At 45.3% G+C, this 50,961-nt stretch overlaps 1 protein-coding gene across 1 annotated transcript; it reads left to right on the plus strand.

Moving 5' to 3' along the window:
* Positions 1–2,809: 2,809 nt before the first annotated feature.
* Positions 2,810–36,985, plus strand: LOC129331988 (cytochrome P450 2J2-like). Its single transcript, XM_054982717.1, has 9 exons — positions 2,810–2,977; positions 14,275–14,437; positions 15,425–15,574; positions 21,610–21,770; positions 22,858–23,034; positions 26,703–26,844; positions 32,180–32,367; positions 35,363–35,504; positions 36,795–36,985. Exons 1-9 carry the CDS (start codon positions 2,810–2,812, stop codon positions 36,983–36,985), a joined length of 1,482 nt encoding a protein of 493 aa, XP_054838692.1.
* Positions 36,986–50,961: the final 13,976 nt, after the last annotated feature.

Raw genomic sequence — 50,961 nt, forward strand, 5'->3', positions numbered from 1 at the left:
TACGGAATGTTTGTTCAATAGGAGTGCAACCCCAGCTACAATGTGTGACACCTTAAATCCTGGTTCAGACTGTCTGCTCATCAGTAGCACTTCTGTCTTGTAGGGATTATACTTCATTTTATTAGGCCGCATGCACTCCTACACTGCCTCTGAAGCCTTACCAGCATGGCTTTTTTCTGGGAAAAGAGGTGGTGAAACTCAGTGGTGAAGCGTGGTTTGCCTGCACCCGTGGCAACTCCTGGCAGGAGGTGGTGCCCCTAGCACCCTACATGCATGCACGTGCTCCCAGGACCGTGCAATGACATCACTTCCAGGAAGTAACATCATCGTGCAGGGCGTGGCTGCCCCCAGGAATGCTCCTGTGCGCAAGGAGGAAACAGGATGAGGGGGTGGGGCCACTAGACATGTGATTACTTTCAAGAGGTGTCAGACCTGCATTCCACCACGTTCCAGCTGAAAAAAAGCCCTGCTTATCAGATAGACTCCAGCATGGGAGCCCCCCAAGATGACCGCATATTTGTTTCTTCCTTCTATTTCTGCTGGGGTTTAGAATAAGTGTGTAGTAGATTAAAGCCGGGGATCCTATAAAATTCCAGCAATGTTAGGCACTCCCCACATAACAGAAAGGAAGCATCCCATTGTAGGGGAAAGGGGTCACTTAGAGACAATCATATCAACTTCCTGCCCACTTAAAATTCCAGTGATGTTTCATTGATTAGGCTTAATAATAGCTCCAATGAACAAAGAGATACATTAGGCAATCACTCTTATTGTAAGGCCATCAGCAACCCCAGACACTTCTCTAAAGTTTCTGCTTTTCTGAAAAGTTTCTCTTTTTCACCTTTTTGCCTTCGTTCACCAAAACCCTTTCCAACTTTGTTTTTCTTTCTGGTGGTTGATAAGCTGGGTACATTCATGGCATATATTTTGCCTCATAACTTTCTAAACTTCTGTTTCCAAAAATCTCTGGGCATATCAGTTTGTTCAGCTAACCTTCTGAGAGGTTCTAGGTTGGGGGTCAGAGTTTAACTCCTGCAGGAATTCAGCCCTGTTTCTACTTTCTCCCTCTGTTGAATCTTCCAGTGGGGTGGTAGCTGCTGCGTTTCCTACTTCAGGCATTTTACCACACCCCATCTTCTCCTCAGAACCCTCACATGTATCCATTTTGACAGAAGTCTCCCTACATAAAATTTGTTTGAGAAGCTTCAATTCTTTTCTTTTCTTGTTCAAGCTGTTTTTTCTGCAAAATATCTTCATATTTCAGCCTTTCCCTATCCAGACTTCATTTCTGTTCCTCAAATCTATGTTCCTCTGCTTCTGTTTTTATCTTTTGCTCCTGTAATTTTGGAGATAATTCATCTCTTTTTCTCTTTCAGAATCTCTATGTACTCTGGGGATGTGCAAATTACCTCAGAACATCCTAAAGTTACTACTGTACCATTTTCCTTGGCCTGGTGCTGTACCAGGGATACCCTTTACATCTCAACAGATTTCCTCTCATGTGGTATTCCCCATTCAATAAACATTTCAGTTAAAGTGTGATAAAGATGATTTATTACCCCCTAGCCTTTACCTTTACCTTTTAGCCTTTATCAGAAAGGGTATGAATTAAGAGCACATATTGGAGGGATAAAGAAATTTTCCCAGAGTTCCAGGTTCTGACACAGTAGTTGGAAATACATTCTCAGAGCCAGTCATATGCATCCAAACTGATCTCCATCTTTCCTGTGAATGTCAACCCCATACAGGCCCTTATTTTCCAAGTAATAACACGGTTGTTATGATAGGCTCCCTATCTACAGATTTTATGTATTTGTTTGTTTGTTTTATTTATTGTCCACTCTCCCTGCAAGTGAGCTCAGAGCATATTTACATCATAAATATATATAAAAACAATTAAGAACAATTAAAAACATTGGTAGCAGACATGTAAGTATAGCATTAAACATGAAAGGCAGTTCATATTGCACCCTACACATATAATATTTATAGCCTGCCTTCCTGTCCTTATAAGGGCCACTGATGTGGCTAACAAATTAAAATACATCAATAAAACATCTTGAAAACCATTAAAACCAGCAATAACACAATATCAAAACAATTAAAACCAGAGTGCATACAAGTTTTATGTTTGTTCAACCATTAAGCAGAGGCAGCAAGTTAGATGGATATTGTGCAGTAAACAGAAATATTATGCATTTCCTCACTGAAATAAATAACGTACATTTGCTGGACCATGACTATATATTTATTTTATTTATGTTATTTATAGTCCACCATTGTCACTGAGACTCAAGGTGGATTACACAGTATAAGTCAATATGATCGAGGGCTTGGACATTCAATTAAAAATACAATAGGGTATGGATTGCAGAAATTTGATAACGAGCAAAGATCTGAATACAGATATAAAACATCCAGAAACAAAATATAAGTAATTTGACATGGCATATTAAATGACCTGGAAACTCTCAGTAGGAACATATCTACACCAACAGTGTAGTCTAAAGTAGCTGTACCTTTACATCTCCCTGAGCCATTTCTTACAACACAGGCCAGTTACGTGAATTAAAGCACTCCTACATGTGATATCATACTACACATCTGGAGTATCACATTCCAAGGGAATGGTAGTTATGGCATCAAGGTTTCTACATTCATTTTAATAAGTGGGACATATAAAAGGTGTTAATAGAAAAATCTCAGAGAAGCAGCAATATCTCTGAGGAGTACAAACAGTGACTGGAGAAAAAGCATCCAATATTCCCAGTTTTACAGGAAAGATACAAACACAGACGGGAAAAAGATAATGTGGATACTGGCAACTTTGGTATCAGTGCTGGCCTGTCTTCTGATTGTGCACTTTCTGAAACAACTCTGGTCACACAAGAACTATCCTCCAGGGCCTCTTCGGCTTCCTCTCATTGGAAGCATTTGGCGGATAATACCGAACTTTTCTGAGGATATTTTGATTAAGGTATGTCCTTTAGAATTGTTAATCTTCTGAGTAAGAGGATGAGTAAAGAGCTTTTTGACTTCTAGTCTTTTTATGGTAGAAACAGGCTACTTATCTGAAATTGACGTTCCAACTGTCACCTATGCTGCCACTTATTTAAGTTCTGCCACTGATCCAAAATAACCTTAATAATTCCATGGATTTTAGAACAGATTAAATGCCTTGGTCCATCCTCTCAGGAGGATGTTTGTGCATCTGTCAGAAGAAGGGAGAGTGCCTTCCTTCCACTTCTTCAATACCAGCATATAATAAACTGTTGTTAAACTGCCCTGAGCCCATCTGATGGAGAGGGTGGTCTAGAAGTGTGATAAAATAAATACATAAATAAATAATGCCCAAATCAGAGGACTTACACCTGCAGAAGAGAGGGGGAATGGGCTGAGTACAGGTAACCTCTAAAAATAAATCACAAGTAAGCAACCTAGTCCTCCTCCTATGGCATTTCTGCCATCCATCATATTGGTGGCTGTGAAGGAGATGAACCTTTTAGTGGGTGCAGGAAAACTAGGGGCGGAAGAACTGCTCTTACAAATGCCGCATCAGCTTTGGTATGTAAATCAATCAATCAATCAATCAATCAATCAATCAATCAATCAATCAATCAATCAATCAATCAATCAATCAATCAATCAATCAATCAAAGGTGAATGAATGAACGAATTATTGCGGTCAGAGACCATAACAATGACAATACATCCTTAGCAAACAATAGAATAGTTAAATCCAGTGTAAAAATGTAAAGGACATAGAAAAATACATTTAGCATTTAAAATCTTATCTTAAAATGTATATAGTTCTCTGGAAACCGCAGTAATTCTAATATTTAAAACATTGACAATCAAAGGTTTATTACGGTCACAAGACCAGCCAAGTAAATACAGATAAAATGGCACAATCTTTCATACAGATAGTTGATATCAAATAGAATCTTTGGAGAGTTCAGTAACAGAAACATCTGTAGAGAAAGCAGAGCAAGCAGTCATTAGTGATATGAAAAACAACGTTATTGGCAGTTTTCACATGTCCTTATTGTAGCACCATAGTATCGTATAGTATCGCAATTGTTCCTCTATACTCACAGCTGTACACACATCCTCTTAATCTACCGGTGAAAACCAGTCATCCTCCAGTAACTGTTGTGTTTTCTTTGATTGTGCAGATTTCCCATTTATTCCGCTTTGTAACGCTTCTTTAGCTCTTTTTTCACCTGCATGAGAACAATCGGAAACGCTTTTCCAGAAACTGCCAACTCGACCCTCCGCCTTTTTCAGCTTCTGAGCCATTGGAAGAGATTTTCCTACCCAAGACCAGGAATATTACAAGCCTTTGTGGGTTCCTGGCAACAGTGACACCAATTTTTTTTCAATGGACACCTTTATCTTGCTATTATGACATCACATTTAAAAGGAATCAACCACAAACACAGCTGACAATTGACGAACATTGAAATTAAGCGTTTAATGTCTACTGTTAAAGTTTCACTTTCCACATAATGGAACCCCCAGCCTGTTTTTTTTTTCATTTTCTCATTGTGAGAGTGCAATTGCACAAATCTACTGAATAAATGCAAACTAATTTTTGAGCGGGAACATAATGGCAGCAGTTCTCGGTCAGGAAGAGCGGACGATTTGGGCAGAAGCCCTTCTCTTTCTGATGATGTACCAAAGGTATGGCTGACAGAGAACCATAGAGCTCAGAATCAGATCAACCACCAGTTGCCCTGTCAGTAGCATAACTGCTCTCTGAGGGGCCATGGTGGAGAGTCTTTGGTTGATCTCCTCAGACAAAGGGATTTTGGAGGCACGCTTGCTATTTACAGGTTTTCAAATTTGGTAACCAAGAAGTTCAACCAATGTCTTTTAAAGTAAATTGGTGAGTAAGAAATACGGCCTATCATAGGCCACCTTGGAGGATGGGAGGTCAAATCTTGCATATTGAAAGAGCAATATAGCACAAATCCTGGTGCCTGTTGAAAAAAAGGGGGAAATGAGCAGGAATGCTTTCATCAACCGTGACACAAGCTCATCCACCACCCACTATTGCGCTTTTTCTGAGGAATGTGAATTTCTGAAAGTGCAACGAAGCAGCAGAATTCAAGGCAATGTGAACGGCATGCCATGATAGTGGGATCGCAGCTAACGGAATCATAGTGCAAATTTAGCGGATATTTGGACGTGTGAAAACAGCCATTATTTGGATCTGTTTTCTAATTTGGATTTGTTACTATTTTTGTGTATACCCTTCAAAAAATGTATTGGTTAGGGTTGGACTCATTTCAGGTGGCTAGCCATGTGAGTCTGTGGTAGAACAGCAGGATCTGAGTTCTGCAGCATCTTCAAGGCCAACAAAATGTTCAGGGTGTAAGCTTTTGAGAGTCAAAAGTATCTGAAGAAGGGAGCTTTGACCCTCAAAAGCTTATATCATGAAAATCTTGTTAGTCTGTACAGTGCCATTGGACTCAGATCCAGGGGTTGGATTCATCATTGTGGTTAATTTACTTTTCCATTGATCTCAAACGGGAATCCATTTCTACCAAGAATTGCTTTTGTCACAGGCAATGTGATCAAGTTTCTAAGAAGTTCTCCTTCTCCGTCCTTGGGAAAGAAGAAAAAAAACAGACAGAAAGGTTTAAGCTATAAAGACTTTGAAATAAACACTTTACTAAGTGATGGAGAAGAGTCTGGTTAGCCTCAAAACAGAAGTGAAAGACATAAACTGCTGCTTTATGAATTTGTAGTGAAGCCATGCCTCAGCTAGAATGCCACAGTAGGAAAGAGCAAGAGTCCAGTAGCACCTATAAGCAGGGCTTTTTTTCTGGGAAAAGAGGTGGTGGAACTTAGTGGTGGAACTCAAGACCGCACCATGACATCACTTTGGGTCAGCTGAAACAAGGGGGGAGTTTTTTAAAGTTTAAATTGCCCTCGGCGAAAATGGTCTACACTCCCCTCTGTCTGGAGATCAGGGGGTGGGGCCACCGGCCATGTGACCATTTTTAAGAGGTGCCGGAACTCTGTTCCACTGCGTTCCCACTGAAAAAAAGCCCTGCCTATAAGACTAACAAAATTTGTGGTCAGGTATGAGCTTTTGTGAGCCATTCTTGCTCTTTTCTACTGCTACAGACAGATGAACATGGCTACCCATCTTGATCTAGAATACCACAATGATGGAATACAGTCCAAAATACATTTCCAAATTTTAGCTGTTCTTCGTTAGTACTTCTAGCCTGAGTGCTATTTCTTTTTTCTTTTTTCTTTTTTTATAATATAAGTTTTATTAAGTTTTCAGAAATACAAAGAAAGAAAAAAAACTTTTTAGTATCAGATTCGTGTACAAGATAGTCCATTATATGGTCAATATTTCAGTAAATTTGCAATATAGACATCAATCCATAGAAAAGGAAACTGAATATCCATGCCCCCCACTTCTTTCTCTCTTTATATAGTGCACAGTCCATTTAAATCTCTCCAAGCACTTTTTAATTTTCTTGCTTTTTAACCCACCAATTCAATTTCCTTTCCCATTTCTAACAATTATTTATATTTTAAGTGAGCATCATCTTAAGGCACATTTCGATCCTTTAATTCTTGAGCCTAGAATACTAAGCCCTTAGTCTTTCCAGAAATAGAGCAGAGAGAAGAAAAGAAAAAAGGACAGAAAATAGAAGTGAACATCCACATCATTACATTCTATTGTTAGTCCCATTATTTGTATATGTCATTAACTAAATATTTTCTTAAAGGACAGAAGCATACCATGAATTTTTTTATAACAGCCTACCCTCGATCTTTGATATATCAAATCTCAAGCCATCTAAGATTTAATACTTGTATTTTCATTATAAAAAGGCAGACAAAATAAATAAAAAGAATTCCAATAAAAAACATAAGAAATAAGAGGGGAAATAAGAGACACTCAAGACCTGTTAACTGGGTCATACTTTGAATTTCATTTTTGTTCCTCTTCTCTCTCCCTCTAAAATGATATTATGGCTCCTTCTTTCTTAATTGAAGTACGTTGTGTGCTTTTTGCTTCGTACAGAGGCAATACACTAGCTCTCTTCTTCACAGCTTTCTTTCCACGCTCCTCCCCCTTCTTCTCCACCTTTCGTACTTTCACAGAAAAAGACTGGTTTTCTACTCCATTTTGTTGTTGTTTCTCCTCCAATTTTCTTTCAAATAAGTCTGTCCCATCAAGGTTTTCTTCTAGTTTGGCATCTATCACAGTGCCCTTACCTGATTTCAATCCAAGTGTCACGTCTGTTTTTCTTAATACGTCATCCATCAGCTAAGAGGTTTGCTGCAGCTTTGAAACTATCTTTTCAGAGAGCGCTATTTTATTCACTCACTTTCAGATGATCAATCAAAGATTCTTAAAACAGGTAAAAAGCTATTTTGCTCTTGCTGCTTATAGTTCAGAAGATTTTTGCTCCCCAGCTCTCTCCCAGGAAAACTCATTTTGCAATCACTCTTCAATGACAGTCCCCTGGTTCAGAAAGCAGCCGCTTCTCCGGAGGATAATAAAAAAACCCCTCATCAAGCTGGATAGCTCGATTTTCTTACTTGGAGAGATGTCAAGTAGAATCACTCTTTTTTGGTAATTCAGTTGTCTTTACTTCTATCTTGTCAGGAATCTTCGCTTTGTTTTCGCTTATTCAGAATCCCGGAGTTCGTAGTTTGAGAGCCATAAGGCTTCTTCCTCGGTCCTTGCCTTTTGAGCCGGCGTGGGGGCTGCACAGGGGGTTGCCAGTCCCCTTGAGCTCTTCCACCTTACTCTGGCCTGCCCCCCCTCTCCATGGGGGGGGGTCTTGGGGCCCTGAATCCTCGAGTCCCAAGTAGTCGGGAAGATCATGGCACTGAGCTCATAACTCAACTGCCGTGACAGCACCACACCATTCCGGAAGTCAGTACTATTTCTTAAATATGGTTGTATAATGCTAAACATTGAGGCTTTTTGTTTGTGTCAGATCATATCTGCTTGTTTAATTTGTAGCTTTATATAGGTCATTTTTATGCTCATGATTTTATGATCATATTATTGTAGTGTTTTTTCCTTGTGTGCCACCTCATGCAGGCATCTGGGGAGGCAGCATATACAGTCTAAATAAATAAATTACACAAATGGAGAAGAAGAAGATGTACTAAAATTCAGTTGGATCCCATTGGAATGTGGATATTCAGAAATCATGAGCTCACTGCATATCCCCTAATGCTTGGGTATATATTGGAAAGAGCTCCTTTGCCCACAGACGTCTTTCTGCTTATAATTCCAATCAAAACGTATCTGATTACATGCTCTGCTTTTCGCCAGTGCCGTAAGCATTCCACAGACTAGTTGCTGAGAAGGCAGCTGCTGTGTTGCTATGGATTTACTGATGGCTGAAATTGAATTCAGAATTGATACCAAATGTTTATAATTGACATACCGCTCTGACCTGTGTCTCGCCTTGAGCAATTTTAACAGTGCAATCCTATGGAGAGTTGCTCCAGTCTAAGCCCATTGACTTCAATGGGCTTAGACTGGTGTAACTCTTCATAGGATTGCATTGTAAGTTTGTGAAATCTCTCTTATGCTTGAAGGTCAGAGAGTGCGAATGAGTCATTCCTTGCAAACAAACGCCCCATGTGTTTGAGATACGGGGGGAAACACTTTCCTTATATACTGCCAAGAAATTTTAAATTTCCCTTAGCTATACCTACAAAATTTAAGAAACTGGCATGCCATGATGAATGAGAATCACAAAAAAGTGTTACCCCCGCACTGGAGATTTTTTTTAAAAAGTCTTGGCAGCCTTTGATACTTCTGCATAGCTCCGCAGAAGTTGCTTGTGTTTACTTTGTGTTTTCCTTGTGTTTTCCTGCTTGAGCTTTAAATAGTGGAAAAGTTGTGGGAGGAAAGGAGAAGACAACCTCCCTCCTACAGATGACTTTCCCTGATCCTTGAAGCAACCACCTGGGGCTGTTAATTAGCATTAGAGGCTAATGATACTTGTTTTGGCCCTTACCTTGTCAAGCAGCAATGTGAGAGAACACACACCCATTTATCCTGTAAAGAGACTGAATGTGCACATCTCACCTGGTTATGAGCCAACAGAGGGTCAAGCTAGAAGTGACAAATTACACTACGTGATCGAGTGGAGCTCAAGTGGAGCACAAGTGAACAGGGAGGAATAAATGTGAGTCTGTTCACTTGCCATTCAAGCATAACTCATCACTTCTAGCTTGGCCCTTAGAATTCTCAAGAAACAGGGATTTCCCCCTCCTAGAACATTTAATGTGTTGTACAGAACAATCATATATGAACAAATGTATATGAACAGTGATGCATGTTGCTGACCTATGATACCATTTATAAACATTCATGCATGCACAGAGACATAGGCACACACACACAGCTCTCCTGAGCAAGAAGTTTGGTCATAGAAGTAGGAATGGCTGCAACTACTGTGGTAGTAAATGCAAGAAGTATGTAATAAATTTTTATCCCCTCCTTGATGAATTCAGGACTGGGTGAGAATGAATAAACTACAACTCTATTTGGACAGAATGCTGTTAGTTGGGAGGGGTGGTGTCTTTGGAGTGGGAAGTGGCATGTTGTTTATTCCGGATGGGACAGCTTTAAAATAGCAAGTCTACAGCGGAAGGATGCTGCCTAGTATAGAGCTGCTGTAGCATAGCGGTTAAGTGGTTGGGCTCTGAGCCAGCACTCTGCTGGTTCGACTCCCACTACTGCTGTAAACTCTTCAGGTGGCCTTGGGTAAGCCACTCCTCTCAGCCCAGCTCCCCAGTTGGAATAAGTAGATAATGATAACACTGATTTTGTTCACTGCTTGGAGTGTGGCACTAATCTGTTCAGAAGAGCAGTATATAGAATCATAAAATTATAGAGTTGGGGTCTCCAGGGTCATGTAGTCCAACCCTGTGCACAATGCAGGCAATTCATGACTACCTCCCCCCACACCCACAGTGACCCCTGATCCATGCCCAGAATATAAGCACACTGTTGTTGTTGATTTACCTTTCAAGGTCCAAGTGGTTCTGTGATTAAATGTGTTTTACTGATATTGATTGGTCCATGAGCTGTCACTTATTTAAAAAGAAATAACTTCAGTTATCCATGCTGTAGTCAGACCAGTGCTTAATTAGCGGGATACACATGTAGGACTCTCAAAGTTTGGAGCATTTCTCTTGAGTGTAAAACACAACGATGTATGCTTTTATAAAAGGGATCACTGCCTAGTGTATACAAAGGTCCAAGATCTGGGCAATGCTTTGTTGGAACGGAACGTTTCCCAGAAATAAACAGATGGAAAGAATAAAAGACATGTATTGTCGAAGGCTTTCATGGCCGGAGAACGATGGTTGTTGTGGGTTTTCCGGGCTGTATTGCCATGGTCTTGGCATTGTAGTTCCTGACGTTTCGCCAGCAGCTGTGGCTGGCATCTTCAGAAGTGTAGCACCAAAAGACAGAGATCTCTCGGTGTCACAGTACCTTCAAGGCACTCCTCCCCACCTTACCTTCAAGGCATTCCTCTCCACACTACCTTCTTCAAGGCCCTCCCCCTACCTTCAAGACATTCCCCCACCCTACCTTCAAGGCATTCCTCCCCACCTTACCTTCAAGGCATTCCTACCTTTGAGGCACTCCCCCACCCTTCCCTCAAGGCATTCCTCCCCACCCTACCTTCAAGGCATTCCTCCCCACCCGACCTTTTTCAAGGCATTCCTCCCCACTTTACCTTCTTCAAGGCAGTCCTCTCCATCCTACCTTTAAGGCATTCCCCCACCCCACCTTCAAGTCATTCCCCTCCACCCTACCTTCAAGGCACTCTTCCCCACTCTACCTTCAAGGCACGTCCAGCAACCCTCCCAAGCAGCATGGAACAGGAGGGAGGGCCAAACAGCTAAGAAGCATGGTGACATTGCAGGAGGAAAAGGGAAGGAAAAAAGACATGGAAAGAGAAAGGGAGAGAAAGAAAGAGGGAAGCAAGGAAAGAAGGAAAGAAAGAGAAAGAGGGAGGGAAAGGCTGGGGAAGAGGCAGGAGAAGCAGGAGGACCAGGAGTAGCCTCCCACCCCAGCACTCCAAACAGCTGAGAGGTGGGGCAACATTGCAGGAAGAAAGAAAGAGAAAGGGAAATGGAAAGAGAAAGGGAGGGAGGGAAAGAAAGAGGGAAGCAAGGAAAGAGGGAAAGAAAGAGAAAGAGGGAGGGGAAATCTGGGGAAGAGGCAGCCGAAGCAGGTGCCCAGAGTGGCCCTGCCACTGCTGCTGAGCCACCAAACAGCTGAGCTGTGGCAGAGCAGCAGCCAACACCAGTGCTCTCCCCGACTCTGCTGGAGGCAGCTGGGCCGAGTGGGCAACAGCCAGGGAGGAAGATCCACCTGGGGAGGTGGGCCCAGGAGTCTTTGGGTGCTGGGGGTGGGGCCACCAGGCACATGGCTGATGGTCAAAGGTGACAGAATGCTGCTCTGGCATTTTCTGGCTCAAAAAAGCCCTGCTGCTAACACCAGCTGGTTTGCTTACTTGTTATGAGGGTGGATAGGGCCTCTGGCCTCTTGCTGTGACTGGTTGAGCTGTTCTGATCCTTGGTGAGAACTGGCAGGAGGGATAAAAGGAGCAGGAGGGATTGTAATAAAAATGGGAGTTTTCATTGAAATATCAATCTGTTTAGTTAAACGGAACAGAAGGAAGAGAAAGTAAATTGAGGGAATGCACTTAGAGTAAGGTGGTTTGGAACTGAAAGGTGATTGGTTGGATGGGTAAGCAGCACACCTGATTGGTGGGAATTTTAAAAATTCTAGACAATTAGGCCAATGAGGAGTTGAAGAAAAGTTGAGGAAAAGAAAGACAGATGAAAAAAGGGACCTTGAAAATCTTGTAAAATGAAGCTGCCAAGGAAAGAGTAGATGGCTTACATACGAACAGATAAAAAGTAAAGATTGCAATATATTTGGTCACAGTATAGAAATCTTAGTAACAGCAGTTGAAGTTTAGAGCAGGAATCCACAGTCTTGCTGAGCCTGTGGACACTTTTTGAATTTTGAGACTGGGGAGTGTGTACCACATATGGCTGCCACAGGGGCCAGGAGCAAGCACAAAATGGCTACCATGGGGTGTTGTACCAGTAACAAAATATTCGAGTGCTGCAAATAGGGATCCCAGGTCCCCCAGTGTGGGATCCCCACTTCAGCCCTCTGGGCTAGCGGAGGTGGAAAGGTGGGGGACAGTCCTACTGGGCATGCTTTCAGGGTGGCATGCATGTCACTTCTGGGAATGATGTTGTCGCACTGGCCTGGGAGTGTTCCTGGCAGCACTCCCCCCCCCCACTGACCAGGTGCATGACAACAGTTAGACAAAAAACAAGGTGAGTACCAGGTGCTCCCCTCCTGCCAGGAGTGTAAGAGCACCTGGCAACCTCAGCTGCAAGCCATGTCTTCTTCTATGCTGCGTGCCTATGTTTGTTAATGAATTTTTCTTCATTTGTATTTCCGGGTTTATTTACCTTATATACTGAAATTTGTATGGTTATGTTATGCCTGAAACAGCTAACCCTCTGCACTGTTCCCAATTACACATAAAAGGGCAGGAGTGAAGGGAGTCGTATTTAGAACTTTAATTGCAATTATAGGAGAGAGAACAAAATGCCAAAAATGGTTCCCTCTGGCTCCTCACTTGAGCAGCAGAGTTTTTATAGCAATCATGATATCACAATATCTGTGTACCTAATTACAATATGATTGGTTTACAATTTGTTGCTGTTAGAAATTTCAGTATGGTCAAAAGTTAGGAATCAAATTGTGGAATGGTCAGGGAGTGGATATTCCTCTCAGTCCTGAAATTTTGCTTTTCGATCACTGGCCAGATATTTCGGTGCAAAAATGTAAGAGAAGCTTTATCTCTCTGTTGGTAGCCACAGCCAAGCAGACCATCGCTGCTCATTGGAAAGACTGCAAAACTTACACTTGAAACATGGTACGATAGGATCTGGGAAAGTTATATCATGTCTCAAATTACTCAAAATATTTTTTTTACGGGATATTCTCTAGTCTCTAAATTTAATCTCATACATATTTATTGGGATCCAGTCATTGCTTATTTTAGAATCAACAATGTTATACCAAATCGTTCTGATTATAAGATATGGATATCTACTTAAATAAGTTTATTTTATCCCCTATAAATATTGGATTCTGAAATGTGTAAATATTGGTATTAGACAAAAGACTAATATCGAAACTACTAGCACTCTATTGTGTAATTACTTTATTTTCAGTTTTTGGGTACTTCAGGTTGAATGTTGGTTTATTGATTTATAAGCTTATCTCACAATCTATTGGTCTTTTTTTCAATGCTTAACTTGAAATTGTAATGTTTGTCAAAGTTTTTTTTAAAAAATCAATATATCTTTATTAAAAAATTATAACAATAAACTATTAAACTTTATACAATCATGAATTTGCAGTCATACAAGAAGTTAATACTAAAATCCGTTAATAAATACATACATCAAAATTAATAAACACATAACATATCATAATAAGTAACAACTGAGTGCATTTTAAAGCAGTTTAGAGGGTTATATCTGAACATCTATCTGAACAAATATAAGGAGAAAGTACTTGTAAATTCTATCATATTAAATTGACAGATTACTTATATATTTGCATATGTATGAAAGAGTTTAAGACCAGGTAAGGAACTATTATTTTCGAGGTATTCAAAGAAAGGAAACCATTTCTCAATAAAGTTGGTTGTTCTTGGAAAATTTTCTACTTGGTAAATTTTATCATATAACTTTTCACAATGCTAGCCTGTACCGTTATCTTGCCTTCAGTACTCAATGTAACTAAACACAGGTACTCAAAGTTTCTAAGCAATTGTGAGCTGCTTATTGCAAACACATAAGAAATCACTACTTGTATTAGGTCCGTCTGCATACAATTATTAATTATTATAGCTGAGCTTGGCTGTGCTATCAATTATGTAAATCTTCAAGTAAATAATTAAACCTAATTTATTCCTACATTTAAAGTGGCAGTGCTGTGTATCACAGGGATTACAACAGGGAACTTGAAAGGAAGTGACCCAGAAGCAAGGGGTTGGAGGGAGATGTGAAGGAAGAGACGACAACTGGGAGGGAGAATAGGCAGAGAGAAACTTCTCTCTGAGGAGCTGTGGAAGGATGATGTTAACATATCTATTTGGAATCATTTTGTCTGCTTGAAAATAACTCTACTATTCTCTCTTTTGGTCCAAATGGCAGCTGGCAAAGGAGTATGGAAACATGTATACCATATGGGCAGGGCCTCTGTCTGTGGTGGTATTTTCTGGATTTGAAGCAGTGAAAGAAAGTATGGTCAAACATTCAGAATATTTTGATGAGCGACCAATGACTCCTTTTTATGAAGATTTAGGGGAAAAAAGGGGTAAGTTCTTGTGAAGAGGAAAGGTTTTCTCTGTTTTCTTTCCAGAGAAATCCTCACGGAATGTTACACAAAATACCATTGTTCTTACTTCCTCCATTTTCTCCCTAATGGGAACCCACCGATGGTCACCTGGTAATCCTACTCACAGAGTTGTTGCTGTGAGGCTAAAATGAAGGAAGTGGAAAATGAGAGTGCAGGCCACTTTGGATTCTTATTGTGCCTCTCCTCAAAAACAGCCAATAAGAGCAGGCAGAATGCTGGGCCAGTGGCAGTTGGAGACAGTTGGAAAGAGTTAGAGTGGTGGAGAAGGCATTTGGAGATGCTAAAAGAAGGCAGCAGAGATATGGAGAGCATCTTACAGTACTCTAGCTTGAAGGCATCAGTATGTATGTATAAATGTATGGGTTCTCTCTCTCTCTCTTCCTCTCATAGTTAGAATTTGACTGTGTTGTCTCTAAAGCCAGTTCACTTGGTACATTGTTTCTCCATGCAAACTGTCCAAATCTTATCCATGTACACACATGCATTTAGCATTTAGGAGAGATGTCTATGAGTTGTATATTTACATGCAGAAAGTGTAATATATGGAGATGCCATAATATGGCCTTTAATCACAGGTATGTCTGTAATGGTCTCTTGTGTACCTTTTAAGCAATATGACTATGAAAAAGAACAGGGACTTTTAAGAACTATTTTATGAACAAGTGCTAAATCTCTTAGTAGTCAAAACTGGAAGTAAATGGGGCCCTTGAATGTTTGTAAACATACAGAGAGAGCCTTTCTCATTAATTTAACACTACAAGACTGTGAAAAATTCCAAATCAATGTTTCGGATCAGTAATTCAGTAATTCTGGATCAGTTCTTAAAGGATCAGTAATTCTGGAATGTTCAGGAGTGCAAAGGCACTGCATTTTGAACTTTCTAAGCTAATAACCTGATATATTTTTACATGAATTGTTGTTATACTTTTTCACTGATATCTTCAGGTATTGGACTTTCAAACGGTCACACCTGGAAGCAACAGAGGAAGTTTGGGCTGATTACTCTGCGGAAGCTGGGACTGGGGAAGAAAGGCATCGAGCACAAAATAGAGGAGGAGGCCCATCAGCTTGTCGAGACTCTTGCACGTGAAAAGGGTATGCATTACTAGGATATTTTACCTTTACCTACCTACTAGAAGATTACTCTGAGATTTGTCCCGGTGTGCAGAACTCTGTCTTTCTTTCTACTTTTAAACTCACATGGAGCACGCCATTTAACACTGCATTTTCAATGTGTTCCAAATAGTTTGTTTTAAAAATGTGTGTAGTTTTCCTTCCTTCCTTTTGTGCCTCCCCCTTTTTTCAGACAGTTGTCTGAAAGCAGCTCCAATCAATTAAGAGAGACAAATCCAGCCCTCAGGCATATAATCTAAAATGACAAGGCATACAGAGGAAGGGAAGGACAGGTAGATGTCAGAGATGTCTGATAGAATAAGGCCTTTTCACATGTTACATTATCCCCTTGTAGAAGGGCTTTTTCTTTGCCTAAGGCATAACCTATAAATAATTCTACACAACAATAGTGTTTTTCATTGCACATTTGCAATTGCAATTCACATTGTTTAACCCTTGGTTTCAGTATGCACAAACACTTGGAACTGCCTCATACTGAGTCAGATCATTGGTCTATCAATGGTCTATTGATGGTCTATCAATCTTGTCTATTCAGACTTGCATCAGCTCTCCATGGTGTTAGATAGAGGTCTTTCGCACCACCTATTACCTTATCTTTTTAACTGGAGACACCGGGGATTGAACCTGGGACCTTCCACATGCCAAACAAATGCTCTACCAATGAGCCATAGCCTCTCTCTGACACGTCAAATAGATTTCCATTCTTGCATACAAGATGTGATGTTAGAGGTTTGTCTGACAATGTTGGAGGAGACATACATCTTACACGATCACATCCAGTGGGGGCCAGGTTGATCTCCTCTAACTGGGGTCCCTGTTCCTTCGGTGGATATGGTTTCCTGGAGCCTTTGGTCTACTTGCTATTAGAAGAGTTTAGAGTGCCCTTTTGCTACTTGCAGCCATTCTTATGCAACCAGCAGAGTTTCTGCTGGCAGGGAGAGGAGAAACAAGGTACCTATAATGGCTCATTCTGTAGATAACGAACTGAAGACAAGTTGGTTTTCTGTTGAGATCTGTTGCACTGAAAGAGGGTTTGGTTTACTACTGTTTTTGGGGCCTCTCACCAATGGCAAAGGCCACAGGCAACTTCCCTAAACTTTGCGTGTCCGAATGGCACATCAGAGTCTTACAGGATCGGCAAACAAATAATGGTGGGAAAAGAAACCCTTGCAGGAGATAGCATTTTTCCTTGAAGATGTCTGACAGACAAGCTTCATCCCCAAGTTTCATTGGGAAGATTACAAACCATGGAAGGAGCCCCCTCATTCTGTAAACATGCCCTGCTTTGTATTATTCTTAAGGAACATGGATTCCAAATCAAACATCAACTTTCTCTTCCTCAAAAGTAAGGGATTTGCTTGCTGGAGGTTGGACTTCTGGCCAGAACCGATCTGTGGTAGCAGCAATTCCCCTTTCGAAGGGTCTGGACTTGGCTTGGCCCACCAAGACCTCAGCATTTGCTCAGCCCCCCAAATAGGGTTGCCAGATGGGGTCTGGCCTAATACCGGACACTGAGGAGAAGCAGGGGGGAACTTACCTTTCACACATGCAGAACGCATGTGCTCCTGGGTCAATGTGATGTCATGTAGGAAGTGAGTCATCATGCTGACCCCCACACACTCCTGGGCACCAATCCTGGATTGCACTGCACAGCCCTAGGAGGCCAGCCAGGCGCCTGGGCTGGCAGGCCACTTTCTCAGCCCAGCTCAGGTGTCCAGTTTTGAGGGGATGTTTTTCCCAGACTGTTCCCCAAAATACAAGAGTCTGGGCCAAAACTGGACACCTGACAACTCTTCAACCCAAAGAACATGTCTTTTGATGACCCAAGGTCTAGATATAATATCAAATCAGGGGCCCTTGAACTAGCAGGACCTTTCTAACTAACACCTTTCTAGTTAATCTTGGGCAGTATTTCTAAACACTGCTGATAATTAGGAAGGTGTGGTGGTGGAAAGAGCACACAAGTCAGATTTGACTTATGGCGACCCCTGGTGGGGTCTTCATGGCAAAACACTAAGAGAGGTGGTTTGCCATTGCCTGCCTCTGCAACCCTCGTCTTCGTTGGAGGTCTCCCATCCAATTACTAACCAAGGCCTACCCTGCTTAGCTTCTGAGATCTGATGAGATCAGGCTCACCTGGACTATCCAGGTCAGGTACTGAGCTGGAATTTTCAGATGTGTGTTGCAAGTGTGTACCGGCCTCGGTTCAGCAAAGGCATATTTGCAAGAGAAAGAACTGCAGGTACAAGCAGAACCTCCTTTGCTTGCTATGCAGGATGTAGCACCCTTTTGAATTAAAATAGACACCATTACTATCACTATAAATATGATCCTACTGAGTAGTTTCTGTGTTTCAGTATTTCTTCAACTCTGTATTGGATTTTTGATTATTTTTAAATCGTTGCAAATTTTCATATTCACATACGCACATGCCTATTACATTTTATAGTGACTGCCTTCTTGCCGCCCCCATCCTAACCCCCCCTTCACAGGTTTGGAGCTTCACAGGCAGTAAAGGGCAGTCACTTCATGCTACCAGTCTAACCTCTCTTAGCAATTAAAGAACCTTGACCCAAATACACACAGGGTCCCTTCTCTTCTCTTTCAGAGGCTCCACCAGACAGACTTCCTGTTCCCTATATTTATTTCCCCTCGGTCAGCTACTGCCCAGAGATATTGGGGAACTATTGGGGAAAGGGAACTTAGAGTTTACTTTCCCTTGCATCTGCTGTCACCATTTAGATTAACTCTATTGGCCCATTTATCATGACCTGAGGTCTGAGGTTTGTGTGTGTGATATTTTCCCTCAGCCAATGACTTCAAGCCGGCCATGGTTAAACAAAACAAAATTAAACTTTATTTACATGATAGAACACTAGAGTGAATAATTTTAATACTATATTGGGGACTAGCAACAAAGCCCGTTGTGGGGAAAAATGCAACGAGCTCTAGAAAGGGGAGGACGGGCAAGCAGGCATTCGCTCCTCCTCCATCACTGATTCCAGCTGATGAAGGAGGGGGGTGGGCACTGTCATCTGCTCCACACCTGACCTTCCTGGTCTTGATCATGTGAAGGTGTGGTAGGCTTTGATACCTGCTCCATGCCTGATAATACTGGGTAAAGGTGGGGGCATTGGCTCCTGTTCTGCGCCTGACTATCGCTGAGTGAAGGGGGGCAGGCATTGCCACCTTCTCCAAGCCTGATCCCAGCTGGGTGAAGGGAGGAACAGACATTGCCTCCTGCTCTGCTCCTGATTCTGGCAGGTTGAAGGGGGGGGGGGAGGCATTGCTACATGTTTGGCTCCTGACTCCAGCAGGGTGAAGACAGGGAGGGCATTGTCATCTGTCCCACATCTGATCTCGGCCATGTGCTACCTGCTCCAGCCTGATACAGGCTGGGTAAAGGAGGGCAAGAACTGCCTCCTGATCCACTCCTGACGGTGGCTGGGTGAAGAGGGCAGGCATTGCTGCTTGCTTTCCACTGGGTGGAGGAGCAGGCATTGACACCTGCTCCACACCTGATCCCAACAGGTGAACGTGGGTGGTGGGCTTTACTACCTGCTCTACTCCTGATTAGAGATGGGCACGAACATCAATACGAACCAAAAAAAGCCACAAATAGCCCAATCTGCTGTTTGTGAACAAGCTGTTTGTGAGGCCCCATTCTAAATGAGCAGGTGGTCATTGCAAGACTCATTCGTTGCTGTTCATCAAGCCAGACAGACTGGCACCTGCAATCAATTCCCTTGGCAACTTAGTCAGGGATTGTCTGAACTCTGTCTGAACTCCTGATGTTGCCCTGGAAACCCCAATCTAAGCCCAATTTAGCTTGAGAGGCAGGTCTTCCTTTCAAGTGTGGAGCTCCAAATTTGTTACAAGAAAGCAAAGACCATGGGGGAGGGGGGGCTCCCAGCTCTGGCTAGTCTTTGAAGATAGTGGAGAGGCAGAGACAGTTACTGTTGGCATTTTGATAGAGAGACAGGGAGAGTGCATTGGAGCTTGAATTTTCTTTGTGTGTGGTAAGATATGGATCTACAGGTTCCAGGGCTGCAGCCAGGCTCTGGGGCCAAGCTATTATTTACTATTGGTACCTTTCCTGCTGCCTGCTCAGGTAAGGTTTCTGGGAGTGGTGTGGTAGGGATCTACACCTTCAAGTTCCAGGGCTGCTGCCAGGCTTTGGGGCCAAGCTATTATTTATTATTGGTACCTTTCCTGGTGCCTGCTCAGGTCAGGTTTCTTGGAGTGGTGCAGTAGGGATCTTGACCAAACTTGGATGATGGCTGGAGGAGAGCCTGCTGACTCCCACAAACATCCAACCACAAACATGTTCGTGAACAGGTCATGCTCGTAAGTGTTCGTGAGTCCCTGTTCGTGGATGGCAATGAACAACAAACATCATGTTCATTTTTTCTGTTCGCGCCCATCTCTACTTCTGATCCCCGCTGGGTGAAGGGGATGGGTAGGCATTGCCAAGTGCTCCACTCATAATACCAGCTGGGTTAATGTTGGGGTGGGCATTGCCATTGGACTGCTCCTAATACCAGCTGGGTTAAGGCAAGGGGCAGGCATTTCCACCTGCTCAGCTTCTGATCCCAGCTGGCTGACGGGAGTTGGGCATCGCCACCTGCTCCACACCTAATACCAGCTGGGTTAAGGCAGGGGCTGGGCATTGCCACCTGCTCCACTCCTAATACCAGCTGGGTTAAGACAGGGGGTGGGCATTGCCATCTTCTCCACTAATATTTCCAGCTGGGTTAAGGGGAGGTGGACATTTCCACCTGCTCCGCTCCTAATAACAGCTGGGTTTGGGCAGGTGGTGGGCATTGCCAACTGGTCTGCTCCTGATCCCAACTGATTCAAAAGGGGGCAGGCATTGTCACTTGCTCTACAGGTGATACCAGCTGCGTTATGGTGGGGATTAGGCATTGCCACCTGCTGCGCTCCTAATACCAACTTGGTTAAGGCAGGGGGTGGCCATTGCCACCTCATCTGCTCCTAATACCAGCTGGGTGAAGGCAGCGGTGGGCATTGACACCTTCTCCACTCCTAATATCAGCTGCGTTAAGTTGGGTGGTGGGCTTTGCCACCTGCCTCACTCCTAATACCAGCTGTGTGAAGGTGGGAGGCAGGCATTGCTGCTTGCTCACAGCCTGGGCTTCCTACCATGGCACATTTTCTAGAGGGACATGGTTCCTTGCCTAGACTTCCCTCCATGGCAGCGCCCTCTGGTGGTGCACCAGGGTATGAAGTGAGTTGTCTGAAATACGCGTACTCATTTATGCAGTAAGATAAACAGGGAATGTTTCAATGTAACTGAACAAGTTTGTAATCAGCCAGTAAATATGGCTGCTGCCTTCTCTCAGTAGCCCCAAAAGCCCTTTCCCCCACTGTTACTGTCCTGCAATGGACACCAACTGTCATTGGCCCAGCATTCTCCCTGCTCTTATTGGACAGTCCTCTCCATCAAACATGTTTATTGAAATTTCTTTGATATTGATGGTACTGACTCAAAATGTATAATCTGCCTTGAGTCTCAGTGAGAAAGATGGACTATTAATAACAAATAAATAAATGAATTTAATTTGCCTAACAGCATGAGTGACTACAGTGGAAATTTTTGGCTGTCCATAAAGTTCTCATTTCCACTACGATGCCTTGCCTCCCTACTCAAATACATGCAAATGTAAGAATGCTTTCCTTGGAGAAATCTTTGCTAAAGAGACTTGAGTAGGATTCTGAGTAAACCTAATTAGGATTGCTCTGATAGCTTCTTTATAATGTGACATTTATTACAACTGGTGGGGTGGTAGAAGTTTTATATTTTCTAAATTTTTGGAATACTAATAAATATGTTCTTTACCTGTTTTCTAATGCACAAATAAATGATGAAACATTTCAGTGGCTTCGCTCTCTCGGGTATCACTCCATGGTGAAGTTCTGCTCTCAGAATTAACCAGAGGCAGAATTAATACTAATACGAACATTTCATTTTCCAGGGCAGCCTCTTGACCCTTCATCAGCCATCACTAATTCCGTCACCAATGTGATTTGTTCTCTGACTTTTGGTCAACGATTTACCCTTGAAGATGAAGAATTCATCAAGTTGAGAGATGCCTTATGGAATATCTTACAATTTACCATGACCTTCTTTCAGTTAGTGAGTTGCCTTTTTCCCCCTCCTAAGCATTCACCAGTACAATATACTCATAGACACTAACATTTAACCAAATCACTTTTCTCATCTGAATTTGTACCCCATTGAATTTAGAGTTGGAGGCATCTGAAAGGGGGATGGGTAGATGATGGTTACTGAAAAGGAGATGTCAGATATTCTGTGGAGGACTTATACGGGGTTCCTCTAGTCCATTTCTATGTATATACAGGAAGTTTTAACTCACGTGAGATGTACACGCTTTGTTGAGTTCTAATGATGACAACACCACTTAATTTAACATTATTTTTATGTATGTATGTATGTATTTATACTCTACCTTTCTCACTAAGATCCAAGGCAGATTATACAGTGTTATTCAAATGATCAACAGCTATGAAATTCATCCAACAAATACAATATGACAGCCAGACAGGAGGGCTGCTGTTGCAGAAGTGGCTAGCCACTGGTACACTTGTAGCATTCTTAGTCTGTTCCGTAAAGGGCATTGCCAGAGGCTGGGTGGCAAGCAAAAGTCCCAGAGGTGGGCCCTGTGAGCCATGACTGCACCAGTGTCCATAACTGCCTGTGGTAAAAAGCTCTTCAAGCCAGTAAATTGGAACAGAGGAAAGTTCTGTTAGTTCGATTCTTACTACTGCCATGAACTCTGCAGGTGGCCTTGCGTAAGCCACTCCTCTCAGCCCCATCTCCCTAGCTGTCTTGTGGAAATAACAACACTGACGTTTTTAACCACTCTGTATGTGGCATTAATATGTTTAGAAGAGTGGTATATAAGCACACAGTTGTTGTTTTTGATATGCCTGTACATGAATAGGAGCATGGTTGTGCACCTTGGCAAGATAGGGAGTCCCACAGATGGGTGTTAGTATCAATAGAAGATGAGCTTCGGGTGGGGGGAGATGCAGCAACTAAATTAAAATCACTAATGACACCACTGGAAAACAGGAAGAAAGGAATAAGGGCATCTTCACCCATTCATGTGCCTAAGTGGCGACCCAAGGAATAGGTTTCTGGGTTATATTACGGAGTCTCCTTGTGGCAGTCACAGGAATTTTTTCTTTCTTTCTTGTAGCTGTATGACACTCTCCCCTGGCTCATGAAACATCTCCCAGGGCCTCACAAGAAGGCATTTGCTTCCCTTGATTTTATACTTTCTGTTGCAAGGAAGGAGATAGAAAAGCATAAGACACATCGGGCTATGCATGAGCCACAGGATTTCATCGATTACTACCTACTTCAGATAGAAAAAGTAAGTACTGGCTTTGTGTTCAGCTCTTATTATCCAGCATTATGTCGCATGCTCCTAGATGATTTTGGGACAATTTCTCTCTCCCAGCCTAATTGACTTTGTATGGCTGTTTCAAAAATAAAATGAGAAGAAACCATGTAACTTGTTCTGGGTTTCTACGAGGAAGAGTGGGATAAAAATGTAATACTAAGTAATTTTTTAAAAATATGGTTAAAGATGTTATGTGGAATAGACTAATATTCCTTTCTCGTATTTATTTATTTATTTATTTATTTATTTATTTATTTATTTATTTATTTATAGTCTGCCTTTCTCATTGAGACTCAAGGCAGATTACATAGCATGAGATCAGTATAATCAGTAAAAAGCGCATTGCAATACAGTATCAAGGACAGTTCCATAAACAATGCCATAGGGTAAATAGATACAAGTTTAAAAGACATAGTATTAGCAAGAATACAATACACAGTAGATAAAGTACTGAAGCAGAACATAATCAATTCTAGGACTAACATTAGACAACATGGAGCACTGGTGGTACATAGGAGTACATATTTAAAGCAGCAGATAATATGTAAGGCAATATAGTGATGAAGTCTATGGTCCACAACTCATTAGCAAAGCATCTAAGACCCCATCCCTACAATACAGACTTCCCATTTGAGCAAAAAGCCTTTTTGAATAGATCGGGTTTGCATCATTTACAAATTATTATGAATTTACGAATTATTACATTTCGTAACAATTTTTATTTTATTAATAAGATTAAAGGCCCAATAAAGGGGCAGAGAAAAGAAAAATTAAAGAAAAAGGGATCAAAAGAGAGAGAGAGAAAAGAGAAAAAGAAAGAAATGAAAATTAAAGAAAGAAAAAAACAAAGAAAAATAATACATATTTCATTTTCCAATTTCTTCTACAACACTTATTATATCTTTACACACCTTGTACTTGTAGTTTTAATACCTCTAAAATTTACTTTTTCAATACTGTCACTTCTTTTATTTTTTCTCAGTTTTATCTAATTAGAAATCAAATCCACAAATCATCAATTCATTTTTTTCATCTCACCAGTAAGTCAATAAGGGGTTTCCAATTAACCATGAAAGTAGACAGTGTTTTATCTCTAATCAGAACTGAAAGTTTAGCCATCTCTGCTAACTCCATCATTTTCACAATTCAGTTATCCATTGAAGGCAATACTGTACTTTTCCATTTTTGCAGATATAAAATATTCCTGAAGAATGCCACTCAGGGGTAAATTTAGAGAGCCAGTGTGGTGTATTGGTTGTAATGTTGGACTAGGATCTGGGAAACCTGAGTTCAAAACCTCAGCCTTCCATGAAAGTTTGAGTGACCTGGGGCTAGTTATTTGTGTCATTATTTAGAACTAGTAACAAATCCCGTTGTTGGAAAAAATACAATGGACTCTAGAAAGAGGTGGGTGGGCAGGTGGGCATTGCGTCCTCCTCTGTGACTGATCCTGGCTAGGATCAGGCACGTGCGGGGGGGGGGGGAGGCATTGCCATGTGCTCTGCTCCTAATCTCAGCTGGGGGATGGCAGAGGTGGGCATTGCCACCCACTCTGCTCTTGATCCCAGCTGGGTGAAGGTTGGGGCAGGCATTTCTACCTGCTCCACTCCTAATGTCAGCTGGATGATGGTGGGGTACGGGCATTGCCACCTGCTCCTCTTCTGATCCCATCAATAGAAAACCACTGTTCCTGTAATTAACACAGTATTACAATATACATCAGCCAAATGTTTTTTATCCATTATAATTTAAAGTGCTAGTGCAAAACTCATAAGTGCAGATGTACAAATTAATTTAGACACCAACAACTGGCACTACCGTTCCTCCCAGAACAGACAAAAAAAGTGAGTATACTTTTCATTAGGGTATCAATATACGTAATTATAAGACTGAGCACTATTGGGGTGTTATTTATATTACAAGAAGTGAGAATTATCCCCTGAGAAAGTGGTTACGAAGCAGGTGATTAGCTAGCATCCTGCTGGGATTTTTGGAGTGTTTTGGGAACACCCATACTGGTCTGGTGCAGTGGGGCTCCCCATCTGCAGCTCTGGTGTATTGTTGTTGTTGTTGTTGTTGTTGTTGTTATTTATTACATTTCTAACCTGCCCTTCCTGCAAGCGGGCTCAGGGCGAGGTACAGCAGTTATAAAAATATAATACAAATATTAAAACAATTCATAAAACAACAGTTCATCATAAAATCAACAACAGATAGTAACTGTCCCAAGATGGGGTCAATTCCAGATTCCTGCCCATTAGCATACAGGGGGAGGGAAGCGGACGGATAATGTACTGCAACCCATATGTGGGGCAGCAAATGAATGGGCACTACATAGTCCCGTGCTGTACCCATATGTTGGGCAGCTGGCTGGTGGACACTGCATAACTCCACACTTACTGGGAGGCTGGTGGGAGGCTCAGTGAGGATCTCATGCTGGCCTCAGCCATATGCCTGGTGGAACATCTCCATCTTACAGGCCCACTGAAATGATAGAAGACCCTGACGGGCCCGGGTGTCCTTAGACAGAGAGTTCTACCAGGTTGGGGCCAGGACCGAAAAGGCCCTGGCCCTGGTTGAAGCCAACCGAGCCTCCCTGGGGTCAGGGACCACCAGCAGATGTTTTCCAGCTGATCAGAGTGTTCTCTGGGGCATATATGGGGAGAGGCGGTCCCTTAGGTATGTGGATTTAAAATTATTAAGGAAGTGACCATCTATGGAGTGCTGCAGCTCGTTGTACCTGTGGAAAGTATTGGAGTAAAGCATTACTAGGACGTTCTACAAGCATCAATTAGATCACACCACAGGGGAGGAATAACATGCGCCTCCATCACCCCTTTCAGGAACTGTTTACAAGACTAACTTTATCTGTCTATTTTCCTGTGCACTATTATGTATTGAAAAAATAAATTTTTTATACCCTAAGCTATTTTTCTACTGATGTATGACGATTTATTGGATAATTGAACTATTGTATGTATCATTAATTTGTACTGTCACTTCAAATGAGATCTGGAAGGAACGGTAGCGCCAGTTATGTCTAGCAGTTATGTCTTTGGGTACAGATAGTATAGTTATATCATATTAACCAAGAGGAATACCAAAGTCATATAGTCCTTATTTAGGTAAATGGAGTCCCCTGTGCAAGCACCAAGTCATTATTGACCCATGGGGGGACATCGCATCACAACGTTTTCTTGGCAGACCTTTTATGGGGTGGTTTACCATTGCCTTCCCCAATCATCTACACTTTACCCCCATGAAACTGGATACTCATTTTACCGACCTTGGAAGGATAGAAGGCTGTGTCAACCTTCAACCAGCTAGTTGAACCCAGTTTCCACCAGAATTGAACTCAGGTCATGAGCAGAGCTTGGGCTGCAGTACTGCCGCTTACCACTCTGCGCCATGGGATCCTTATTTAGTGTCATCTTATCTTCAGTTTGGTCCTTCACATACAGGTTTAGATTTGTGGCTGCAAATACAGTTGAGGTCTATTTCATTGTTCAGGTTGTTCAATCTCCCATATTTTCAGTATTTACAGTTTTCTGGAACTTTGAATAGTGCTTTGATATGAATAGCAAAATATGTAGCATTCATTGTAAACTCTATTTTACTTTTTCCATCGTCAATAACAGAACAAGAAAGATCCCAACTCTACCTACAATGAAGAGAACCTGTCCCAGTGCATTTTTGACTTGTTTATTGCAGGAACAGAAACAACCACCCACACACTTCTCTGGGCACTAGTCCTCATGGCGAATCATCCAGATATCCAAGGTGAGAGACTGTTGTGCGATGTAAACAAAGCCCCTTTGATATTTACAGAGAAGAAGCTAACTTTGGCTTTTTTAATGCAATGGATTGCATACATGATTGCTGACACACCCATTCGCATATCTAGTGTGACTCTAAAATGAGGAAGTCCAGAGATGCCACATGCACACACATGCTCCAGCCTTAGTCAAACCACACAGGTGAATGCTCATGTCCCAGTGTCTGGGGAATGCCTGCCATTGTCATCCATGCTTTTTCCCTAATCAAAAGTGAAAGTTTGCATGGGGAAGACCAAAACAAAATCTCTTAAAATGTTGAATTCACATCTACCAAGACATGCAGATGTCTTGGTAGACACACACATACACACACACACACACACACACACACACACACACCGAATTCTATCATTCTCTCCTTCCTGACTGGTTGTTACTAATGCTTTGCCCATTCAAATGGGCAAAGCAGCAGATAGGTACATAGAATCATAGAGTTGGAAGGGGCCATACAGACCATCTAGTCCAACCCCCTGCCCAGTGCAGGATCAGCCTAAAGCATCTCTGACAAATATTCATCCAGCCTCTTCTTGAAAACTGTCAGTGAAGGGGAGCTCACCACCTCCCTAGGCAGCTGATTCCACTTTTGAACTACTCTGACCGTGAAAAAGTTTTTCCTAATATCCAGTTTGGTACCTTTGTGCATGTAGTTTTAGCCCATTGCTTTGCGTCCTGCCCTCTGCTGCCAACTGGAACAGCTCCTTGCCCTCTTCCAAATGACAGCCTTTCAAATATTTAAAGAGAGCAATCATGTCCCCCCTCAACCTCCTCTTCTCCAAACTAAACATTCCCAAGGCCCTCAGCCTTTCCTCGTAGGGCTCAGTCTCCAGACCCCTGATCATTCTTGTCGCTCTCCTCTGCACCCTCTTGATTTTGTCCACATCCTTTTTGAAGTGAGGCCTCCAGAACTGCACACAATACTCCAGGTGTGGCCTGACCAAGGCAGTATAGAGGGGGGCTATGACCTCCTGCGATTTCGATGCTATGGCCCCTTTGATACAACCCAGGATTGAATTAGCCTTTTTTGCCACTGCATCACACTGACTGCTCATATTCAGTTTACAGTCCACTCTTACCCCAAGGTCTCTTTCACATATACTACTGCCCAGAAGTGTATCCCCCATCTAGTATTTGTGCTTCCCATTTTTGTGGCCCAGATGTAATACTGTGCACTTGTCTTTGTTGAATTGCATCCTATTCACAGCTGCCCACTTCTCCAGAGTATTCAGGTCTTGTTGAATTTTAATTCTATCTTCTTGGGTGTTTGCTACTCCTCCCAAATTGGTATCATCAGCAAATTTAATGAGCAGCCCTTCCACTCCTTCATCCAGATAATTGATAAAAATATTGAAAAGTACCGGGCCCAAAACTGAGCCCTGCGGCACCCTACTGGACACCTCCCTCCAATCTGATGAAACGCCTTTGACCACCACTCTTTGGGTGTGGTCCTCAAACTAGTTCCCTATCCACTGAACTGTCCTATAGTCCACTCCACAGTCTTCCAGTTTGCCCATCAGAATGTCATGGGGGACCTTATCAAAAGCTTTACTGAAATCCAGATAAATCACTTCAACAGAGTTTCCCCGATCCAGTAAGCTGGTCACTCGATCAAAGAAGGAAACCAGGTTGGTCTGGCAAGATCGGTTAGGGACAAAACCATGCTGACTTCCCCGGATCACTGAGCAGTCCTTCAGATGCTTACAGATTGATCCCTTTAAAATCTGTTCTAATATCTTCCTAGCAACAGAAGTCAGACTGACCGGCCTGTAGTTTCCCGGGTCGTCCTTCTTCCCTTTCTTAAAGATTGGGATAACATTCGCTCTTCTCCAATCTTGTGGCACATCCCCAGTCCTCCAAGAGGCCTTGAAGATGATGGACAGTGGTTCTGCAAGTTCTCTAGAAAGTTCTTTCAGCACTCTTGGGTGCACCCCATCTGGCCCAGGGGATTTGTATTCATCCAGTGCAGCCAGATGCCTCTCCACAACCTCTCTGTCAATGTCAACTAGCCACTTAGGTGTCCTGTCACATTTTCTATCTCTAGATGTGCCTGAGTTCTTCAGGGAGAAAAAGAGGCAAAAAAGTCATTAAGCCTGTCTGCTTTTTCTCTGTCCTGCATCAGAGTTTCTCCATCTACTCCCAACAGCAGTCCAATGGCCTCTTTTACCTTGTGTTTGCTTCTCACATATCTGTAGAAGTTTTTCTTATTGTAGCAAGCCCTCCTGGCCAGACCCAGCTCTTACTGAGCTTTGGCATCAATCAAAGAAAAGCAGGGCGGCTACCTGTCCACCACTCCTTCCCCCTTCAAGGAATCACTGCCACAGATGAGACTGTTTCCAGGACTGTACCATGGATAATGGTACACCTTATGTTTATGTACATTCACTATGGTTCCGTCTCGACCCAGAGCCTCTCATCCCCAATTCCTGCCAGTTCACTGACTGCAACAGGACTCCTAGTAGCCTCTAAGAGTTCTGGTCATTAGTTTGAAGCACCCTTGTTTCTGGGTTCTTTCATGAGTGTGTGTACCTCCATAGCAAGCAATACTGGACACAGACTGGTAAAATATAAAGAGATTTATTATAGAAAAAACACAGGAGTATATGCTAGGCAGAAACCGCTCATAAAGACTTTTAGGCAAGGCAAAAACAAATAACAGCTTGCTCATTCTATCTATGTTCTATCCGGCTAAAATACTACTTTGCTGACTGTTCTCTGAGTTGGTTCCAAGGCAGGTTGTTCTTACCAAGTCCACCTATGCCAGCTCACTCTAGGCATCCTGGAGTTGGCATGGAGCTAGAAGATCTCATCTTCCATAGCTAGTAACTGGCAGTGGTTGCAAGGCAGCATAGCTGGTCAGAAGAACTGGACTGAATGGTGTCCAGCTAGAAAGTGGTAGAATGGGGTAAAATGGTAAGCTGCTTGGTAACAGAGAGGCTTCTTCCCAGTGATGGGGGCCATCCGCCCACTCCAAGAACCAATCAGGGCTCATTACTTAATTAGCCATTACTTAAGTGTGAAAGTTTAGGGAATATGGCTAGAGACGAGATCAACGCTAGCCACTGGGCTTCTCAAGGCCACTTTCTCAGGAAAGATAGGAATGCAGGGCAATTAATTATCAGTGGCTGTGCCTCTCTCAACAAACAGGCCTAGGAAGATCTCTTGCAGGCATGAAGGCTGAACCAAAGTTTTACTCTGAGCATGATGAAACAGGGCTTGCTCCTTACAGGTTTAGAGAACAAATATTTACATTGGCAATCCCTATGGACCTCAGATTACCATTTTGCAACACAATAAACCATTCCTGAAAGAAAAAACATGGTTAACAGGAAAACAAACTATTATAGATGTACAAGGGTTTGCCCGATTTGTAGTACAGAATGCAATAACCTGGGAATTGCTTTTCATGCATCTAGGCAATGCATCAGCCACTACATGTTCATGTCCTGGGGCATTCACAATGTCAGAATGAAAATCCTGGAGCAGTAACCTCTACCTTAGTGGCTTCCCATTATTATTTGGAGTGTTATTATTATTTTTATTACTATTACTATTTATTATATTTATATCCCACCTTCCCCGCAAGCGGGCTCAGGGTGGTTTACAACAGAAGATAAAATATACAAGATAAAATCACAATAAATTAATAAACTAATAAAACACCTGCTCACCATATAACATCTGACGGAGGTGGAGATGCGGCTTAACCATGCGTGGCTGCTCATATATGGGGGGTAGATGGTCAATACCATCTACCAGTAGCCAGCAGAGTGTGGCCTGGCCAATACATGGTGTGAACTTTCTGTCTCATAGGCATAGTTTGAGTTTTTCCAAAGCCCGTACAATGGCTACACTCTTGCTGTACTGTGGCCAGATGTTGTTCTCCACTCCCTGGTCAGGAACAGGACAGGATAAAATTTCTCCTCCTGATCAGCTTGGCTATTCACAGCTCCCAAACCTAACATTTTTTACAAATTCACTCTGTACACAGTGCTTGCTCCCTGATTACCTTATAAGGTGTAGATGCCATAGGAGACGCTTTGCCAGTTTCTATTACATGATAGGCAGATAGAGTTTTCCTGGTATATGGGAGAACACATCTTCGAATTCTAACACTGCTTTCACCTGGGCAATCTTTTCTGCAGATATGGATTTCATCCTTATAAAATCCTCCCAATACAGCCAGTAACACGTTCTTCTCTTTTTCTTCATTCATAAATAATTTTAGGTTGCTGCAACTGAAAAACTGGATTTTTCGACCAGGCTATTTGTTTCTGGATGGTACGCTGTTGCTGGGAGGTACTTCCCTCTATATATTTCCCATTATTAGGGAAGACATGGACCAAGTCCCTAAATCAGTAATTATTTCATAGGTTAAACTTAATCTACAGAAAATAGCCAGTAGTGTTGGCCAAGGGAACTGCTTCTGGAAATCTAGTTGCAAATCCTCCAAGGTTAACGTGTTCTTGTTTCTCCTTCTGGAGGATTTCAACAATATAAGATGTTAATTTTGCCATTATCGCATATTCATATAATTTATTCTTCCACTCCTTCAGATCTGAACATCTTTCTGCCTTCCATCTTTCTGCAAATACTACGCTTGCTGCTGTCACCATGTACTTAAAAACTTCACTATGTGTCTTTGTAATAGTACTTGGTCAAATATTTAATAACATATTTTTGGGATTTATCACAAACTGAAATTTTTATGTCTATTATATTGCTTCATGTACTTCTATCCAATATTTCCTTGCTTTCTTGCATGTCCACCACATATGATAAACTGTTGCATCCATATTCTGACATTTCCAGCACTTTCCCTTATACTATTTATTAGTTTTTACAATGTCCTTGGGAGTAATATACCATCTGAAGAACATTTTATATACATTCTCTCTTAATATTTGACATTCTGTAAATTTAATTTCTTTAGTCCATAGGTTTTCCCACTGGCTTGTGCATATATTTTCTCCAAAGCTTTGCTTCCATTTTATTATGTAGCTTTTTACTTGCTGTGTTTTTAAATCATATTGGGATCACATTTTATATATTTTTCCTAATAGGTGATTTGTATCTCCAGTGATTAATTGTTCAAAAGCCATTTTCTCTCTTAACCGGCTTCCTTCTTTGGCTACTGTTGGGATTCTTCACCCAGTTCCTGCAGTTCAGCTAACATTCAGGCTTCTTTAAAGGAACTATTTGGAATAATTTCATTTGCAATCTATATTTTTCAATGTTTGCCCCATGCAATGTCCAAAGTAAAGCTTTGATTTCATTTCCATTAGAAAAAGTCCAAAAGGAGATAGATGAAGTTTTGGGTTCCTCTCAGTCATTCTCCTATGAAGACTGGAAGAAGCTGCCCTATACCAGTGCTGTGATTCATGAGATCCAGCGTTTCAAATATATCTTATTGTTTGGGATCCCCCGCCAATGTGCAAAGGATGTGAACATTATGGGGTTTCTCATCCCTAAGGTAAGGGAAGACTGCTCTCCTGTATCGAATGTAACTTGAGCACCGTTCAACAGCACTTCAACTGATAAAACTGCTAAAATTGTAGTTGACCTTCAGACCCCCTTTGTTTGTAGTGCACAGTTTTTGTCAAACTGAGCCTCTCTTTTATTCACCTGGAAGATTTCCATGCATAGGTACAAAAGAGGTTTTCAGTAGTGCAGTGCAAGCATTATCCAGGTGGTTGGGGAACTCAGCACACTTGATTCCTGGGCTCTGGGTTCCTTGAGGACTCTCTCTTTGACAGCCTTACAGTACATGTCCTCCCGAAGTCCACTGTAGGTCCTGATAGTCAACGTGTATTCTGGTTGAGTACAATGAACAGCACAACATATAGGGAGAGGGAGGTGGAGCATAGATAGCATTCCTCCCTCTGCTTTTCTTCCCTTAATATTCACAACCCTTTCCTTCACTCCCATTCCCACCACATAGCCTGAAAATGTTGACCTCCATTCAGTAACCCAAGTCAATTTCATTTTACATACTGAGGCTCTGAACTGGTGGTCAGTGCCCTCAAGTCATAGCTGACTTATGGCGACACTTAGTGGAGTTTTCATGGCCAGAGACTGAGAGGGGTGGTTTGCCATTGCCTGCCGCTGCAACCCTGGTCTGCGTTGAAGGTCTCCCATCCAAATCCTAACCAAGGCTGACCCTGCTTAGCTTCTGAGATCTGATGAGAAGAGGCTCACCTGGGCCATTCAGGTCAGGGCAGGCTGTGAACTGCACTCCTCCAAATTCACCCTGTTCATGGAAATGAATTTAACTCAGCCTTTTAGAGGTTAAGAAAGCTTTGGCCAATTCAGTTCAGTGCAATCCTAAACATGTTTACTTAGAAAGAAGTCCAATCAAATTGAATGGGTTTTACTCACAAGGAAGCAGGCTAAGGATTGCAGCCTAAGGAAGCAATCCTAAGTAGGTGTACTGAGAAGCAAGTCCCATTACATTTACTGAAAAACGTTCTTAGGATTGCAGCCTCCCATTTTGCAGGAGCACAGGTATGAATCTCCAAACTTAAGAACTTGAAATGAAAATGCTTCAAAAGGAAAGATATAAGATATATCTATATGGATATGTTTGTAGTTTATCAAGGCAGAGAAAAATTAACTCTTCTACAATTTCATAGGAGTTTAACTTTTTCATGACCCCACTATAAACAGTCTTTAGCAAGATTAGTAAGTGGGTTTATGGGTACAAGTGTGCAGCTTCTGCTTTTATGAAGTAAAAAGAGTGTCCTGAATTAATGATGTTGATAAATATAAAGAAAGACCTTCCTTTCCCCAGGCTTTTCTCCTCTACCCGTTTTTCTCTTCCCAGGCTTTTCTTCCTTTTTTCTTCACAGACTTCCCATCCCCATTCCCTCCACTCTTTCCAACTCTTTCTCCCCCTATTTCCCTCACATTCTGTCCTCTCAGTCTTTTCTCCACTCCCCCTGCACTCATTCACCACTTTGTCTGCTTTCACTCAGCCTTTGTTCTGTAGGTAGGGTTGCCAGTTGTCTGGTTATCACACAGACAGTCTGGTGTTTTGTTGGACTGTCTAGGGGAAATGGACTCAAAATACCAGCTACCTAGAGGGGAGGGAGGAGAAGAGGAGGAAAGGAAAGTTGAGGAAGGGGAGGGAACAGCACAGCAAGCAAGAAGCTGGCCCACTCGCTGCTGTGGAACAGAAGGTATTTGGCTGGGGGGTCAGCATGACTTGCACTCCAGACCAATGGTGTCCTTTCCTCTCTACTCCCCATTGAGGGGCACACCTCCAGAAGAGCTAGTCTGCTCACCATTGGCCCCAGCTATGCAGCGCAGCCACTGAGAAACTCACAGTCTGTGGCCTGCGTGGCCTGGTGTGATGACATCACATCTGAAAGTGATGCCAGTGCACCAGGCTGAGAAGATCTTACCTAAAGTGCGTACTGGTGGCCTCTCTCCTTCAGGATCTGGATTTGGGAGGGGGGAGTAAACCACTTGGCAGCCCTATCTGTAGGGCTTGTCTAGGCCCAGGCTCCAGTGCCTTGGTCTCTAGGCAACCTCACAATACTGACAGTGTGATCGCATGAGACTTTGTGAGATGTCAATTTGGCATTGCCACCCTAGTCGGAATAATGAGACAGACACAAGGCTTGGAACTAAAGGGCCACTTTATTAAATATAACATCAACCATTAATTCGGCAAGAGCCACCTAGCGGTACAGGTCAAGCCACGGGGTCACCCCTGGACCTCCACCTTGACCTGTCTGGGCAAGCCCCACAGACCCAAGTGTGATCCATCCTATGGATGACCAAGACACGGCTGGCCAGCAAAATGGATCCCCCCAGCTCAAGCTCCTAAGCCTCAGCCATACAGCAGTGAGGGAAGGACTTGCACATGGGGTTCCCCAAGGCAGTCTGCCCACGCAGCGTGGCGGCCGTCACAAGCAGTACCATCCGCTCCTGGCAGACCCCTCTTCCCCATCAGTGGAGAAGCGCCTAGGGTACTCACTGGCCAGCTCCCTATTCCCAAACTGTATCCTGCCAGTGACCGTCCTAAGGTGGCTCCACCTTGCCAATTACCTCAAACCTCCACAAGTAGTACAAGGTAGGCAAAAAACCACCTCCTCCCCATGCCAATTAGGGGAAAGGGGGAAAAATTCCTACCTGGCTCTGTCAACAGCAGCTGGCTAGTCCTGCACTACTACAGGGTGAGGTGGGTGGGCCGAGCATGCAGAGCCACTGCCAGCCGGCTGGGAAGAGTTGCCTCATAAGGCTCCTTTCTCCGCTCCCCCAGCCTGAGACCCAGAAGTGCTCTGTCTCCTTCTTCTTTCAAGGAGGCAAAGAGCAGCCCCTCTGGCTGGGAGGGCTGTATTCTCTGTTTTGGACAAATTTTAGGCCACTATTTATTTTTTATGTTTTAGATTTTTGTTCAAGAGGAACAAAAATGAAATGTGATGTTCTGAATACATCCTAATCCATTCATTTCTTCTTTACAGGGGACAATAGTTATTCCAGATTTCCGCTCTGTTCTTTTTGAATCAAAGCACTGGGCGACCCCTTGGGAGTTCAATCCAAATAATTTTTTGGACAAGGAAGGCAAGTTTGTGGAAAAAGAAGAATTCCTTCCATTTGGAGCAGGTAAATGCAGAAGTTCTACCTCCCTCCCTCCCCCACTCTCTCTCTCTCATTATATAGTTAAAGTGGCAGAGATTTGAAAGAAAGCAGAAATCCAGTATAGAGCTGAAATAATGCTGAAAGAAAGCATAATGAATTAAACACAATATATTAAACAGTGCAGAAACCATCCAGCAGGAACATTCAAACAACAACCAACAGTATAGACTAATATAATCTATAGTCCCTATCTGTTACCAATGCATCTCTGATCCGTTTTCTTACAGTATTGGCCTCCTACCTGAATAATTCATTTTTGCCCTCCTGAATAATTCACTTTTGCAATGTTTGTGGAAGGCCAGGAATGCAGAAGTCCTCTAACCTGTTCAAAGCATGTCATTCCATAAAAAGAGAGGCATAACAACAACAATAACATTTGATTTATGTACTGCCCTTCAGGATAACTTAAGGGCCACTCAGAGCCAAGCTACAAGTGACATTTTTCACGTGAAGGACACCTGATAGTTTTCACAAGTTTTTCTGGAAACTGAAGTCCCTCTCCCCTGCCCCTTTTCCTTCTGTTCCTTCCCCTCTCTGTTAGAATCGCTGTCTGAAGAGCCAGAGAAAGCCTGTGGCAGCAGCAGCTTTTGCAAATCATCTTGCTCCCAGGGAGCTGCTCTGGAGAAAGCTGACATGTCGGTGAAGCTGAGCAGGATGCCCAGGGAAGGGAGAATGTTGCAGCTGCCTGCCCCCAAAGATCATTGAGAACAGGCTTGTGACTGGAGGAATGATTTGCAAAAGCTGCTGTTGCCGCAGGCTTTCTCCGGCTCTTCAGGCAGCAATTCTAACAGACAGGGGAAGGAACAGAAGGAAAAGGGGCGGGGAAGAGGGACTTCAGTTCCCAGAAAAACTTGCGAAAACGATCAAGTGTCTTTCACGTGAAAAATGTCACTTGTAGCTTGGCTTTCAGAGTGGTTTACAAAGTATGTTATGCACATGTATGGTCTGTTATTCATTTTGCCCATTTGCAGGGTGGTACTAGCAGAGGGCCCTGTTCAGATGAGCAACACTGCCCTGGTGGAGCATAGGGAGAGACCTCTCAGATATGAGGGACCAAGGCCATGAAGGGATTTGTATATGATAATAAATGCCTAGAACTGAGCCTGGTAAATGCTGGGAAGCCAACAGAGTGACTACTAAAATAAATGGAACATTCCCTTAAGTCTGTATTAGTTGTTAGTCAGGGAAATATACAATGGAGAGTACGTAGAGTACATTATAACTCCCTTGCTGATTTCCATATTTTTTCTTCAGGGGCACGTGAATGTCTTGGGGAGCAGCTGGCAAAGATCGAGGTCTTCATCTTCTTCATCAGCCTGCTGAGGTCATTCACGTTTAAGCCACCAGAAGGAGTGAAAAAAATCAGTGAAGACCCTGTAGTACGAATCGTCACCCCTCCCCATCATTATAAGGTCTGCGCTATTCCCCGCAGCAGCGGATCATAAGCCACAAAATATTAGCTTTTTTGTTACTATCCATTTCATCCTATTTCATTGAAAGATCATCTAACATTCTGCTTTCGGTAGGTAGCCATGTTTGTCTGCAGTAGAACAGCCAGATTTTGGTCCAGTGATATTTTAGAGATAACACATTTTTCAGGGTAGAAGCTTTCGAGAGTCAGAGCTCCCTTTTTCAGATACCTGGGACCCAAGCATTCTGCTGATCCTTGGTGAAGTTCATTCATGCTGTCCTTTAGTTTCTTCTTTTGATGAGAGCTGTTCAGAGAAGAAATTTGGACAGATCTATGCTGTTGTTCATTGTTTGCTTATCATTACCTAATATATTGTAAGAGCCGTGGCCCCTGCCATACTCTGGGGATTGGGGGTTCACTGTCAGGCTGTAGATCTCTGGACCTGATCTTTCATGACATGCTTTGAGAGTGCTATTAGACCTGTGTATTAAACCTGTGTGAGAAATGACTAAGTGAGAACTGCGTGCTGTGGGAAGGTATGAAGGAATGTGGTTATCAGAGTTGCCAGGGAGACGCAGCCAGTTGGCTTGAGAAGGATGGGATTCTAGTCAAACCAAATCTACTTTTTCTATTTTACTTTCTGTTTGTGCATTGATGGGAACCTAGCTAAGGGGAGGAGGTTAGCGTAGAGTGGGTTGTGCTTGAAGGGTTTAATATGCTTAGTAGGGGGGAGGGAAGAGTTATTCCTGACAAGAAATGTCTGCAGTGCTGGACTATTAGAGTCTCAATAAGGCTTTAACTCATGTATCCATGGACTCATGCAGTAAAGTTACCGATGATCTAAGTTGTCAGTTTCTGACATATATGCAATATAGTTTGCTGATTCTGCCAAAGAACTCCATACAGAATGCTTGCCATGTACAAAACTAAAAGTTGCTTATTGTATCTATGCACCTTTCACTGAATAAAGTCTTTGATTACCTTCATCAGCTCTTTCTGCATTCTGTATTCCTTTAGAAGTGCCAAATCTGATTTTGCAAATGATTGTGCTAAAGAGGCAAATGTACACATGGAGAAGGAATTTCATGACAATGAGTCTATGATTATGATTAAAGATGGGCACAAACTGCATTATGAACCTCAAAAACCCACGAAAATTGTGATTGCGCAATCGTGACCCGGTGGATCGTGATCGGCCACGGCCAACGAACCAGCGGTCGGAAGAGGCCTGGTTTGGGGCGTTCGGGCACGGTACGGGAATCCAGACACTCAGGCGCCAGCAATCTATTCTCTGGCAGTGGAGCCAGGGGAATGCCTGAGCTCTGTCTGCCCTCCTTCTGTCACCCTGAAAACCCGAATGGAAGCCCAGCTTTCCTTGATCAGCAGGGCTTCCTTCCAACCACGGAGCAGAAAAGCAATCACAAGCTGGGAGAAGACAGCCAGGGGAGAGAGGGGGAAGGGGGTGTTCTGTAACGATGGGCACTCCAATCTCATCCCTGCAAACCCTGATAGGCAGCTCTGATGGCCAAACACAGACCTCCCGTGTTGCTGAATGGGACCTGGGGGGAGGCGGCTCATCACCGCCTCCCCATGCCTGCCAGGCCCGGCAGCCGCCGCCACCACCCACTTTCCCACATAGCTGGGAATAGCAGCGTGCCCTGCTTTGGCCTCCACGATCCATGGATCGGGTGTCAGGGTCTGTTTGTATGTTGCCTGACAGGGAGCAACCTGACTAATGCCATGTTTAATTCTTTAGTTGTTTAGTCTTCTTTTCCCTCTAGGCCCCATCTGCGAGGAGCCGTTTCCATGGGAGAAGACACTGTCTTATCTTTTCTGAAAGCCGAGTCAACCTTGACTAGTGTTCCCACAGAGAACTCTCCTGCTATGTGAACTCTGGGGGGAGGCTGGGCTCTGAGAGTGTGAAATGTAACAACTTCTATTCTGTATCTCATTCCTAACAATGCCTTGTTCAGCCAGGGTCTCAAATCCTGGAGTATGGACATCTAGACCTGAATGCTGTCTTTCAAAATAAAACCTTTTGAAATCAAAAGACCTTGTCTTCTTGCAGAGGGGAGTAGGGCAGACTCTCATGTCTGGAAATGCCATAGTCTGACATTGGGAACGGGAGATGATAAGTGTGGATCGTTAATTCGGGATCGTTGCCGGTGCCGATCCACGATCAGTTGGATTGTTAAATTTTTTTGGATCGTGCCCATCTCTATTCATGACTCCTTGAGACTCAGTGAGAATGGTGGGCTACAAATAAAGTAAGTAAATAAAAACATACCAGCATGTGGGGAATAATCAGCAATCCAATCTAATAATTCTTAGTGGGAACCATGCCAATTATGCTAATATTAGAAGTCTTTTAGACACTAGAGGAAAAGTCAAAATCCTGGGTCCTATTGATGAATTCAAATTCTCTTTTTGCAAGATGTAGGTTGACAAAAAATACGAGATAACGTAATGAGAAGGAGAGGTGGATCTGGTGAGATTATTGAATTTCTGGTCTATCAAATGCCTGTTGATGAAGGCAAGAAAGGGGTGGCCAAACTGTGGCTTGGGAGCCACCCGTGGCTCTTCTAGACAAATTGTGCAGCTCCCAGAGGTCTCTGCATATCGCTGTGGCCATACATTTAGTTTATTTCCCTCTCTTCCCTCCCTTTCCTCCTTCCTTTCCATGTCTTTCCCTCCCTCTCTTCTTTCCAGAGCAGTTAGCTATGTTAGTCTGTAGTAGCAAAATAGTAGAGTCCAGTAGCACCTTTAAGACTAACCAACTTTACTGTAGCATAAGTTTTCGAGAACCACAGTTCTCTTCATCAGATGCATCTGACAAAGAGAACTGTGGTTCTCAAAAGCTTATGCTACTATAAAGTTGGTTAACCTTAAAGTTGCTACTGGACTCTTTTCTATTTCTTTTCTTTCTCCCCTTCTTTCTTTCCATGCTTTCCCTCCCTTTTCCTTCTTTCCTTCCTTCTTTCCATATCTTTCATATTTTCAAGAAAAATGTTGGCGTTGCCAGGTCTGACTCAGAAAATACCTGGGGACTTTGGGAGTGAAGCCTAGCAAGGATGTGACATCATTTTTGTGATGTCGCTTCCAAGTCAAAGGTCAGGTGATGGCTCTTCCCAAACTCCACACCTTCTGATGATGTTACTTTCAGCATATTGCACCAAAGCCCCACCCCTTCCTCTGATGTCACTTTCAGGACACTCCCCCAAACCTGCCTCCTCATCTGAAGTCACTTCAATGCATCATGTCTTGTGGCTCTCAAACATCTGATGTTTATTCTATTTGGCTTTTACATTAAGCAAGTTTGGCCACCCCTGGGCTAGAAGATGAGTGGATGTCTTTGGTCACTTTCTTGATCATATTTGCAGAGAAGTTTGCATAGTAAAACTCTGACCTGGATGGCCCAGGTTAGCATGAATTTTTCTTGGAGGCTAAGCAGTGTTGACCCATATTAGTACTTGAATGAGAGACAACCAAGGGAATTTAGGGTTGCTACACCAAGGCAGGCAGAGGCAAATCACTTGTGTTCCTGACTTGCCTTAAAAACCCTGTGGGGTTGCCATAAGTTGGCTACAACTTGACAGTACTTTCCACCACTGCTACATTGTAAGGCAGGTTTCTGGATAGTCCTTGGAAGTTGACTATTATCCTGCAAAATTACATTGTTAACCAAAGTCTGAATTTTGGTGAAAGGAAACCTAAAGAAACCATAGAACAGAGCCATTGTCAGGGTGTATCTAAGTCCCCATGGAAACCTGTCTACTTCTTTATATGCTTGTATCTTGACAGTACATGGCTTGATGTTACTTCTTCAACTTTAATTCAAAACCTTGTGCCCTCCTGTAATATCACACACTTCATGTCTTGAGAAGAGGGAAGTAGGTGGGCAGATGGGTATCTAAAGCAGATCTCCTGACTCAGGGGCTCTTTTGTGGAGAAATACTTAGGCCCTGCAGGATATTATGGTGTGAGAGAGAAGCACGGGCTGCTGAACTTTTGATCTTATTATCTTTCGATCTGGGTACCACCACACTCCTCCTGCCGGAGGGTGCTGGGGCGGCCCGGTCAGCAGCATCTGTTTGTGTGCTCACTAGCACTAGTGGTGGTGGAGATGGTAAAACTGCAGGCGGGGGTTGAGTTCCATCAGTTGGGTGGCTTGGGCTAGCTCCCCCCTCATGGCCTCCACTTGGGCCTCCAGAGCGGCATAGCAGGCCACCCCATCAATAGGACGTAGTTGCCTTCCATCGCCAGGATTTCCTGGTGCAGTCACCACAGCTCTGAGGAGTTCCTCCTCCCAAGCTTGTTGCATCTTCAACGCCCTCTCCCATTCCTCGATCAAGATCATAAGTTCCGTCCCTGCTCCAGATTCTGGTGTAGTTCCAGTCGGGTCGGCTAGTACCCCCGAATCCTGGGGAGTACCCACTCCGATAGGAGTTCCAGAAGCATCCTGATAGTAGCTGGAGCTGGATGATGTAGACCCAAGGGAGCCCTCCGTGAGATCTCCCCCAATTTGTACATCCCGAGGCACTGATTGCGCCGCTTCCACCGCGCTTAGGCGGCCTGCTTGAGAGTCCTGAAACACTGTCCCTCCAGCCTCCAAAGGTATCAATGGGCATTGTACTCCGGAAACACTGTCCGCCCAACCCTTAGTGAGGCCTGATACCGCTAGCAGATCGTAGCGCATAACTTGGACTTGCTCCATAAGGATATCCAAACGATCCTCTGATTGGCATTGTCCCACTTCCAGAGTAGTAGGGTCTGTGCGCCCTAACTCCACATGTTCCCAACTGTGGAGTTCTTGCGGCGAGACCCACTGTAAATTGTAAGAAGGGGGTTCCCTCCCCATCTCACTCTCGAGCAGTCCCTGCTCCTCCACATAGCAACCGGCCGACTCATCCCAACGGTAATTAGGAGCCATGCTGAGCATCGCCGGGGGGATTGCTGCAGTAGACGTTTGCAGCATTTCCCAGACACGATCTCCTCCTTGACTTTCCACGATAGGGGAGAGGTGAGGGTCTAAGCTGATGAGTCCCATCCCTGCCGAATAGCGTGTAAACAGAGTCCCTCTGCGTTGCTCTCTATCCTCTCTTGGTCTCTTGAGTCAAAGGTTGTTTATTGAGAGAAGATATATGCTCAGAAAGTACAAGTGTCCATAGGTAATCCAAAGGCTAAAATAAGATTTGGCTGTACACAGATATCTTGTTGAGAATGACCTGTTAAATGCTTGCTACAGTATATCAAACCCTGTAGGCCAGCCCCCACTAGGGATGTGCGTTTCGGCATTCTGAATGCCGAAAGAATGCCGAAACAAAAGTGTTTCGGCATTCTTCAAGAATCCCGAAACGTTTCGGGGAATGCCGAAACGTTTCGGGATTGCCGAAAGAAAAACCCGAAACGTTTCGGGATTCTTTCGGCATTCTTTCGGCATTCGAGAATCGCCATTTTGATTTTGCTAGCCGTTTGCCTTAGCAAGCGGCTAGCAAAATCCTGCTGGAAGCAAAGGCTTCCTGCAGGCTCTTAGAAGAGGGGAGGGGGGGAGAAGGAGTGAATCACTCACTCCTTCTGTCACCCCCCACCCCTCTTGCAAAGGAGGATAGGGAATCCTGCTTTGCCTTGCAAATGCAAGGTGCAAGCATTGCATTGCACTTTGCATTTGCAAAGCAGCAGAGATTCCCGCCAAAACTAACAGGTAGGGGAGGGGGAGCAGGAGGAGGGTGGCTCTTGGAGTGTGGGTTGGGAAAGGCAGGGGACTGGGGACTTTAGGAGTCACCAATCCCACTGCTGCATTCTCATGCCAGCCAATAGATTTAAATCTTTGGCTGAGGCTGCAGCAGGGGATTTAAATTTGGAGCAAGACTGTCTGGAACACTTCTGTTGCTGCTGCTGCTGAGCTGTGACCGAGAGAGGAGAAGAAGAGAGACTGCACCTGGAGCCTGGAGGACATCTGCCTGGAGGATCAACTGTGCTGGACATCCTGAGAGGACACCTGGTAGGCCTTTTTAAAATTTTTGTAAATTTTTTTGATGCCGGGCAATGTGCTGCTGTGGCCTGCCTCTGCAAAAAGGTGTTGCAGTTTATTCTTGGCATGGCCTGGGGGACAGGTTGGGCAGACAATGTTTGATGGTGGGGTGGGGGTTTCAGCATTGGTTGTTGTGCTTGCCTTCTTAAAGCTCGATCCACTGTTTTAAGATTAAAACAAGAGTGTGCCAGCTTTGGGCCTACACAGGCCAGAAGCCTTTCTTCTGGCTGGCTCTCACAGTTGTGCTCCACAATCTGGAATGGTGTGGCTTGCTTTTCTGTGTCTGGTCCCCTGCTTGCAAGGATTCCCAACAGGCTCCGTCCTGATCAACTGTGCCAGCCTGTGGGCCACACACAGGTATGGCCTGGGGGACAGGTTGGGCAGACAATCTTTGATGGTGGGGGGGGGGGGGTTTCAGCATTGGTTGTTGTGCTTGCCTTCTTTAAGCTTGATCCACTGTTTTAAGATTAAAACAAGAGTGTGCCAGCTTTGGGCCTACACAGGCCAGAAGCCTTTCTTCTGGCTGGCTCTCACAGTTGTGCTTCACAATCTGGAATGGTGTGGCTTGCCTTTCTGTGTCTGGTCCCCTGCTTGCAAGGATTCCCAACAGGCTCCGTCCTGATCAACTGTGCCAGCCTGTGGGCCACACACAGGTATGGCCTGGGGGACAGGTTGGGCAGACAATCTTTGATGGTGGGGGGGGGGGGTTCAGCATTGGTTGTTGTGCTTGCCTTCTTTAAGCTTGATCCACTGTTTTAAGATTAAAACCAGAGTGTGCCAGCTTTGGGCCTACACAGGCCAGAAGCCTTTCTTCTGGCTGGCTCTCACAGTTGTGCCTCACAATCTGGAATGGTGTGGCTTGCCTTTCTGTGTCTGGTCCCCTGCTAGCAAGGATTCCCAACAGGCTCCGTCCTGATCAACTGTGCCAGCCTGTGGGCCACACACAGGTATGGCCTGGGGGACAGGTTGGGCAGACAATGTTTGATGGTGGGGGGGGGGGGGGGTTTCAGCATTGGTTGTTGTGCTTGCCTTCTTTAAGCTTGATCCACTGTTTGAAGATTAAAACCAGAGTGTGCCAGCTTTGGGCCTACACAGGCCAGAAGCCTTTCTTCTGGCTGGCTCTCACAGTTGTGCTTCACAATCTGGAATGGTGTGGCTTGCCTTTCTGTGTCTGGTCCCCTGCTAGCAAGGATTCCCAACAGGCTCCGTCCTGATCAACTGTGCCAGCCTGTGGGCCACACACAGGTATGGCCTGGGGGACAGGTTGGGCAGACAATCTTTGATGGTGGGGGGGGGGGGTTCAGCATTGGTTGTTGTGCTTGCCTTCTTTAAGCTTGATCCACTGTTTGAAGATTAAAACCAGAGTGTGCCAGCTTTGGGCCTACACAGGCCAGAAGCCTTTCTTCTGGCTGGCTCTCACAGTTGTGCTTCACAATCTGGAATGGTGTGGCTTGCCTTTCTGTGTCTGGTCCCCTGCTAGCAAGGATTCCCAACAGGCTCCGTCCTGATCAACTGTGCCAGCCTGTGGGCCACACACAGGTATGGCCTGGGGGACAGGTTGGGCAGACAATCTTTGATGGTGGGGGGGGGGGGTTCAGCATTGGTTGTTGTGCTTGCCTTCTTTAAGCTTGATCCACTGTTTGAAGATTAAAACCAGAGTGTGCCAGCTTTGGGCCTACACAGGCCAGAAGCCTTTCTTCTGGCTGGCTCTCACAGTTGTGCTTCACAATCTGGAATGGTGTGGCTTGCCTTTCTGTGTCTGGTCCCCTGCTAGCAAGGATTCCCAACAGGCTCCGTCCTGATCAACTGTGCCAGCCTGTGGGCCACACACAGGTATGGCCTGGGGGACAGGTTGGGCAGACAATCTTTGATGGTGGGGGGGGGGGTTCAGCATTGGTTGTTGTGCTTGCCTTCTTTAAGCTTGATCCACTGTTTTAAGATTAAAACCAGAGTGTGCCAGCTTCGGGCCTACACAGGCCAGAAGCCTTTCTTCTGGCTGGCTCTCACAGTTGTGCTTCACAATCTGGAATGGTGTGGCTTGCCTTTCTGTGTCTGGTCCCCTGCTAGCAAGGATTCCCAACAGGCTCCGTCCTGATCAACTGTGCCAGCCTGTGGGCCACACACAGGTATGGCCTGGGGGACAGGTTGGGCAGACAATCTTTGATGGTGGGGGGGGGGGGTTTCAGCATTGGTTGTTGTGCTTGCCTTCTTTAAGCTTGATCCACTGTTTGAAGATTAAAACCAGAGTGTGCCAGCTTTGGGCCTACACAGGCCAGAAGCCTTTCTTCTGGCTGGCTCTCACAGTTGTGCTTCACAATCTGGAATGGTGTGGCTTGCCTTTCTGTGTCTGGTCCCCTGCTAGCAAGGATTCCCAACAGGCTCCGTCCTGATCAACTGTGCCAGCCTGTGGGCCACACACAGGTATGGCCTGGGGGACAGGTTGGGCAGACAATCTTTGATGGTGGGGGGGGGGGGGGGTTCAGCATTGGTTGTTGTGCTTGCCTTCTTTAAGCTTGATCCACTGTTTTAAGATTAAAACCAGAGTGTGCCAGCTTCGGGCCTACACAGGCCAGAAGCCTTTCTTCTGGCTGGCTCTCACAGTTGTGCTTCACAATCTGGAATGGTGTGGCTTGCCTTTCTGTGTCTGGTCCCCTGCTAGCAAGGATTCCCAACAGGCTCCGTCCTGATCAACTGTGCCAGCCTGTGGGCCACACACAGGTATGGCCTGGGGGACAGGTTGGGCAGACAATCTTTGATGGTGGGGGGGGGGGGGTTTCAGCATTGGTTGTTGTGCTTGCCTTCTTTAAGCTTGATCCACTGTTTTAAGATTAAAACCAGAGTGTGCCAGCTTCGGGCCTACACAGGCCAGAAGCCTTTCTTCTGGCTGGCTCTCACAGTTGTGCTTCACAATCTGGAATGGTGTGGCTTGCCTTTCTGTGTCTGGTCCCCTGCTAGCAAGGATTCCCAACAGGCTCCGTCCTGATCAACTGTGCCAGCCTGTGGGCCACACACAGGTATGGCCTGGGGGACAGGTTGGGCAGACAATCTTTGATGGTGGGGGGGGGGGGGTTCAGCATTGGTTGTTGTGCTTGCCTTCTTTAAGCTTGATCCACTGTTTGAAGATTAAAACCAGAGTGTGCCAGCTTCGGGCCTACACAGGCCAGAAGCCTTTCTTCTGGCTGGCTCTCACAGTTGTGCTTCACAATCTGGAATGGTGTGGCTTGCCTTTCTGTGTCTGGTCCCCTGCTAGCAAGGATTCCCAACAGGCTCCGTCCTGATCAACTGTGCCAGCCTGTGGGCCACACACAGGTATGGCCTGGGGGACAGGTTGGGCAGACAATCTTTGATGGTGGGGGGGGGGGGGTTCAGCATTGGTTGTTGTGCTTGCCTTCTTTAAGCTTGATCCACTGTTTGAAGATTAAAACCAGAGTGTGCCAGCTTCGGGCCTACACAGGCCAGAAGCCTTTCTTCTGGCTGGCTCTCACAGTTGTGCTTCACAATCTGGAATGGTGTGGCTTGCCTTTCTGTGTCTGGTCCCCTGCTAGCAAGGATTCCCAACAGGCTCCGTCCTGATCAACTGTGCCAGCCTGTGGGCCACACACAGGTATGGCCTGGGGGACAGGTTGGGCAGACAATCTTTGATGGTGGGGGGGGGGGGTTCAGCATTGGTTGTTGTGCTTGCCTTCTTTAAGCTTGATCCACTGTTTTAAGATTAAAACAAGAGTGTGCCAGCTTTGGGCCTACACAGGCCAGAAGCCTTTCTTCTGGCTGGCTCTCACAGTTGTGCTTCACAATCTGGAATGGTGTGGCTTGCTGTTCTGTGTCTGGTCCCCTGCTAGCAAGGATTCCCAACAGGCTCCGTCCTGATCAACTGTGCCAGCCTGTGGGCCACACACAGGTATGCTGCTTTGGCCAAGGTAACCCTTTTTGGTTGCTGGCCTGGCACTCACAGTTGTGCTCCACAATCTGGAATGGTGTGGCTTGCGTTTCTGTGTCTGGTCCCCTGCTTGCAAGGATTCCCAACAGGCTCCGTCCTGATCAACTGTGCCAGCCTTCGGCCCACACACAGGCCTGCTGCTCCGGCTTTGGTAACCCTTCCCGTTTGCTGGCCTGGCACTCACTGTTTTGCTTCACATTCAGGTTGTTTATCGTTGGTGGACCTCTTCTGGACTGGACTGCACTTGGTGGACATCGGCCTGCAGATCTCTGCGTGGAGGATCAACATTGCTGGACATCTGCACTGGTGGACTGGTAGGGTTGTTGTTAAATTTGGTTTTTGAGCTTATGTCTGCTGCTGTGCCTACCTGCGAGCATATGCTTTGGCTCTGTCTTTATGGCTTGGGCCGGGGGGGGGGCATTTTCTGGTTGGGCAAGAGGATATTGTTTGGGGGTTAGGGGGGCCAGCATTGATCGCAGTGCCTGCTTTCTTTCATGTTTCATTTTTCAAGTTTGAGTGTGGGGTGGGCATGAACTGCTGTTTCACAGGACTAAAAAATGAGTGTGCCAGCTTCTGGCCTGCACAGGCCAGAAGCTCTGCTGGGTGGATGTGTTTTGTTTTGCTGCTGGTTGGCCCTAGCCTTTAAGGGGGGGGGGGCTGACTTGGCTTGTGCAACGGGGCCTTGAATTTTGGGGTTGCGTGTGCGGCGTGTGGTGTTGACTCTGCTAACATTTCCAATTTTCTTGACAGCATCGTGGAGGAGAGGAGGACCAGCTGCAAGACCGCCTGAACATCGCTGGACTGCAGGACTGGTGTTAGTGTGAGCGAGTCCGGGTTCACATTTGGGTGGCCTTGGGGGTGGGTTCTTGCTAGCTTGGGAGGGGGGAGGCTCATCTTCAAAACACCACATCCACACCCCACACCGACATACCACAGATACATCGGTCCCGCTAAATAGTGTCTCTTAGGTAGGTAGGCCAGTTGGTAGGTGATCAGTGGATAATTGCCCTCAACTTAATTATTAGGGAAACCGAGCCTAGTTTTTTTTAAAAAACTAAATAGGGACTCAGCAGGGAAAGCATTAGTGAGTGAGTGTTAGGTTTGAATTCTATATATATATATATATATATATAAAAATTTGTAATAGCTGTCAATAGGCTTCCCATTAGTGCCCCCATAACTAGGGTTCCACTGCCCATCTCTGGCACACGTGGTGGTGCCAGGCCGGCCCGGGCATACTAGTGTGTGAGTGTTTAAGGCTTTGTCACCTGTTATTGGGGTTTAGGGCCAGCTCAATTCCAGAGGAATTCAGCTGATTGGCAGGCTCAGGTTCCCTGACATAAATAGGGTTGCTTAAAAAGGCACTTGATTGTTCATCTCCAAGTCACAGAGCCACTAGAAACACAGATTTATAGCAGGTTAGTTAGGTCTTGAAAACAAAGTTGACCTTTGTTTTCTAAATCTTTTCTGATTAGTTAGGGTTGAATTTGGGAGGGGAAAGTATGTCAGAGAGGAAAGCAGAGAGGGGACCCGGGGGAAAGGCTAGGGAGAAATCTAGAGGGGAGGAGGGGAGGGGGAGGGGGACTGCTGCGGCAGCCCCTCCATCTGAGCGGAGGAGGCCCTCCCCTGCGCTGCTGCCGTTCACCAGCCTGGCTTCTGGTGACAGGAAGAGGGTTCGCAAGACTCTCTTTCCTGAGGCAGCTGCTGGAGGGCCACCCCCAACCCGGGTGCGTGAGGCAGGGGCTGGCACTGGGCAGGGGCCTGCTGCTGAGGCTCCTCCTCCTCCAGTGGTTGCGAGCCAGCTGCTGGAGGAGGGGCAGCATGTGGTGTCTCCTGGGATGGGCGCGGAGCACATGACTTTCCCTGCGCTCCCGCTCACCCCAGGAACCCGGAGGATGTTGGAGGAACTGCCCGTGAGACCCCCCCTGGGGCGGTCCACCCCAGTTTCCTCTGAGGCCAGCAGCAGGCCTCTCGCGGCTGTGCAGGAGGAGAGGACGCGGGAGGAAGAGGCAGAGACTGTGGTGGAAGAGCCCACATCTCTGCCCCTTCAGCCTCGTCCATCCCCACCTGCCCGGCCGAGAGTGGGACACGGTGTGTCCGGCCAGAGCACCTCACAGGAGGTGCCGCAGGGTGGTCCCGAACGCGCTTCTCCTGGGAAGCGTGGGATGCCCTTTTCCTCCGAACTCTGGAAGCACTTCCAGACAACGGAGGATCCCCGAGCAGCCCTGTGCCTGCATTGTAGGCAGCGCGTCAGCCGTGGCAAAGATGTGTGGCATCTCTCCACGTCTGGGATGAGGTACCATATGAAGAGGCACCACCAGGCGGTGCTTCTTCGGGAGGAGGGTTCGAGTGGCGCCGCACGGCCGCCAGCTAGCCAGAAGGAGGCAGGCTCCTCTGGTGCTCTCCCCCCAAGGGTACCTGCAGGAAAGGGACGCCAAGCCTCTCTCCCGGAGATGCTTGGTATGCAGGGCGCTAGTGTGCCCAGAGAGGGGATCCGGAGGGCGAGCAGGCGCATCACGCGCCACATCGTCAACATGATAGCAGTGGATGGGCAACCGTATTCCGTAGTTGAAGACTTCGGCTTCTCAGGGCTGCTCCAAGATTGCTTTCCCTGGTACGCCGTCCCTGCTCGCACGTCGTTGAGCAGATCGGTGGTGCCCTCGTTTTACAGGGCTGCCAGGGATCATGTGAAGGCACAGCTGTCCCGGGTTGCCGGGAGAACTGTGCACTTCACATCGGACATCTGGACCTGCCCAAGTGTGCAGCAAGCGTACCTCTCGCTTACTGCTCACTGGTGGGAACCCGAGTCGGTTCTGGGTGGGGGCCGGGGGGAGGTGCCTAGCACAGCTAGACAGGGAAGGATGCGAGACCGCCAGGCCGGCTACTGCAAGGCCTTGCTTCACGCCGAGGTGCTCGACGTGTCCCACACGGCGGAGAACATCGCTGCCACCTTAAGGAGACAGTTGGACGAGTGGATAGGCCAGGGACCCGCCACCGTGGGATGCATGGTGACGGACGGTGGCAAGAACATGAGGGCAGCGGCGCATCTAGTGAGCCGAGAGAGCGTCTACTGTGCCGCTCACAAGCTTCACCTAGTGGTGAGAGATGCGCTGGGGTTGGGCTCCTCGAAGGAACCCGTGGATACCCGGACCCGTGAACTCCAGTTACTTGTCCAGAAATGTCGGAGGCTCACGGGTCACTTCTCGCGCAGCGTGAAGGCCACGCACGAACTGCGCCAGACACAGGTCAGGACAGGTGTGCCAGAGCACGCTCTGATCACTGACGTCAGCACTCGCTGGAACTCCACCTGCGCCATGCTTGAGCGCTTGGTGGAGCAGCAGGCCGCACTCCACGCGTGGCTCTCCGAGCACCGCGGTGCGAGTCAGGTGGGTGAGTTCAACCGGGAGGATTGGCTCACCATCACCCAGACAGTGGAGGTCCTGAAGCCCTTCAAGGACTTCACTGTGGCGGTCTCGTCAGACACGGCGACCCTCGGTCTGGTCATTCCCCTGGTGCACACGCTCCAGAGGAATCTGGCCACCCTTGCAGACCGGGTCGCGCCCCGTGCTGACCTTGTTCCAGCGGTGCGCGCATTAGTGAGAAGGCTGCAGCAGGGCATAGCTGCCAGGCTAACTCCTCTCACTAAGGAAGAGTCATACATGTTGGCGACCATGTGTGACCCGCGCATAAAGGGCACTTTCGCCGAGCGGGACGGGAACCTCACCCAAGCCAGAGACGGGCTCTGCTCTTGGGTGAGGCGCAGGCAGGCCAAGAGGGGACGCCTGTCGACAGGGGGGACGCAAGAGGGGCCCTGCCGTGCGGGTCCCTCTGACGCCCCCTCTGCGCAGGCCCCCCCCGAGGCCACCACCGGAGTGCCGATGGAGATGGAGATGCTCCGGTGGGCCCTCGTCCCCTCTGGGGTCGTGAGGACCGTGAGAGAGGATCCGGCGGAGGCGATGGTCAGGGACTACCTCGCGGAGCCCTGCGAGTCGCTCTCCACCGATCCGCTCAGCTACTGGGCCAGGAAGGAGTCGGTCTGGCC

This window comes from Eublepharis macularius, chromosome 6 (genome assembly GCF_028583425.1).
Source record: "Eublepharis macularius isolate TG4126 chromosome 6, MPM_Emac_v1.0, whole genome shotgun sequence".
Lineage (NCBI taxonomy): Eukaryota > Metazoa > Chordata > Lepidosauria > Squamata > Eublepharidae > Eublepharis > Eublepharis macularius.

What these genes read in the sequence shown, in the direction of transcription:
- LOC129331988 (XM_054982717.1), top strand. Translation starts at nt 2,810, where the DNA reads ATGTGGATACTGGCAACTTTGGTATCAGTGCTGGCCTGTCTTCTGATT. An exon ending in AGATTTAGGGGAAAAAAGGG is followed by an intron (nt 14,438 to 15,424) that starts GTAAGTTCTTGT and finishes TGATATCTTCAG; the next exon opens with GTATTGGACTTTCAAACGGT. An exon ending in GAATCATCCAGATATCCAAG is followed by an intron (nt 26,845 to 32,179) that starts GTGAGAGACTGT and finishes CATTTCCATTAG; the next exon opens with AAAAAGTCCAAAAGGAGATA.